At 38.7% G+C, this 60,111-nt stretch overlaps 3 protein-coding genes across 3 annotated transcripts; 1 reads left to right on the forward strand and 2 right to left on the reverse strand.

Annotated features, from left to right (window-relative positions):
* Positions 1-3,162: 3,162 nt before the first annotated feature.
* On the reverse strand, positions 3,163-11,430 carry minpp1a (multiple inositol-polyphosphate phosphatase 1a). Its single transcript, XM_019367051.2, has 5 exons — positions 10,788-11,430; positions 10,515-10,709; positions 8,475-8,572; positions 6,337-6,467; positions 3,163-4,026 (listed from the first exon to the last, which is right to left on the reverse strand). The coding sequence occupies exons 1-5, from the start codon at positions 11,374-11,376 to the stop codon at positions 3,648-3,650; spliced, it is 1,392 nt and encodes a 463-aa protein (XP_019222596.1). The 5' UTR covers positions 11,377-11,430; the 3' UTR covers positions 3,163-3,647.
* A 2,234-nt stretch (positions 11,431-13,664) lies between these two features.
* Positions 13,665-15,955, reverse strand: LOC100698642 (multiple inositol polyphosphate phosphatase 1). Its single transcript, XM_019366261.2, has 5 exons — positions 15,324-15,955; positions 15,051-15,245; positions 14,699-14,796; positions 14,439-14,569; positions 13,665-14,213 (listed from the first exon to the last, which is right to left on the reverse strand). The coding sequence occupies exons 1-5, from the start codon at positions 15,901-15,903 to the stop codon at positions 13,832-13,834; spliced, it is 1,386 nt and encodes a 461-aa protein (XP_019221806.1). The 5' UTR covers positions 15,904-15,955; the 3' UTR covers positions 13,665-13,831.
* Positions 15,956-17,490: 1,535 nt separating this feature from the next.
* sgms1a (sphingomyelin synthase 1a) lies at positions 17,491-45,433 on the forward strand. Its single transcript, XM_003438366.4, has 6 exons — positions 17,491-17,627; positions 37,396-38,269; positions 38,391-38,508; positions 41,444-41,597; positions 42,424-42,590; positions 43,032-45,433. The coding sequence occupies exons 2-6, from the start codon at positions 37,665-37,667 to the stop codon at positions 43,206-43,208; spliced, it is 1,221 nt and encodes a 406-aa protein (XP_003438414.1). The 5' UTR covers positions 17,491-17,627; positions 37,396-37,664; the 3' UTR covers positions 43,209-45,433.
* The last annotated feature ends 14,678 nt before the right edge of the window (positions 45,434-60,111 follow it).

Raw genomic sequence — 60,111 nt, forward strand, 5'->3', positions numbered from 1 at the left:
ATCAACTAGCCATATATTTCTGAACCTTACAAAATGTAAGCGTTCATTCAATTTTATTTAATCGCAACAACAGTCGCTTTAATATTGTAAGGTATAGAACCTATAATAATATAGAGAAAACAGAGATAACCCCAATAAGCAGATGCCCTACTATGAGCGAGCACTCTGCGACAGTGGGAAGGAAAAACTACATTTTAACAGGAAAAAACCTCTGGCATGCCAGGTTCAGAGAAGGGCAGCAATCTCCACAACTGTTTTGGGGGGAGGGGAGGGAGACTGGACAAAAGACAACTTATCCAGCCTTTACTATAGGTTTTATCAAAAAAGAAGCTTTTAGGCTTAACCAGAGCTGGAGGCTTTGCCTCCCATTCTACTGTTAAATACCCTAGGAATCACAAGGAAGCCAATAGTCTGAGAGTGAAGTGCTCTGTTGGAGTGATATGGTAATATGAGGTCCTTAATATTAGATGGGGCTTGAATATTCAAGATCTTGTATGTGAGAAAAAGGATTTTAAATTCGATTCTAAAGTTCGCAACAACTAACATTAGACAGGAGTCGGTGAAGGGAAACCAGCATGGAAGAAATATGCTATCTCTTTCTAGTCTCTGTCACTACTCTTGCTGCAGTATTTTGGATCTACTGCAGTCTTTTTAGGGAGCTTCAGAACAATCTGATCATAGTGAATTTCTGTAGTCCATCTTAAAAGTAACAAATGTTCAAAGTAGTTTTAAAGCATCACTCTGAGGAAGGATGTTTTATTTTAGAGACACTGCAAATGGAAAAAAGCAAGCATACCTATTTGTATAACATGCACACTGAAGGACATATCCTGATCAAAAACAACTCCAATATTCATCTCAGTGTTACTGGAGGCCAAGGTAATCCCATCCAGAGTAAGTATCTAAGTAAGTAAGTTTCTAAGATTTTTAGGGTGACTAAAATAACCTCAGTTTTATCTAAATTTATAGATAAATCCGTATCATATTATTATATATGATACATTACCAATTAATTTACATGATTAGTGATATTTTGCCAGCACAATATTGGATTTTGTTGTATTGTAATCTTTTCATTGGGTCTCTTTTGTGCTATAGATGACAAAAAGAGCATGTCCAACACCCCCTTAAAAGCCTGAAACACCGGCTTAACAGGGAAAGTTGATAGCTGCCATCTTCATGAATGTATTCTCTGACTGCGTTTTTAAGATTTTGTTGTGCAAAGAAACCTGTCTTTGTAATACACCCCCTAAGGCGAAACACTCTTTGAAGCTGGATACTTGAAATTACCGATTCATAGCTTTGATAATTGCTTTTAATGTTACACTATGGACTGTAAAGAAAAAAATATACAACTAAAAAGCAAAACCATGTTCCATTTTAAAAACTGTTGTTATCTTCTAGTAATGTTCAGTGCCACAACAAATAGCCTTATTTAACTAATAAAGTAACTAGTTTTAGTATTAAAACTAGTATTATTAGCCTAAAATTTTCTATTAAAGATGAAAGTGATGCCATGGATGTTTTGGGAGATTTAACAAATCTAAAATCCCAACTGCACACTGCTCAACATGACACTGTGTGACAGTTAAATGCTGATTCCCTCACAAGTTGGCCAGAACAGGGAAGGGAGTTCACCAGCAATGGAAAAGTACAGGCAGTGGCTACACTGATTTAACATTTAGTTTTAGTTTAGCTCTTTGTATATTATAATTATTGTCCTCTCCACGGTTGCTGGCCAAACAACAGTAGTACTTCCCTACACTGGTTGTAGTACATATTTTTGACACTGCCCATTCTGATAATAGGCGATCTCTGCAAGTGGGCCACCACTGAACCATAATTTACCTTTCATGGCAGTTGTTTGTGGATGTTTGATATGGTCCCATGACCTACCACGGCTTTCTTAGGTGATAGCTTGAGCTCCCGTGGCTGTATGTTTTTTTTTTTTTTAAAGGTTATTACTGACACTATTTTTTTTTTAATGTTTCAAGCTAATGCTACAGTGTACTGCACCTGACTAAAAATGTTTCAGAGTGTGACCACAAGATGCTCCTTTCGCTTGTAAGTGACATCACCACTTTCTGTGGCAATGTGATGCCACAAAACAGGTGTTTTGGTTTGTTTGAGGATGATACCACAGCCTGTTCTAGCTGTTTTTGGGGGTGTGTGACAAAGCAAATAGTACACCCCTCACAAGTTCAAAGGCCAGTTGGTTATTTGAACTTTAACTTGGTTAGATCACCATGGCAGCTAATACTAACATGTAACTTGGTCTAGAGCAGTTTATGTTTAGAGTTTCAAGTCAAATTAATTTAACTTTGATCTGGCAACAAACTAAAGTAACTTCCACGTCTCCCTCAGTAGATCAGATTAGATCAGGCTTGGCCAACTCCAGGCCTCGAGGTCCGGTGTCCTGTCACCCTGGGTCAACACACCTGAATCAAATGATTAGTTCATTACCAGGCCTCTGGAGAACTTCAAGACATGTTGAGGAGACAATTTAGCCATTCAAATCAGCTGTGATGGATCAAGGACACATCTAAAACCTGCAGGACACTGGCCCTCGAGGCCTGGGTTTGGACACCACTGGATTAGATCATATCTAAATTTAGACCACGTTTAAAATGTCAAAACTGGAATGTTGTTTGAAACTTTAAAGATGATCTTTTTTAACTGAAATGTTAGAGAACTATCAAAAGCAAATAAAATATATGAACTAATGTATTTATAAGATTAATGATTTTCTCCTAGCGCAATGTTAAATATGGTTTGTTTGTATTTGAAAGTTTTGTGATACAGATAAAAAAAAAGAACACATCAAACATCTGCTTAAGAGCCTGAAGCACCGGCTTAACAGGGAACGTTATTGTCATACCTGTATTCTCTGAATGGGCGTTTAGATTTTGTTGTGCCTTTAGTACACCTATAAGATGAAACATTCTTTTAAACTGAATACTTGAAATCAGTGCTTTAACCTGTTTTCTTTGGAGGCTATGCCTGACTTTTGCTTCTGGCAACCCAAACATTCACCTTCTCATTTATGTCACAGTAAATATTTGTGGAATGTGGAATATACAAATACGGCAAATCTATAGCTATCTAAATGACATTTTCCTTTATTTTGTCATTTAGAAATAAATTGTGATAAAAAAAGATAAACCCGGTGTCCAACATTTTTATTATTATTGGTTTTTAAAAAATCAAACATGCAGACATGTCTTTTCATAAAAACGTAAGAATTTGTGACCCCCATACTAGAAGATGGTTCTTGCCCACAAATGGTAGTGCATTTAAACTAGTTTGTCACTGCTTTACCTTAAAAATAAGACAGAAAACTGAGAAAAGCGAGTGATCTTATCTGCAAGACATAAATGCTTACACTGCAAAAATGAATTATTTAATGAAAGCATTAGGTTGTGTAGTGATAATAGCGAATCTTGCAAAAAAAAACGCTATATACTTTATTATAGCAGCGGTAATACTTAAACGGTACAAGAACTTCAAATTCACATTATAGGTTGGGATCTTTGGGTGTTTCAGAGAGACTGGATTGCTAGAGTGAAAATCTGGTTTACATAATAGACACATTCAGACTCAGGTAATGCTGGTAAAATGTTTTTTTTTCCTGAAAATACCGTGCTTGCTTAAACTTCAGCAGGCTGCTTGAACAGCCGACACTCAGTTTCAAAGTCGCAGCCTTGGAGCAGATCCTTGTAGTGCTCTAAGACATCTTGATAGAGCGGCATGGAGGCCTGATCAGCCAAACCGGGGAATGTTACAGGCTTCTCATTGAGCAGTGGCTGCAGTCTGAGGTTGCCCCCACAATCATAGAGCACCAGGATCAAGTTAGCTGCATAGGGCAACATATGGCTTGTGCGAAAGGAACGATGGGCCTGTGCAGCGAAGTTAGTTGATGTCAGCGGTTCGCTGTCATTGAAGAAGCCCAGAAGGGTAAGCAGAGGCAGGAGGGTCTCTGCATGGCCCACCTGGACTGTCACAGCTTCAGTCACCTGCTGGCCTGACCTACAGAATGCACAGTTTCAGTGTTGAAATATCAGAACTCAGACAGTCAGTTAATCAGTTGGTTGATTGCCACATCCACTCAGCATTTCTGACAGCCTGTGAACACCAGGTATTTATTAGGGACTGGCTAAGCTTATCAAACACGAGGATTGTGGGGTTACTACTATCTTAAAAGACCTTGAAATGATTGACATTATTTAAACTGTTAATATTACTGTAGCTTGTTTTCTAAATATTTTGTAGAAATAGAAATTAATTAATCAAAAGTACATATCAGGGAGGAGCAGGAAAATTAGGAACGAAAATGAGTCAAAAGCAAAGAGTCGTTAAAGGCTTTAACAACCAGATAATAGATTTGGGTTCATACTATCTTTAACCTGTTCTACAGCTTACTCAAGATGACACTGCAAAAATTCATTCATTCAAGTTCATTGCGCTAAACAAGCCCAAAAAAGAAAGGCAAAGTCTTTCCTCAGTCTGATGTTTTAAAATTCTCACAAATATAGCTGGAGAAATACACAATGTTGTTTTTACTGTTATACTATGGATTATATAGACAAAACATAATGGTCAGCATATATTTAAGGTGTGTTCACTGACTCACAGCTTTAACCTATGCTCTAAAGAACAAGCAAGACCATGTTCCATTTTAAAAGCTGTTGTTAGCTTCTGATTATGCTCAGTGGCACAGTTAATTTAATTTCCCTTTATTAGTCTATTTTTACTAGTAAATGTGCTAGTTTCATTTAAAGAAATCAGCATTATTAGCCTAATATTTTCCAGTAAAGATGTAAGGCTTACATATATGCTCTCCTAAAAAATAAACTTAACAAAAATTAAGAACAATGTTTATGTTTTATCTCATGTGGTCTGCAGGCTGGACGTCACTCCAAGAAAGTTATAATCCCAGTTATTAAAAATTTGGGTTCATAATGATTAAGTGTAACCTTTTCTATAGCTTACTCAAGATGACACTGCAAAATCCATTCTTTTAAATTCATTGCTAAAACCAAGCCTAGTGAAGGAGGGAAAGGCCAGAAAGTTCTAACTTTTATAAACTTTCCTCACTCTGATGTTTTAAAACTCCCACAAATCTAGCTGGAGAAATACAAAATGCTGTTTTTTGGTTTTTTTGTCTTTGAATTTCTGTGACAGATGACTGCAGTCGCTTGCACATCATGCTTGGCTGAAAGGTACAACCCACAATCTGCTCACTCTGCAGTCACATTTTAAACAGTCACAATCACCCACATGCATGCTTTCACGGTGAGTGTGTAGTAAAGTTGTTCTCTTTTCAAAACAGGAACTTTACAATTTCACCCTTTTGACACGTGTAACAACACAACCTTGCACCCTATTTAAACAGGCTCTTCACTACTTACACTCAGCGGCTGGATTATTAGACACATTTGTTCAACTGCATTTTAACACCAATGTCTAACTGGCCAATCACATGAGAGCAACATATTACATTTAGGTATTTGTACATGGTGAATAACTAACCTTGAAGTCAATAGGCTACAGCAGCAGAAGACCACTCTGCCAGCCAACAACAAGAAACTGAGTCTGAAAGTCATATAGGTCTCATAAAATGGACAATAGACAATTGGAAAATTGTGGGATGTTCTAATAAATCTTAATTTCTGCAATGAGATTTGGATGGTAAGGTCAAAATTTTGTCTAAAACAGCATGAATCCTCCTGCCTTGTTTTAATGACTCAGGCTGATGGTGATGGTGGAATCATGTGACAGCCTTTTCCTTGACACATTTTGGGCCTCTCAGCACAAGTAAGCATTGTTTAACGCCGCAGCCTACCTGAGACACTGTACATATTTTCTGATGGCTGCTCCCAGCCTAACTCAAATAATCTCAGACTAATTCAATGAACAACTGGCTTACTCCAAACACGCAATCATCAAATCTCAATTCAGTGGAGCAAGTGACAAATATGCAGCAACTGTATGATGATTTAAGTCAGAATGTTTCCAGCACCTTGTTGAATCTAAGGAATTTCTGAAGGCCAAGGGAGAGGGGTGGGGGTGGGGACGGGGGGTTAACTTAACACAGCGAAATAGGAACTTTCCTAATAAAGTGGCCGGCGAGTGTATGCTAATGAGCTACACTTTTCAAATATATTACATTAGCTCTGCTGTCTTTTGAGCTGATCCCACATACTGTATTTCCACTAAAATAATATCCAACAAGTTTTACTTCTGCCTGGATTCAGGGCTGAGCAGTGAGTCCTTTTTCCTAAATATTTTTATTAACATGAGAAAAATATAGTATAACACCATTTAAGGTTTGCTTACATGTTCTCTTCAGCTGCTTTTCCCAGACGGCTGAAAACGTCATGGAAGAGAATGCAGCTGGACTTGCTGTTTATGTCATAACCATAGCTTCTTTTCCAGAAGTGCTTCAGATCGTTTGCATACTCCACTACCTGTTGAGTCAGAAAGTCGGCGTCACTGCCAATTTTAATTATTTAGCGCATTTCATTACACATAAGCTTAATGTGCTTATCGTAAAAGTTGAAAAAAAGAAAAACTCTAAGGCAATAAAAACAGCAAAACAAAACTGTTAAAAGGAACGAAATACAAGTTAACATATACAGGCACACAGACACACACACACACACACACTCACACACAGATATTAAATGTCAGGCTGTTAGAATAAGGAAAGTTTTGAGTTTGATTTTAAATGTGAAGCTCTAATTGACCTTAGCTTGGTCCAAAGGACAGCACCACAATAACTAAAAGCAATCTCAGCACACTTAGATGTAGTTCTGGGAACAGCTAAAAGATCTGATAACCTGAGAGGTCTAATTGGGTTATAGACGGTGAGCAAGTCAGAGATGTCCTGGGGAGTCAAACTATTGAATCCTTTATGAACTAACAGAAGGATTTTAGAGGTAATTCTATATCAAACTGTGAGCTAATGCAGTGACTTCAAAGGTGTGGTAATACTACAAATACAAAACTAGTCTATGTGCAAATTTGGCATGACTAAACAAAAAAGGATAGAAACCTGCTGATCGTTCACTGTGCAGGTGACAGTTCAGACTGTCTGAGATCAGGTTGTAACATAAGACACAGGAATGTCTTTGTGAGTTGAAGCAGAGGAAACATTAGGCAGGCTCTTTCTCTAATCTGAAGCTTGCCTCTTTATTTGTTTCAACTTATTTATTCATAAAACAGACTGTGTACATTGTACAGCAAAATGAAGGGTAACTGTTGTGATACAGGGTATCTAATATAATTTGGCCGGTTTTCTTCTTCTTGTCTATTTATTTGGTGGATTGGAACAAAATTCAGCAAGTTACTCCAAATTTCTTTTGCTCAGAACATGTCTGTGAACAAATAACATCCAAGCATTTTGTTTGCTTTTACCTACTGTGCTGTTACTTCACCTTTATTATTTAAAGCCTTGCTCTGTTTACTGAGAGAGCTCTTTTATAGCCTTTGAATATAATATTAGAAATTTCTGTTTATGATGATGATCAGGATGATTCTTATGTCGTTTATTATTTCGTTTTCACCAATGCGTATGCTCTTGTGTGTTTTCAGCCTTGTGTTTTAATTTTAGTTGCTGTTGTGTTCCCGTGTATTCCTCAGGTCAGGTCGTCAAGTCTCCATCTCTGAGTTTGGTTGTGGTCGTGACCGTGTTACTTCCTGTTTTATTTTGGTAGTGTCTTGTCTCTTGTGTCTGTATTAAGTTTTACTTCCCTGTTAGTTCCCTATCATTCTTCTATGTACATGTTGTATGAAGTGGGCTATGCTAATGAAACTACATGATAAACATTTAGAAAAGTTACAGAAAAGGTTCTGTTTAATCATTGCTCAGACTTTCTTGAAATTATAAGTTTAGAATATAAAACTTTCATTAATTCACAGAAAATCCCCTTGTACTTTGGTGTGGTATGAATGGCAGTAGGAAAAGCTGTAAAACTTTATACACTCCTTAACATTTTCCAAAAGGGTCCTTTGGAGTCTTTCCCGGGCTGATTTTGGCCCTCAAAATGTTTGACACTCCTGTTTTAGAGTTTTCTGTCAACTTATTCACTGGCTGCATTTTAAATATCTTTTAGATTCTTTGGACTTCCTGTACTGAGTGCATTAAAGGCTGATTGTCTGAGATTAGGTCCTACATCTGCAACACACGACAGAAACTCCATCTATTCAATCAGTAACACATCATCTATCTCTGTGTGTATGTGCTTGATTGCACACGTAGTAAGAAAAAAATATGGCCTGTAAATAAATACAGTCTACAAAAATTAAAAGTACTAAACACATACCACTTAATGTGGACATTTCTGAAACTGGAAACTGTGTAATCGTGGGGGGGCGGGGTCATCATGCTTTCCCCACTTTGATACATGACTCAAAGTTAATCTGAAGCACATATTACTGCTTTATCACAATGTGCAACCCTCCTCCTCTGTCACCTGTGCATCGACCTCATCGAAGAGACGACACCATGGAGAGTTCACAGTCTTGATGGCAAACTCATACGCACACAAATAAAATGCAGCTTCGGCCATATCTGCAGGAGAAAGATTAAAACAAAATGTTAACAGTCAGTGAAATCCCAGCAGTCAGGAAGCTGTTAGAAAAACAGAACTGAATGCAGGAAGTGACCTCTTAAAAACCTTAGGACCATGGTATGTGTTGCATTTTCTTTATACTACTTTAAGCATGGAAGAAAATTCTAAAATTAGGTAAAAGTTCCAATTTATTTGGGTAATAAAGACAACAAATAATGGAATGGAGAATGGAGTAGTATTTGAAAGACACCATTAAAATGCAAAGTACAAAAGAACAAATAAACACAATTTAATATATATTACATATATTTTGATAGTTTAATATATTCTGTTAGGTAGTTCATTTAAATGGCAACAAATCTAGGGATCAAAGATCATTTCAGAGGTTTAAAAGATTCTTTTTTTGTAACAAGATGTATACATATTTGGCTTTTTGGAGCATGTAATAAATTTCTGTTTACAACTCAGAAACATCTAAAATATATAATATGATAAAACATGTTAGATTACGGGTCAAAAAAAGGTTGAAAAGTATTATTTCAGTATTTTCTTTTCACATTTCATGTATAATGAAGATCTGAGAGTTAAAAAAAGCATAACGCTTCTCTGTGAAATATGGAAATGAACTTTCCAACATTCATGCTGTTTTAAAGCCACAGCTGAATGTTGTCGAAAGCTGCACGTTCCTAAACCGCACCAAGCAGACAAACCTCTACTATCAGCATTAACGCTGAGTGAACTTGCAGTAATATTGTTTTTATGTTTGAAAACAGCTCCATCTACTGTGCAAATATCTGCTGCAATAATCCCAGTGACATGCCATAAGCAGAATTCCAGAAGTTTTTATTTTAAAATGTTTGGTAATAATTGAGTAATAATTATTGGTTAAATGGTAAATGGCCTGTATTTGTATAGCGCTTTACTAGTCCCCAAAGACCCCAAAGCGCTTTACACGTCCAGTCATCCACCCATTCACACACACATTCACACACTGGTGATGGCAAGCTACATTGTAGCCACAGCCACCCTGGGGCGCACTGACAGAGGCGAGGCTGCCGGACACTGGCGCCACCGGGCCCTCTGACCACCACCAGTAGGCAACGGGTGAAGTGTCTTGCCCAAGGACACAACGACCGAGACTGTCCAAGCCGGGGCTCGAACCGGCAACCTTCCGAACCTTAAATGTAGAAAGTGTTCAATTGTTAAACCTGTGAAGCTAAGATGGGACAAAATTATCAAATAAATTTGTTAATAGACCAACTAGAATTGTAAATAATAACACACCAGCTATTTCACAAATAAATAATAGAGCCTCTGTCTGTCTGTTCTACATCTCACTCAAAAGCTTTCATCTGATCTACTTTAAAACACAGTGACGTTAATCCTTAAGAAGTGCACTATTAAGCTGGTGTCATTCTAAGGAGTGATGAATTAATTTCTGTGGCCACACACCTCTGTGACAATATAAAGATGCCACCAGCTACGATGAGGGTAGTTTATAAATCAACTTTCACTGACTGTGAGATCTAACTTTGCTGTTAAAGACATGCCTGTCTGTAACAGTTGGAGCCAAAGTGGTAACACATACTAATATAACATACGCTAGACTTACAAAACCAAAGCGGCCAACGGATGTTTAGTGTGAAATGTGCATCATGTATGCTTTTTGCGAGTTTCATCACTTGTGAATTCATGTGAAAAAAAAAGTCTACTGCGTCTACTGCAAGTTCTTTGAGCTTGCACTGTGTAAAGTGGCACAAAGAAATCCTGGACAATATAAACCAACTATATAAACATACATCTACTGTCATATTTAGGTGTTCTGTACTCTAATCAGCTGTAATCAGCTGGTACTCTACATCTGTCTATCTATCTATCTACAACTTAATCTGACTATATATAATGCTCTCAAAATGATGGATATGATAATACACCACTAACCGTATGAGATGGAACTGTATGGGACGTTGAGGATGTCTGCAACCTTCTGCTGGACCCTCCTCACCTCTGGCCCTTCCTTGAACTTCTCCACCTCTGTCACAGCTGATGGGTTGTTATCAACTTCCTCCAAAAACCTGGTGCATTTGTCAAAAAACCTCATGAGAGCATCGTTCACCGCGTGATCAAACTCCATATCTGCACAGAGGAAAGCAACAGGTAATAATGAGCAACAGGCTATGCATAAAGGGCCCATCATAATAATCATGGTCATACCTTTAATATCCCACAGCTCTGTTAGTCCTGCCTTGAAGGACAGTGTGCTGTTGACACACCTGTGCTTTGAGCTGGTTATGAATTTGATAAGTCCACCTCGAAGTTTCTCCTCTGAAATCAGTGAGGGGAACAGCTTTGACAGCCTGACAGCCAGGTGTCTGTGATCGTTCACACCTTTCTGGACGAGTCGTCCGTCCATATCCTCAGTGTACCACATCCTCCACTGGGTCTGCAGTTCACGCAGCCAGTTCCTGTTGGAAACACCGATGCCCCGAACCACGTCGTAAAGCTTCTTCATCTTCTTGACGTTTTTAGATGTCGGGTATCTGGTTCCGTGCCTTATTACGGCTGTCAGATGGATTTGGCGACATTCTGCAGACGGAGGCTGTAAAATTGATCTGTTTACAGCAAGTATGTCCTCTATGAGATACGGGTTCACTTCCTCATACCTTCCTTTCGTGCTAAAATATTTGGCGATTGCTGGGATCTCTGGGTTCTTCTCTGAATACACGTCGGTACAAAAACAGCTGGAAATACCAGTTATGATGGTAAAATAAAAAACTGCGGTTTTCCTTAAAACGGTCGTCATGACGGGTTACTTGTGAGGCCGTGCGCAGACCAGAGAATGACGTCGATCATGTGGGACTGTCCAACCAATGCCTTGTAGAGGGAGCCATACGAAAATGACAAGCTCTGCTTGTTTATTAATATTCATGATGGTCGCATAACTTCTGAAAGTGACTGTCCGTCGGTTTCCAAAAGTTATTTGATACTTTTGGGTATATATTTGTTTTTAAAACCGTAAATTGATTTGATAAAAGTAGCTTACTGTTTCACACTAAGGCTTTTCAAGCATGACTAAATGTTCTGACTTTTTGGGGCACATCGCCCTGATCCGAAGGCTAGAGATTTCTCTTCTTGCCTCTTGTCTCCATAATTAAAATGAAATTTTAAACTCTTTATTAACTCCTTTATTTAGACTTTATTTATGATTGTAACAGGAGCAAATGATTAGTAAATAATGATAATGTGATAAAAAATAGCTTTAACAACATCAATTAAAAGGGACTTTCTATAAGCAGAACACAGTTAGTTGTCTCACACAAACACACAAATTTGCATCACTGTTTAAAAACGTGAGTATCTTCCCTCGGCATTAGTGCGCTGCAATGGAGACCAGAGTTTCAGCTCACTGAAAATCTGCACATGTTTATTGTTTATTGAATTCTTTATTGAGGATGGAGGATTATTTAGGTGACAGTTTGTGGAAAGTAAGGAAGCAGAGGGGTAGTACAGAAAAGGAAAGATAATCAGAACTGCTGTAAACTTTTATCTTGTGTTGCAAACTCAGATTCTGTAGGTTGCATAGTTTATTAAAATTATGTGCTCAGGTAATGGAAATATTAGCAGTTCTAAGCTATTACTTGCTTTCTCCTCAGCAGGACAAAAAGTGAAGGAAGTCCACTCATTGGATCAAGAGCTCCTGAGGCAAACCAGTGTGACAGATTAAGGGAGTAGACACATTCTACTAGATGTGTTAGTAAGGTGTTTATAGGAATCTGTATGGAAATATTTATTCTGTGTGTTATATTCTGTTTGTTGTTGGTTTCTATAGATATTAAGCTTTAGTTTAGTCTTGTTAAGACTAGTCTACTCTTGCTACCACCCAAATTAGGCTCTTCCAGACACTCACCTTAGACAGTAAGGTTTTTAGCTGCTTTCTGGGTGGGTTGGTGTTGATGTGTTTTTCAGAGAGGCCTGTTATTCATTCATAAAAGTCACACGCTAGCATGTGGATTTTATTTCTGCTTTTTGCCTCTTTTTCAAAAAATTTGAAGCTACCTCTAGTCAAATATTTAAGCAGTTTGAATATGATGCAAAATATAGCATGCAAAATAGGTTTGCTGTGAAATCTCACCTTAAACATTTGCATCATTTAAAGTGCATGTTGTAACAATGGCTTTTTGTTTGTAGGAGAGCAGTAATTATTAGCTTCACCACTGCAGTGTGGAATACCTTAAGTCATCAGTCACTATTTAAATGACACTCCACACCAGAGACACTTATTCCCAGATTGTTTTGGAATTTTAAAAAAAAGCAAAAACAAACAACAACAACAACAACAAAAACAAGCTACTTAAGACATTAAGTAAGATTTTGGATTTAAGATAGAAAAGATTTTATGTGCACATTTACCTCTCTGACTTCCCCAAACAGCTCTGTGTGGGTGTGACGTAACTTGAAATTAAAGCCATTGGTGTCAGTAGTGAGTGAAATACGTGAATGTTTGTCTTCTTGGCAGTGACACAGCCACAGCCTTGCACTTTTTTTTAATGTAATGTACACTGCCTGTTGCCATTGGCATCAGCAAAGGCAGATGCTGGAGTAAGCAAACAACAGTTATTTATTATTGTTGGTGTGTGTCACATCATCTGGGAGTTCATAAATCACTGAAACACGGGCTCATGTAAATCAAGCATGGGAAGCAGAACCGAGACATCATTTGTGAAATACTTTCACGTGTGTTGCCAAGATATGTGTGTGTGTCTGCATGCTAGGTGTGGTGGTGGTGGTGGTGGTGGTGGTGGGGGGGTGTCTTCTCTCTTGCCAGGGAATAAATAAGCAAATAAATAATAACTACATTTTAAAAAGGCATTATCTTCTGCTATTGTAAACGTTTATGCTGGATTTATGACTCCACAGATGGGAACTCCTCTAATGCAAAAATGTCTTATTATTATTTAGTTTTGAGTGAATCATATACTATCGGCAATCATGGAATTTAGCTTATAACTACTTAAAGGGTTTTTTTTTAATATAAAAGAAGATTTCTTGAACATCTCGTTAAGCAAATTAAAAGAAATAAAACACAGCCAATTTGTCCATTTATTTTTTTAATGTCAGAGCTTAAGAAAAGATGGTCATCGCTTCAAGATGGAACACAGAAATAAAAGCTTTTTCAGCCAGTTGCATTTTTACTGTAGGAGCCTATCATTTGTTCCACTGTGGAAAAATGAAATAACAAGGCTGCTGTTAATATCTGCCTAAACTTCAGCAGGCTGCTTGAACAGCTGACACTCGGTTTCAAAGTCGCAGCCTTGGAGCAGATCCTTGTAGTGCTCTAAGACATCTCGATAGAGCGGCATGGAAGACCGATCAGTCAAACCGGGGAAAGTTACAGGCTTCTCATTGAGCAGCGGCTGCAGTCTGAGATCACCTCCCCCACAGTCAGAGAGCACCAGGAGCAAGTTAGCTGCATAAGGCAACATGTGACTGGTGCGGAATGAGCGATGGGCCTGTGCAGCATAGTTGGTTGATGTCAGCGGTTCGCTGTCATTGAAGAAGCCCAGAAGGGTAAGCAGAGGAAGAAGGGTGTCTGCATGGCCCACCTGGACTGTCACAGCTTCAGTCACCTGCTGTCCCAACCTGCCGCACAGAGGAGAAAGAAAGTTTAAAATTAGCTACAGTTCCTGCTGTACATCTGAAGATAAATTGTAAAGAAAACACAAAAGCGGGACTCTGGAGTCCATCCCACATGCCATATAAAATCGTCCTTTGATGAATGGTTTATAGTTATGTAAACATAATTATTTCATGTATTTCTTTAATCAAGGGCATCAGAAACCTACAGCTTATTAAAAGTTCACCTACTTATTCTGAGTGGCCGTCTTGTCCATTCGGCTAAACACGTCATGAAATAGGATACAGCTTGCCTTGCTGTTAATATCATGACCATAGCCTCTTTTCCAGAATTCCCTTAGGTCACTTGCATACTCAATAACCTGTTAAACCAGATAAATGCTCAAAATAGAAACAAGATGTTCAACTGTTTAAACCACAAAAGATTCTTCTGGCTTCTCTAACAACCTCATAAACATCTGCACTAAATATATCTGATTGGTATCTCCTACCTTTGCATCGTCCTCGTCAAAGAGCTCACACCAGGGGGACTTCACTGACCTAATTGCAAATTCGTAAGCACACAAGTAAAATGCAGCCTCAGCAACATCTGCAAGATAAATGTTAAGTGGTTCAGTAACACAGGCTGTGCAAACATGGATTCTTCTTTTCCAGAGAGGTGGCATCCTCACAAAATGAACTAGAAAGCATTTAGACAGCAGCCTTCATCTGACTGCTCAGAATGAAGTTAACACTGAAGCACCTTAGATGTAAGATATATGATATTATAAATAAGGCATTCCTCTGTTAATACAGATAATAAGAGTGCAGATAATACACTCGGTCTGGTTTTGTAGATACAACCGTATGTGATAGAACTGTATGGGACATTGAGGATGTCTGCGATCTTCTGCTGGACCCTCCTCATCTCTGGCCCTTCCTTGAACTTCTCCACCTCTGTCACAGCTGATGGGTTGTTATCAACTTCCTCCACAAACCTGGTGCATTTGTCAAAAAACCTCATGAGAGCATCGTTCACCGCGTGATCAAACTCCACATCTGCACAGAGGAAAGCAACAGGTAATAATGAGCAACAGGCTATGCATAAAGGGCCCATCATAATAATCATGGTCATACCTTTAATATCCCACAGCTCTGTTAGTCCTGCCTTGAAGGACAGTGTGCTGTTGACACACCTGTGCTTTGAGCTGGTTATGAATTTGATGAATCCACCTCGAAGTTTCTCCTCTGAAATCAGTGAGGGGAACAGCTTTGACAGCCTGACAGCCAGATGCTTCAGCTCATTCACACCTTTCTGGACAAGTCGTCCGTCCATATCCTCAGTGTACCACATCCTCCACTGGGTCTGCAATTCGTGCAGCCAGCTCTGTTCTCCTGAGGCATTGTGCAGAACGATGTTATAGAGCTGCTGCATCTCCTTAATATTTTTGGTCGTCGGGTATCTTGTGCCATGTCTTATTATGGCTGTCAGATGGATTTGGCGACATTCTGCAGACGGAGGCTGTAAAATAGATCTGTTCACAGCAAGTATGTCCTCTCTGAGATACGGGTTAACCTCCTCGTACCTCCCTTTTGTGTTGAAATATTTGGCGATTGCTGGTATATTAGCCTCATCTTCGAACGTGACATAATTAGATAAAAACCCAGAGGTGTAACAAACATAAAACACTGTAAATTTCCAAAGAAAAGTCAGCATGATGCACGTTTGAAGAGACCCCCCAAAAAAATCAATGTCACACCATCAGAAATAGGACAGAGCAAAGTCCGGTGCAGTTTATTTACCCTGATTTCCTCAGAGCACATGCTAAAAAGTAAAGTAAAAATGCTTTGTGTAACATAATCACTTACTGATAGTATTAAAAGAGAAAAACCTTGTCAGATTTTCTAAGTATGTTTCTCTAGCTTGTTCTTATACATTAATATTCTGTTCTGCATTCTGAAAAGCTTGTTAGAGAGCCCTGCCTTCACAAAAAACTAAAAGCATGTAGCTAATGAGCTTTTATTATTGTAGTGACTGTTTAAGAGAGTGTTCCTGGAAAGCCAGCCTACCACAACTTTCCACTCTGATGACATTATATAAGTATTATAGCCCTATCTACATGCAAGCTGAACATTGAGCGATGTTGTGCAATTCCAAGGACGTTCCATTCCCCTTTAACTTCCTGAGTCCCTTCCAGTCATTACTGACGCGTCACTGTTTCTTTGTCTTTCATAATTACAGTTCATTAAATACTCCTCCAGTATTTGTCACTAGATATTTTAATGTCAGTTTTGAACAAACAGGAAATGAAAACATATTTAACGTGAAAGGTTGGGCGTGTTTGTTGATGTTTTTATGACTTCTTGGTGCTCAGTATACTTTGCATTATACAAATTAGGGTTAGGTCCTAGGAGATGAATGAAGACATTCATTAGCTAAAAAGAAAAAGTCACACATTTGTTAAATGCAAAGTTCTTTATAAAATTCCTGTTTATGGCCGATCAGGATTTGAAGGCAGTGAAAGATTAAACTTGAGAAAATCCATTCATTTCTAATGCCAAAAGAAGCAAAAAACAGAATCAGAATGTGCTAGGTCTAGGGGCCTCATATTGGCTCTTTTACCTTTTATGGTAGAATTGCATTAGGATGATTTGATAGTGTAGATTTAGACCAGCTGGTTCAAATTTGTATCTTCAGTCAGTTTTAAATGCTTGTCTGAAGAATTTGCTTTGTGTTCATTAAGATAGATGTTTTCTTATTTATGTTTCAAATAATGATAACCTCTGACAACATAATATATACTACATTTAACCCTACTTTTTATTTTCAGTTCAGTTTATATAGTGCTAAATCACAACAACAATGTCCGGAAGGCTTTGGTATTACTGATACAGTAAGGTAATTTTTAGAAATAATCTGAGAAACAATAATTCATAACTTCAGAAATAATCAAAGACTCTGACACAGAATTGAAAGTAAGCGTGGCTTACTAAGTAGAGTCCACTCTTCACCAATAGATGGCCTCAGATGAAAATGATTGAGTTTGGCGTGTTCCTGTTGCTTTTTTCTCTCACTGTAGTTGTCACTGTTGCTGTGTTTAAATGCTCCGACTGAGCTGGTAAATCATAAATTACACATGTAAACATTTCCAGTTGCTGCAAAAAAACACCGAAATGTGCTGTAGGTTGTCAATTTTATTGCTTTTTTATGCTTAATGGGAGTCGTGTGCTGCTGAGTCTCATCGTTGGTCACGTTGCAGTATTGGCATGAAGCGTAATTTTTCAAATTGTGCGATTTCCATTGATCATGGAGGCAGCACTTGATGACGTCGTGTGGGGAACTCCCTGCTAACCCGCCTACCCCACTGACCAAGAGATAGTCATACCACATTGCGGTCCTGAGCAGTACGAGTGGAGAAGAGGTCCGTAAACATTTTAACGGTAAGGCAATTTCAATACAGTTATCTAATGTCGAAAACCAACCTAGCTATCGAAAGATACCTCTCTGTTCATATTTAGTTGTTAGGTTAACACTTCGGCTTCCGAGTCATGTGGAGATAGGTTAACCTAAGTTAATGTGTTAACTACAAACTGAAAGATAAACCGCTGTATTGCAACAGCTGCTCTTTTGTGCAACTACTTCTTATCTTTTCCATGTATTTCCAAACGTTGCGTTAGCCCACTAAGCGCTCCCTGGCCTTGTGTTGAAACATTTTTTTATCGGCTCTTCTCGACTAAACATGTCCCGTTATCGTTTATCGGGATTCGGCTACACTCCTCTGTGTGGTAATTTTAACCCGTGCTGGTTAATGATGTGCAGTTTTTATTCCTGAACACACACACACACACACACACACACACACACACACACACACTTGCTTACTGTCCTCCCAGACCCTCGCTTTCAATACAAGAGCCCAAGCTAGCAGGCTAGCTAGCTAAATACTGAAGACGCCTGCTTGTCTATCTATTTTTAGGTGGTCAGACTATAAGCTTTTAAGCCACACTATACACAGCGGCTGCTAAGGCCTTGGTGTGAATGAAAGCGGTGTTTTTAGCACGCTAAGTCACTTGAGTCAACCATTATTTGGATGCAAATCTAAATCTCAGGTGTGCCCGTTAACGTTACAGAGACGGCCGATCAGTGGATGCATTTTCCACCAATCTCACTGTACTCTTCTCACTCTTTGTGTGTAAATATTAACCAAGAGAAAAAGATAGTCAAACATTTGTTTTAGCCCTGTGCTTCTTGGCGGAATAACAGCCGCCTCTGTTTTGTTCTCTTAAGAAGAAAAAGAGGGGGGACCTGACATAGCACCGTTTTCCACACACTGCAACAGAGAAGCCCACTTCACTTTAAGGAAACAGAGGTGTTTAAATAATTGTAGTTTCTTTGAAAAAACAAAACCGAAATCTGTTTTAGTTGCTGTGTATGACCGCCCATATCCACACAGGGCACAAGGATATGCCCTGAAGACTTTCACCAGTCAAAAAAAAAAAAACAGTGAACGAAGTGAACAGGGAGATGTCTGTGCCAAGAAACTGTTGAGAAAGCAGCTCTTCACTGCGATAAACAGTGTGACTGCAGCCAGTGTCAAGAAGGCAAAATGTTAAATGGGGTTTATTGTTGTCACTGTACTCAGAGCTTTTGCACAGAACGCCTCATTGCACAAGGGAAGCATGCCACACATTGAACAAGCATTTGACAAGCAAGAAAACAGATTTTTTTTTCGTTTAGTAAGGGGTAAAAAATGCGATTCCTTCAGGCACAGCCATGAAAAACAGATTGGACAACAATACCACCGATCATGAATTTCCTTTTTCCTCGAGAACTGGGAAGGAAATGGGGTTTCCATGCTGTCATTGACTATTGTCCCCCCAGTTTTTTATTTTTAATTTAGAAATTAAAAATATCTAACACAGACACACAAACTCTCTACTTTTTGTTTGTTTGTTTATCAATGATGTTGGTTACAGGATGCAATTAAAGTGTATGAGGTGGTGTAATTATTATTTTTGTTAATGATAGCACCGTTGTTTAGGTTTTGACATCTAACTTTTTGAATCTAACTGACAGTAGCACCCTTATGAGTGATGTTTGCATGTGCCGACAAACGCTGTTAGTGGAAGCTTAGGGAAATTTTTGGGTCTAGCCTCTGCAGAAGAGAGAGAAGCAGACAGTGGCAGGAAATGAGGAGAGACACAGTTATGAACAGAGCAGGATGAGGAAGACAAGTGAGACACAAACTCCAAGACAGGGAAAAGCAGATAAAAGGGGGGAAGAAGCCTGCATGTGCACTCACCACAGAGTTTTAGTAAATAAAGCCTTTTGTGAAAGCTACACTGGGCGTGTTAGCAGTGCATACTCATACTGCATACTGGTGTAGTGGTTGTGGATGGATTTGTTTTGTTGTAACAGTGATACCCATATAAGCTAAATATTAGTCATGCACAGAAACCCTAAATAACTGGCTGATTATTTCTCCATTACCTGGGCAGGGCAGACTGAAATAATGCACTCTTGGGCATAAAATTTAACTCTTGAATTATTCCCCATTAATTGAGTTTACATTTATTCCTCATTCATTCATTTGGCAAAAATATACTTGATGTATTTAATGTTAATATTTTTTTTCATATTAATGTAATATGTGGAGTTAGGTTTTGCTGACGTGTTTAAAATTTTACCATTAGTCCACGTCACTTTGTGCCAACCAGCGATTTCTGATATATTTGCAGAGGTGATTGCGGTCTTAGTTAACAATTAACAAAGCTGTGACAGTGTCGGGGGAAAACGAACATTATGGGCATCATAAAAGTGGACCCAGTAGAAAAGCACCTTACTAGAGTGCTTTAGATTGTCAGGTGTGCTTGATAATGTGACCAATGTTATCCTGTTATCCTTACCTTTCTCTCTAGAAATGTAGTAATCTCTAGTAATATGCTTAACCTGTTTGAGGATTTTGTTCACAAATTTTAAAGTTATTTCAGACCAGGGGGTGGTGTGTGTGGCATAGTTTTATTTCGTACTGACATAAACTATACAAGTTGTAAACTTGTCAGGTGCCACAGTCCTTCTGTCAGTGCTTTTGAAGTGGGGGTTGAACTGCAACTCTAGGATTAAATACCTTCTTTCAGAATAAATAATTGTGAAGGGCCAAGGTGGTTAGTTACACAGTGTGCAGTCATGGCTAAAATTTTGTTTCTCATGCACATTGCTGCTTCAGTTTTTATTTAGATTATTTTTGAAACGTTTTCATGATATAGTGAGGTTTAAAGTAAGTTTAAAGAATGTCTAGTGGTAAATAAATGATTTCAACAATTTTATGATTTTATGATTTTATGTTGGTGCCACTGGCTAAACATTTGGTCACATGTGTAGTTTTTGAAACAAATGTCTTTTATTTTACCTAAAAATTGAAAACCAATCAAATTGTAATTGGAAATCATAGTTCTGGGCCACAATGTCAACATATAAGGTGAAGTAAGTTATCTAACAGAAGTGACCAAAATTGAGCTAATAAACAAGAGACCGAGGGCAACTTATCACCTAAGTAAGCACAAAGTGGAAACAAACACTGACACATTATGTAATTATGTAATTACATTATGTAATTACAAAAACAAAAATGAAGGTAACTAAATATGTTAATAACTGTCTATGTTGTGTAGCTACTAGGTCCATAACACTATTAATAACTTATGTTCATGTATAATGGCTTTGACTGGATTACTGTCCAGTACTGTCTAGGATTACTGTCTAGTGATGGCTATTAAGAACCATAAATTCAGACTAGTCTGACAAATGGTCCCTCTTAATATTTATGTAACGCTTACTGATTCTAAGATGGCAAATTTTTTCAAACATCCAAGCACCCTTTAATAATTAAGATCTGGGCATTGCTGTCTGTTTACATCACGTGCCTTCTGGTCACAGGCTGGACTGTTCAAAGTCCTCTTTTTTTTTTCCTTTTTTAAATTAAACTCTACATATCTCACTGAATTATCTTTTTTGGTGGCTGCTTCTAAGTTCACCACCTTTTTCACTTCTTGTTTCTATAGTTTCTGATATATGTGATCCTTATGGTCCAGATTTGTTATCACTGATACACAGATGACATTTAATTATATATCTCTTTTAAACCTCAAGATGTTTCTAAGTTATAGATCTTGCATAGGTGCAAAGACTCTATTAAAAATTCGATGGCTCACAATTTGTTCTGACTTGATCAAGAGAAAACAGAAGTACTTGTTTGTGGCCCTTCTGAGATTTGTGCCTAAGGTAATGGAAACACGAGGTCCCTTTGGCAAAAGTGGCGAAGGGACCTAGAGTTACACTAAGAAACTTGGTTTAACTTTTGACTCAGTTTCAGTTTGGATGTTTGTGTTAAATCTTAGGTTCATGCTTGCTTTTACAACTTAATAAATATTGCCTTTTGTTGATATTTATATAACAACTATTGATTCTAAGATGGTTACCGTTTTCAAATTTCTCCCCAGCCTTTAACAATTAAGATTCTGGCATTGCTGTTTGTTTATGTACTGTGCTCTCTAGTCATGACTGACAGGCTAGACTGTTCAAAATCTTGTGCTCACTTTACCCTTCATATCTGTGTGAACGATATTTTTCAGTGGCTGCTCAGCTTAGCTCCTTTTTCACTTGTGCTCATGGTGAGCCACAAGGTTCTTTTTTTGAGCTTTTTTGGTTTCAATTGTATGATCCTTGTTCTGCACATTTTGAGAACTTTTAAGGACATTTCTTATCACAGATATACAGATGGCATTCAGTTAGAAACATCTTTAGGTTAATTGAGGTCTTGTGATCAAGACCTCAGCTAAAAACTCTTTTTTTTTTTTTTTTTAAGGTTTTCTTTCAGGAAATGTTTTTATTTCCTGAAAGATTATTACGGGGCGATCGTGGCTCAAGAGTTGGGAGTTCACCTTGTAATCGGAAGGTTGCCGGTTCGAGCCCTGGCTTGGACAGTCTTGGTCGGTGTGTCCTTGGGCAAGACACTTCACCTGTTGCCTACTGGTGGTGGTCAGAGGGCCCGGTGGCGCCAGTGTCCGGCAGCCTCGCCTCTGTCAGTGCGCCCCAGTGTGGCTACAATGTAGCTTGCCATCACCAGTGTGTGAATGTGTGTGTGAATGGGTGGATGACTGAATGTGTAAAGCGCTATACAAATACAGGCCATTTACCATTTTTATTTCTAGCATTTTTGTTGTGATATTAGAGATATTAGTCTTGAAAGCTGCTATATAAATGAAACTTTTCTTACCTACTTACCTAAATTTAACCCTTAAAAGCTGATGGGAGCCCTGTGATCCTATTTGGAGATCTATTTTTAAATCCTGATAGAATTGCAAATAAATAAGTGAGAACATTATTTTTTAGAAATGAAGATTTTGTAGTTTTATTTGCATATCATGCATTCAGTATGCCCCAGTCTGCAGTTTCCTTTCACTAATGGGTTTTCAAAAGTCATGTAAAAGGCACATGCAGCAACAAAAACATTATAATCCAGACACATGCTTTGCCAATCTGATCAGCTGTTCACAGCACATCCTACGTTGGAATAAACTTCATCACACTGTCAGCATGAACTATCACATGGTTTAATGTGGTCATTACCTTTGAAAACCGGATGTGACAGGAAAGTTTATTTTATTTTTTTCTCTCTCTGGGGCCTTTCAATGCTCTACTAGTGGTATTGAAAGTCATGTTTGACTTTGTGGCTTCCTGTATATTTCCTGGGACACTTCGATTACACTATTGGAAATAGTTTATTTTGATGCACATGCTGTTGTTTTTGCAGATTGTGCAGAATAATGTCTATTTTTGCTTTTGCTGCTGTTTATAAAAATGAGTGTATATCAATGTCCATTTACAATTTTGAGGGATACATCTTTGACTTTTTGACAAAAACAAAAAACAAAAAAACAAAAACAATTTTAAATTTCTTTGTAGTTTAATTTGGGATATAGCAGTTATTAGTATTGATTCATAGCCATTTGAAATGCTCCAAAGAATGGCACAACAGCATATAAACATGTAAAGATAAGCTCTGGTGGACTTGTTCTATGTTAGGCTAAAAATAGTTAATGAAAAAGCAGCTAAATGCTATATACTGTATATAAAAAGGTAGTTGCACATAAATAAGGCAACAACAGCAAAATCAGAAAACTGATAAAAGGACCATTTGTTTTATTAATAGGTATGGTTCAGCATATTTGGCTGCTTAACCAAAACACCAGCTCTTTTGAACAGCCTCTCGGTCCCAACACTGCTGGGATTAACTAAAATTGCAACTACTTTGACCTTAAGGTCTATCGTTTGCTATCATTATCAAAATAACTCAGAACAAGGTTGGCATTGAGTTTTAGCACTCTTTAAAATCTTCCTAATTAGGGCTTGATCCCCCGCTGTGCGCTCCCTTTGGGTAGCTATAACTTAGCCTAGTTTAAACTTAGTTCTGGGCAATAGTACCGCTTACACTAAATGTATTGTAAATTTTTGTTAATATTCAGTTTCTGTTTTTTATTTCATAGGTTTTATAATTTCTAATTTAATTTGATATGTATTTGATGACTGAAAATAGTTTGCATATTAAGGCACAAATATGCTATCTCATGTGTTAATGCTAATAGCTAATGCACGTGTTAGTTGATTTTACATTTTATTGATCAACTGCTGTTGGTTTAATTGAGCATTTACCGGCCAAGTAAAATGCAGAGAGCTTCAGTACTGTTTCTGCCATAATTAGAAACACATGAAAATTTGCCACCACTCACATGATGCCCCAGTTTCTTGTGTCCTACAACAGCTTTTGGAAATCTAGGCTAGTAGCACGGAAATGTCAGGAAAGAAATAGTGTCAAAATACAAGATGGTATTTTAATAATACTGCAACAAAAGGGCAGTGCATAAGTATGAATATATCAAAGAGCAAAACAGACTTTAAATGTATTTAGCTCAATTTCACTGGAGTTGATGTGTGAGCTTTTAGTTTAAGTTTTTAGTTGATGCAGGGCCATGACAAACACATGTTGGCAAGCATGATGGGTGGGGCTGTTGGTAAGACATTTTAAGCAGATCAAGCTACCACTGAAGGCCTTTTAATCAGCTTATATTTTCCTTGCATACATCTGAGCTGGGTATTTTCCTTTTTGGTTTCTTTCAGGTAGCTCCGATTTCTCTTTGCATCCCATATTAGTTATGGGAGTTAGGACTGCACATCACTAGCTGCTTGCATCTCCTCACATGCAGTCATAGCCTTGTGGTGCTTTGATGGAGCTATAATTTTTTTTTTTTTTATCAAGTGATGAAACAGATTTTGCAAATTATGTAAGAAAACTGTTCCCTTTAAAAATTTAAACAAAGTATTGTCCTCTATAATACCTACATTTTTAGGTACTGTATTGCCATGGGCTGACATGCTGGTCTTCCACTCAGACATCGGCTTGTGTCAGTGTTATGCATGTAAATGCATAGTATAACACTTTTGTATTACATAAAAATTTATAAGAATATTATTGCAGAGCGTATGATATGGTGCAGCCTTATTGTAGATTTTAGCCTATTTTACATGGAAAAATGAACCTAGTAATGTACTTGGGGTAGCTGGTGTAACAGTGACCAAAGGCAGACCAGTACTATGACATATGAAAAACAAATTGTGTAGACACAAAGCATTGCTAGAAAGTCAAGTAAGAGATGATTTCCCATTCAGTTTACGTCAGTCGTATAATGATGAAGCAGACTGCAAAAGATACAGTTTGACCCTACATGGTAATGAGCTTTAAGACTAATCATACCTATGCAATTTTGTCTGGTTCTTGTTGCCCTGGCTTCCACATGACTAAACCTTTAACATACACTTTTATACCTAATGGATTAAGGAGGTCATATACATAGTTTAAATAAAATAGTACATTAATATAGATGAACAAGTAGCTGTTTTCCCTTCCATTTGACCTTCCTTGCCATGAGGATATCAAAAGGGTGCACTGATTGCCTCGTCACGTAAAGACTGTTGAGGTCGCAGAAATCCAGACAAGAAGGACCCAGAAGACTTGGAGTACAGCATAAGTTAATGATCCTTAAAAGTCCAAAGTCCAGGCTAGTTGAGAATCATCATTGTGTTGTGTTTGGATTTAAAGTGTGCTTTAAATGTTTTACGATTTTTCTAAATGACTTAAGCTATCAATTTTCCAGTTTCAGTCAGAAAACGTTATTGGCAAGTTGGGAATTTTCTGTCCAAGTCTGCTAGGTCATTGTAGCTGTGAGACTCGTCTTTGTAGTCAGATTGTTGATAAATGCAAATATGTAGTCAATGCTGGGTAATACACTAATTACTCCCTGTTGACAACAAGTCTTCTCTGTGCTATCCCAGATATAATTTATGAAGTGTCTACACCACACACAGATGAACAGAGCATCTAGCTAATTTGTGTGACGGTCCTCTGGGGCTGTATGGGCCTGTCATCTTTATCCATGACCCATAAAGCCACAGGTGGTTTTCTCATTAGAAGACAGAAACTCTCAGTACATTGGTTGTTGTGACATTCAGCTCCCCCAGAGACTTGTGCAAACACCTATCCTGTTTTTGTGGCCTGTCTCATCATTACCCTTGGCTAAACACCTTTGCACTGTCAGTTAACAGATTGACTTGAGATAACATTGTTTTGTGATAGCAGGATCTTTAAGGTATGAACAGCATATGTTGTAGGTTTCATAACATAAAGTAGTAAAAGAATGATATGGAGTTAATATTTCAACAACTTCAACTGAATTTATTGAAGACTGAATGATTTTTGCCTTTGGGCCCTTTGAATTTTAAATCCAACATGGGAAGGAATAGAAATGGCTCATTTTAATGACAATATTATTCCATGGGCACTTTGTACAATACCTGAAGTTATGCAGTTATAACCACAGTTCATCTGACTTTTTTCAGGATGATATTCACTTCTTTCCCCTTTTTAAAAACAGAGGGGACATTGTCCACCTTTGCATAGTCTGGTCATGACAGTTAGCAGGTATTACTTGGATTCATTCAGTGACTTTTCCAATATGAGAAAATTGTCACTGCAAAATTATGCAAAACTTTCCAGTGGCTGTATCTCGTTCTGCATTTCACTGCTTCTTCTGCTTCTGAAGCTGATCGGGTCACTTCCAGAAATGATGCTTGCGATTCTGGTTTTTGCATTAATTACTGGGCGCATTTCAAAGGGGTCATACCACTCTGCAACACTAAATACACAGTCTGTTATTTTAAGAAAGCAACATCAAGCTGTAGATTAAATGAGAAAGTTCAATGTGTTTATGGCATAGATTAAGTATTATTAAGAAGCAACTGTGCAACAAGGATGTTTACTTTGGTACCGTGTCTATCCTGATATAAAATGCTTAAATGTGTTTAAAAAACAGTTTTTTCCCACAGTAGCATTACTTTTTTCTTAGGCTATATTTCTGTTAATAACTATATTTTTTATTTTATGTCGCCCAAGGAGATTATTCATTCCTGAGTATTCACCACTAAGGAAGTTTTGAAGTATAGTACCAGTGTGAATGATGCTTGCAAATGGTTTTTTTTCTTGTGAATCTGACCTTCTCAGTGGCTCTGTTTCTTAGAAATTGGACCATGGTCGAAGGACTTGGCCTAACCAAATTAACTCATTCCAATGAGTAGGGCTCTCTGAACTACCATGTGATTCACAGGAACAAACAGGGTTACATTTTATCAATAATCTTTCACTGCAGCCAGGTTAGCCCGGTTATGTAAATATTGTCCTTTCATTGTCTCTCTATGGGGGGTGTTTGTTTGCCTGCTGTAAAGGGATACAGATGAGAGCGTTTTGTTCATTCATTGTTAGTGGGCTCCAAAGCTACAAAAAAAATTGTAATTGGATAGAAGTCTTTCAAAATCTCAACAAAGAAAGGGCCAACACCCTTAGATCACAGAACAGGAAGAAGATAAACGATTCATTCCTTTTTTAAAAGCAGTTGTGTGGGAATATCATATTTGTTTACATTGACATAAAATGTTTTTGTATTTACATTTACACAAAATGGTAATTGTATCACATGCAGACATGTAGGTTAAAGGCAACACGAGCTTTTCACATGTGAGATTTATTGGTGCAAAGTAGCGAACTGATCTGATGGCAGTTTTTCCTCATACCCTTAATAAATCAGTCTTCGTTCTGAGCTGTGAATATCAGAAAGTGTCCACATTTCACCACTTACGCTGGTGCACAAGTGACACGGAGGGTGTAAAAAAAAAAAAAAAAAAAAAACAGCCTTTAGTTGGCGGAAGTTCACATAGACCTCTTGAAAGTCAACCAACACCTTTCAAAGGTGTTAGGCTTTCCCTTGTTCACTTTTCTCTACAGTGCTGCATATGCTGTAGCTCAGAAAGTTTATAGAGAATAGAAATTATTACTGTGATGTGGCTGTGTGAATCTATGTCAGGTTAATGCGATTCAAATAGTTAAATCTCACTTTGGCAAGAGTTTTTAAAAAACTTAAAATCTGGAGTTGGTGCAACTCTTTGTTTTATTACATGCCTGCAGCAGCAGGCAACATCCATGAGTGTCTCCTATCCAAGAGCGTTGCTTGCATGCAAGCATGTGACAAAAGAGTAACTTTATTATTTCTAAATTGTGCTTGGTATGGAGATTGGATTGATCACTGCTTAACAACAAAAGTAACTGTGTACTTTTCTTAAGACAAGTCATGTGGCATGCAAAGTCTATAAGCTACAGTTAAATAATTGTCTGATCGAATTATTAGACATTTACTAATGTGTGTATGGATGTAGCTGACATAGTTAGAAAACTCTAATGCTGTATTTTATTTTAATTTACTTTAAATCTTGTGCATAGAATATAATTCGGACCTTTTTTACTGTGGCTTCTCTTCCATTGCAATAGCTTAGCTATTCTCAATGAGAAATGGCTAAATATGTAGCTTAAAAAAAGATTGTGTAGTTTATGTTAGGGGGCAACTAACAGTTTTCTGTTAGTAGTGGTAGTTAATCTACCATAGTTTAAAAGTAAAGAGCCAAATTGAATAACCCTGGGCGCTGTGCAAGGCTCGCAAAATTTCAAAATCTCTGGTAGCCCTTCGGGCAGGCACTCTTCAGTTTTTGGTAGCCCAAAATAAATTTAAGTAGCCCGAATAAAAAAGAGAGCAATTTTTTAATGTTTTGTTTCCTTTACAATATTATACATTAAAGTATAATATTGTAACGGAAACAAAAATTAATCAGAAAGTTGTTAAAATACAAATCACAACAACTGTATAAAAATCACAGTCATCAACTCAAATACTTGGTTCTAATTGAACAGAAATTTCTATGAACTTGCAAGAACTGTGTAGAACATGAATCAGTCTGTGTCAGATCCTGAATCTGAAATTTCCACTGAAGTCAAGGGTAAGGGGTAAGTGGAACCAAGATCTAGGCCATTTGCTTTTTGAAGTTTGCAAAGACTGCTAAATTGTGGCAATGGTAGTTCACTCTTTGCAACATAGTATGCTTTTGAAAGATTTTTCAGGACTTCTTCTTGTGCTTGGTTTATTTTTAGTATGTTTTTTTGCAATTGCTGTTTGTTCTGGGAAAGATATTGCAGACTGGGCAATAATGCATTTGTTGCATTTCTCATGGGTTCTGATGGGGTCTTTCTTAAAATTACTGGTCCCAGTTACAAAGGGGCTTGTCGACTCAAATGAAATGAAACTCACAACACACCTGGCAGAACATCATGTTATTTAGCTTGTCATATTCCAGCCACAGAAATTCTTTTGTCCATGAAACCAAAAAAGCTGAGCTTTCTTCTTGCCTCATAGTCTGATTTGTCATAACTTTTCCGTTTTGTGGTAGGCTTTTCATTGGCTGTCCCTTCTTCACCCTGACCTGTCTTCTTTGGCTCAGCAGAACTAAAATACCAGCGTAAATCCTGCTGCTTTTACACACGTACTTACATAACGGTCAGCGATTCTCTGCGCAATCAACCTCTCACATGTTTAAGCTTGCTGTGGGAGATTTCACTTGTCACGTTTGAATAGTAAGGTAATGAGTGATAAGACGATGTCAGAGGAATTGGTGCGCAATTAATCGTCACTCACCAATCAGTGCTGCCGCTCTCTACACACCATTCGCGCGATCGCAAAGTGAAAGTGAAAGCAAAAAACAAGCACAAATTCAAACGCGATTTCAATATGTCACATATTGACAGTGGATTCATCGATGCCAATGACATAATTACTCAGCTACATTTTCGAAAGAATGCAAAAGCATTGACATACATTTTCCCTTCCTATGATAGCCCGACGGGCAGGGCTGAGGTAGATTTTGGTAGCCCGACTGGAAAAATTGCTAGCCCCAGGACATCGGGCTAGCGATTTTGCGAGCCCTGCTGTGAATAAGAGACACTTGTGCATCAAAAGCTGAAATCCATTAATTTTTTTCCCCTCCACATAATTTGAGTTGAAACACAGAGAGTGGTTACTTTAATGTTAGTGCATGTATAATAAAAAAACAGAACTGCAATTTCACCACATTTGATGCATCAGAAACGAAGCCCAAATAATTTTAATAACACTAATATTAGTTGCCCTTTTAAGGGAAAGTGATGTGCTTGGCTAGCTTCAAATAATTGCACAGGTTTTGTAGGTGCAAGAGTTGTTTCCAAAATAGCTGCGCAGCTGATGATCTTTTTATATGCTTCCATGCTTGTGGTTGATGGTTTGTATTATAACAAACCTTGTTCCAAAAGACAAATAATAAATGATCGGGTTAGTTTACTTTTCAGTTTATATGAAGCAAAATTAGATATTTGTAATTTTTTTTCTGTTGCATTTAGTGTTTTACTCATTTTTAACATATCCAGTTAACGTAATCTTTACTAGTGGACCGTGATTGAATTTTTTTTTTAATTTCGATTTTTTTTTTATTACAAATAATACAACTAATATAATAATCACATACAAATAATAATCACAGATTCCTCTGCTCATTAACAAATAGCAAATTTTTCACTAATATTCATCATAAATATCTTGTTTTTCCTAAATTTATTCGGTTGTAGTTGACCAGCAAGAGGTAAAATCAAAGTAAAGAGGTAGAATTTGGATATTTCTTTCATAGAAAATAACTCATGATAATTAATTGACTAATTGCCCTTTGCCTCTTGCTACATTTTTCTTCTAGTCATACCATGAGCTCCATTTGTTGCTTGTTGCTGCTAGTTACCTTGGCCCCCTGAATTGTTTTACATAGTTTGGAGACATTCCCCTCTTCTTGTCATTGGTTAACTGGCCCAAAAAAAGGAAAAAAATTTAAATGCTCTACAATAAACATACCTACATGTTCCAGCGTGAGTGATCCACAGATAAACCAGCACTGGTAAGTCTGGTTTACTTGTCTCTGTGCACATTTGTTTTGTGACAACATCTGTAGTGTATATCTGTATTCACAGCCCAAATATGCAAGTCTGTACTTCTAATTTCACAAAGGTGATTAATCATGCCGGAAAGTTTCAGCTCTCACAAGAGGCAGCTGTTTATTTTGGAAAGGTTAAAAAAAAACCCCCTCCAAAACAAATAAATGTGCATCAAAATTGATAAAGTCAGATAAAATATAAACACAATGTGTTTGCGTCCATTCATGCAAACATGGAGAGTTGAAAGAAGGAAGAAGTGGAAACAAAGAGTCGGAAAGTGGTGCCAGATTAGAAAAAACTATTTCCCTGCTATCTGATCCTGATGTGCCTGTGCTGGTGAAAGGGTAGAGTAAATTTTGCAACACATAAGAAAGAGTAATTAAGCGCATCACACAGCTGACAATTTAAGCTCAAATTCATTTCAAGCATTTAAAAAAGCGCATAAGTAGTGTTGGCCCAACAGAAAATCATCAGTGTGTCCAACCTGCCAAGTACAGGAACGCATGTCGAGCAGAACAACTGTGTTTTTAGAAAAGCGTTTTTTGAATTATTAATCTGAATCCACTCTTCGATAGTCGCTGTTGTAAATGAGTCACTTGGTCCCACTTTTGGCTCACTAAGAGGGCTATGGATGGTGTGTTTATGTTTGCGTCTGCTTGATATATTGTTGCTCATGGGTGGTACTGTACTTGTGCTAACGCCCCCATCCTTGCCCCTTTTCCTCCCCTCAGCCCCAGCGAACTTTTGCAGGGCAAAGATTTAAAGCACAGTGGTAGTAATGTTTTAATATGACTGCAGTCTCACTTGATCACTTTTTCCTGTGAGAGGAGCCCTTTTGGCAGCCTTGTTAGAATAATTCTATTTTTTGTGTGCAACAGAGCTGCTGAGGAAGTGGTGACTTGATCTGCTTCGCTAAAAATGCTTCTTGAGGTCTTCCCTTTTTCAAAATGATAGTAGCTTCCTTTGTTCTTTATTTCTTTCAGTCACACCATGTGCTATATTTCTAGCTGTTAAACAACAATTAATTATTAATTTTGTAGTTGAAAAGCATGCTCACGTGCTTTTGGCCAGCAAGCCTTAGCTTTATGTGTAATGCTGAATTCCAAGTACTAGGCTCATTTGGTTTTAATGGCTGTGTCCCACTTTGGAAAATACCTGGTAGATAGTCGCTTCAGTTATTTACTGGCAGGATTAGAATGGCTTGTATCAAATATAGAAAAAAGCTATGTTTATTCACCATTTTAATACCTGATAAGCCACGCCAGATGGGGAATAGAAAAACGGACTACATTACTCCTCAGCTGAAAATTGGACTACTTTCAGACAGTCTCTTCTGAAAAGGCATCATAGTGTTTCACAGTGTGTCACAATAAGTGACAGTGATAGTTGGCAGAAGAATGGAAGAAGAAGAGCTACAGTGAGAAGTTTAAACCACTGTCTTCTTTTTCATCTCTGCACAGCTGGCCATCTTGTGAAATGCATGCGGAAATCATCAGTTGTGTTGGTGTGGGTTACTGGAGTGATTCAGCCATGCATCAAGGACTTTTAATGAATCAACTGGGTAGCTGCCTATCAAAAACCAGTAATGGGTGAATAATCATTTGAAGAATGCATACTTAATATTAAAATGAGAGTTGCAAACTTGTCACAGCTCATGTGAGTACTGTTTATATTGCTTAAGAAGTTAAATTTGCACAATTAAGCAAGAAAACATCAGTTGTAAAAAACCTCTTAAAATACAGAGTAAAAACATCTCGTCTCTGTCTACACAGTTGATTATCCACAGTTTATCTGTTAAGACATCTGCTTGCTTGATTTGTCACTTCATAGTGACAAATCAGACATGCTTTATGCTATCAGAGGATCCTAAGGCTACGTCCACACTAATGCGTTTTCGTTCGAAAACGCATCTTTTTCTCTCTGTTTTGGCCTCCCGTCCACACTGAGACAGTGTTTTCCTCACGGAAAAACGCAGCGTTTTGAAAACGCACTTGAAAATGCATACATTTCAAAACGGAGCTGTCCCGACGCAGTGTTGACACTAGAGCTGGGCGATATAAGATTTTTTCATATCACGATATGTTTTTTTCATTTCAGGCGATAACGATATATATCACGATATAAGCCAAATAACTATATTTGTAAGATTTAAATGTGCCGTTGCTCACAAGTAAAATGTGAAATAATCAGCAGCTTGTTTTGATTTAAATATTTATTTCCCATAATAAGTTCAACAGGGTAGATGTACTTAAGGAACATGAGACTTCAGTTTCAGATAAATAAAGGCAAATATTGCAAACTACACAAAGGGCAGCCGCTAAAGCGTTTAAGTTTCAAAATAGAACAAACAAAACAGACTACTAAATTGTCAATTCCACTTAGAAACAAAATTTCAATTCTAAAAATAAATCTTAGTTTGTTTTACAGAAGAACAGACAAAATTGACTAACTTTTGTCAATATCAAATAAACTGAGAACTAAAAGGAAATTCTCAATCTCTCCTTGTTGTATAGCTTAGCTTTTCAAACAGTTTTAACAGTTACTTTAGTCTGACAAAAGCCGAATGACGAATTAGCGCTTTCAGTCAGAGATTGAGCATGCACCGCTTTATTGTATTTCCAGACTTGCTTTCGGCACAATTTACAGTGCGCGCTACTCTGTTTTTTGTCAGACTTGAAATAGCCGAAATACCTTCACACTACGGAACTAGGGCTGTGCGATATGACCAAAATCTCATATCCCGATATTAAGACATCTATCGTCCGATAACGATATAAAACCACAAAAATGTAACATTTTCTGTAAATTCTGTGAATCTCGGGCAGCTCGACTTGCGTGAAGTGTTTCCAGCTGGGCGTCGCGTACCTGGAGTCGAGTGTTTTAACTGATGCATGAAATGATACATTTTTAGACATAAGTTGTAACGGCCGCCGTTTTCTTTGTGAGTATTTATTACACAGCGTGCTGCGGGGAAAAGCCTGTTCTAATGTTTGAGGCTAACGTTTATTTTTTTTTAGCACCTGACGGCTCTTTTTTGCTTCTCATCCGTAAACACTCTGCATCTTTCACGTGATTCAGTTTATTTTGAAAAGTCTCAACAGGATCTTGAGCTTTATTGTGAAAGGTTTATGTGGAAAATAAACAAGCGGACACGAGGTGGTTTTACCATCGTTGTTGCTAACGACAACACATACAAACAAGCGCTTGTCCGTCTGTAGTGTGGTTATATTAAATATAAGAGAAAGAGAGAACTTTAGGAAATTAATATATCAAAATAATGAAAAAATATTGCCGTAAACAGTTTATTTTGCGACACCACGAAACAAACGATAGCGTAAAATGAAACGATAGACGTTTTTCTATCGTCATCCGATATATATCGTTATATCGAACAGCCCTGTACGGAACTTCTATGGCCTTTCTGTTGGACAAGCTCTCCGGCATTGGAACCATCATCTGTTTTTTCTTCGGTAACCTTCGCTCACGCTCTCGGTTGATTTTTCTCTAGTCGGCACACTCATTTCCTCCATTACCTGGGCAGCCCGGCTGGCTGCTTCCCAAACAAATACACGTGCGCCTTGGCACTTGTGCTGTACGTAACAAGTCACGTGACGTGACGCTGCGGCTGTGATTGGTTCGGCTCTGCGCTACTTAATTTTGATTGGCTGTTCTTTTTTTTTCTTTTAAGAGGACAAGAGAGATGAGGCCTATCGCAATAGTTAAATTTTTCTATCGAGAAAAAGTTATTTCGCAATACATATCGTTATCGTTCTATTGCCCAGCTCTAGTTGACACTTGAAAACGCAGACTTTCTAAAACGATGACGCATTTTAGTCATGTGATGCAGTCATGTGACCAATTAAACAAAGATAGCGGAGGGCATTATACAGCAGTTGTTTTGATTGCTCTCAATTTTGACAGCCCTAAAAAAGATTATTATCAGTTTGTACATGTTCCAGATAGCTTTTCTTCAAATTCTTTAACTCTCACTCGCTTTTGCGCATGCTCAGGACTGGAACGTAAGCGTTTTGGGCCGTTTCAATGTGGATGCGCAACTCTGTGAAAACGACTGAAAGCGTTAGTGTGGACGCGGAGCGTTTTCAGATGAAAACACTGTTTTCAAATCTATCCGGGCTAGTGTGGACGTAGCCTTAAGTTCCCATAGGGTCATATAACCGTTACAGCTAATGAAAAAGTACCACAATAACTAAACACAAATATTGTTGACAATGTTATGTTTCAAATTCAAACATAACATTTGTCCATGTAAATACACTCACTGGCCACTTCATTAGGTCCACCTTGCCAGTAACAGATTGGACCCTCTTTTGGTTTAAGAACTGCTTTAATTCTTTGTGACATAGATCCACAATTGTTGGGAACATCCATGATGCAAATCTCTCTTTCCACCACATCCCAGTTTCTCTACTGGATTGAGATCTGGTGCCATTTGGGTACAGTAAACCCATTGCCATGTTCACAAAACCAGTTTGACATTATTTGAACTTTGTGACATGGCACATTATGGTGCTGGGAGCAACCATCAGAAGATGTGGTCATAATGGGATGGACATGATCAGCAGCAATACTCAGGAAGGCTGTGGCATTTACACATGCTCAAAGTGTGATAAGAAAATTCTGCCATTCCCACACAATTAGTAGCAGCCCAGACTGATGATAGAAGGCCGGACGGGTCTATGTTTTTATGTTGTGTATAACAAATTCTGACCTTACCATCCAAATGTCACAGCGGAAATCAAGACTCATCAGAGAACTGCTGCTCAGTGGGTGATTTCTCCATTTTAGACTGTAAAGATGGCTGTGTGGGTTTCTGAAATACTCAGACCAGCCTGTCTGGCACCAGGAGCCACGCCCTGTTACAAGTCATCTAAATCATCTTTCGTTCTCATTCTGATACTTTGTTAAGACAATCTAAGGTTCAATGTCTACATGCCTGAATGCATGATGCTACTGCCATGTGACTGGCTGATTAGATATTTGCTTTATGGGGTAGATAAACTGGTGTACCTAATATTGTGGCATGTGAGTGTACAGGTTACTGTGTTAGTTTGAGAATTAGTTTGTTGTTTCCCTCTGCATGTGTGAGATTATTTGTGAGTAAGCTGATTCATAGACCGAAGGTCGTTCGCACCCAGCTGACTCAGTGACAGCTAATCTCTGATCTGTCTCGCTTGTGAACTGTTAACACATTGTTGTAAATGCTGCTCTGCTTTGCTCCCAGCATGCTATGTTTTCGTACGCAGCTGGGACGTCATGTAGCTGGTCCATGGGGTACCATCGGCATTGTCTTTTATTTATTTATTTATTTATTTATTTTTACACTTCTTTTTTTTAGTTGTGTTTTGTATGTTGCGTTGGATTTGTTAAATGATTGGGTCAAATTATTTCCCAGACATCAGCGGGAATAAATCAGATGCCAGGTGTTGCTGCTGCTGTTGTAGACAACCCAGCTTACAGCCTGTTTATTTGGCCTTGTTTTGCTGGCCTAAATAACCAGGCCTCTGAGCAGATTCGAGGTGAGATGAGGTACTGATGTGCCGTTTGTTGTCCTGCCAAACGGTCAGTCTGCCAGTGTATTTAGCTGCTGCTGGCCTAGGGTGAGCTGGCTGTGCTAGGGCATGACTGCTGGCTGACTGCCCTCCTGACAGGGGTGGGGCTGACTTAGTGCTCAGCTCTGACCTTCATTCTGATTTATGAGTTCCTCTTCTCAGCCTGGTTCCCTCCCATCCTCCCGTTTTGTTGACCCATCAATGTGGTAGAGCAGAATTTGTCTCCAGATGTACATTGCTCTCCCAGAATCACAAGCAGGGCCTCCCTGTGTCGGCCGCCTACATCGCGGCGTATAAACAAACTAATGAAATGCAGCAGATGCGTGAGTTCATCTTCTAGTTGGTGCTAAGATTTTGCTGTTACTGTGCACACTACAAAAAGAAAACTTAAGTTGAAGGTAAAAGGCATGATTTACTGGCAGAATGTTATTTTCTCAGAGTATATGAGCTTTTGTGGTATTTTTTTTGTTTTGATTGATAAGGTTGTGAAGCAACCTGAATTACTTGGTCAGCTAGCTTGACAGTCTACTCCATCAAACTGTAGAAATTAGGATTTATCTGTGTTTGGCCCCGTCTCCTCTGCTTATTCCATGAGCGATGACACCCTGCCTCACACTGTAGATGTTTTTTTTTTTCCTCCTTCCATCTATCCATCACTTTCTCTTTCTTTACATTTACCTCAGATCTGTGAGCCTCTGTCTAATAATAGTGATTTTTGAACCAGAAACCCCTTTTTGTGTTGCAGCTCAAAAGTGCCACTCCATGACATGTATTGTGTGTATTTTTACACCCTCTGAGCAGATAAGAGTCATAATGTGCTCATGTTTGTATGGAAGGTGTCCCATCAACATTGATATGAATCTCATGTTTTTTGCTGTTATTAACGCTTCAGAGAGCTGAGTTATTAATTCAATTTTTCCAGTCTGAAATAAATCTTCAGTGGTTTGATCTGCTGTTTGCAACATGCAACATGCTGCTCTATTAAATGGAATGCGCACACAGGCTTGCAGGTCTGGCCAGGCATCCGGTACAGACCACACCCAGTAGCTGTCGAAGCCGGATGCCTGCATGTAAATTGACTTAGTGCCGTTCACTAGCATTGTGAATCACGTTTTAACTTCTCTTGGGGTGGAGTATGTGGAAATGGATATGAATGTCATCACTGCAGTCTGATTCACAGCATTTTATTTGTCACAGGGGTGAAGTGTGCGGAAAAAGCTTGTGAGGAGAAGGAAGCTGCTGTGACTCACATCTGTTCATCTGTTGGTCCTAGCCCTAAGAGATCTTGCTTCCTTCTTTTTCTTCATCACAGTAAGAGGAGGCTTGGGCTCCCTCTAGGTGCGAAACTCACCATGTGCCAAAACTGGAGAGGATGTACCACTATCCCTTAAACAGCCAAACCTCTTTTAGCCCTTACCCTTTAGTCTGGGGACCATCCTAATCCTCCACATTGCCCACTGGCCAAAATGAGGAAGGTGGTGGCATGGACAGCAGAGGATATTTCCCAGTGGTTGAGCAAAGAGGGAATGCCGGAGTACATAGATGCCCTCCAGCAGATGAATGGCCCTGCTTTACTCAGGCTCACAGAAGCAGATTTCCAAAAGCCTCCTCTCTCACTGGTGTCGTCTGATTGTGGGCAGCAGCTGTTGGAGCGACTGGAGACACTAAAGCTAGAGACACACATGGAGGCTCATAAAAACGGCCATGCAAATGGGCATGTTGGTGGAATATCCAACGGAACTAGTAAGTCCCACAGAAATGGCACACTGAAGGAATTCCAGGACATGATTCAAATTCCCATCCCTACAATGGAGGCTACACGCTCCCCATTCCCTGCTGAGTGGGGGAAGACGGGCATAGCATTCCTCTATGCGGTGGTGTGCTTCGTCACCACCACTGTTGTCATCTCAGTTGTCCACGAGAGAGTCCCGCCAAAGGAGCACACTCCACCACTGCCCGATAAGTTCTTCGACTGGTTTGATAGGATAGAGTGGGCCTTCTCCATCTGTGAGATAAACGGCATGCTTCTGGTGGCGCTCTGGCTCATACAGTGGATACTCCTCAAGCACAGGTACAGTCACCGTCTCAGTTAGTTGTAAACTTTTGGCTTGTCAAAGCTAAAATTTTATTTAAATGGAAATATTATTCTTTTATTTACTTTCTTTGTCTCCCTCTTCCTTTTTTTCCTCCAGGTCAATAATAGGCAGGCGGTTCTTTTTCATTGTGGGCACACTCTACATGTACCGGTGTATTACAATGTACATCACTACTCTGCCTGTTCCTGGGATGCATTTTAAATGTGCTCCAAAGGTATGATATGTTAATTTTTGAGCGTGAATGGTTTGTTTCTTAACTGATTTGGGAGCAAATGTTGTCCCCACTGATCAATCATTGTATGTGTCCATCTATTTTTGCCAGAGGAGTCAAGTAGTTGCTCAACTTTCTTTGGGTTCCTATTTTGCAAATGCTATTGAAGCATTCTCATATCCCATTGCCAGAAGCCTTTATATCAGGGATGAGAAACAAAAGGCCCAAGTGCCAGAACTGGCCCACTGGTCAGTTTTTTTTTTTTTCAAAATTGACCAATTTCAGGTATTAAATGTGTAGTTTAAGTTCTTTGACACTGCCGAAAAAGGGGATTTTCACTTACCTGGCCCACTTGAGATCAAAGTTGGCTGTATTGGGCCCATGATGTAAAATGAGTTTGACATCCCTAAATCCAGGCTTCTTGTTGGGTTACTATCTTCTTTAGCTTAAAATGTTATTTTAGCATCATGCTACTAAAGTTTAGGTCATGTAGCCTACACTGCTCATATTGACATGTTTGGGGGAAATGTGAGGGTCAAGATTATAGTTACTGAAAACAAATAAAATAAAGGTAACCCATACAAATCACAGGTAGAGCTGGGCGATAGAACGATAACGATATGTATTGCGAAATAACTTTTTCTCGATAGAAAAATTTAACTATTGCGATAGGCCTCATCTCTCTTGTCCTCTTAAAAAAAAAAGAAAAAAAAAAAGAACAGCCAATCAAACTTAAGTAGCGCAGAGCCGAACCAATCACAGCCGCAGCGTTACGTCACGTGACTTGTTACGTACAGCACAAGTGCCAAGGCGCACAATGTGTATTTTTTTGGGAAGCAGCCAGCCGGGCTGCCCAGGTAATGGAGGAAATGAGTTTGCCGACTAGAGAAAAATCAACCGAGAGCGTGACCGAAGGTTACCGAAGAAAAAACAGATGATGGTTCCAATGCCGGAGAGATTGTCGAACGGAAGGGCCACAGAAGTTCCGTAGTGTGAAGGTATTTCGGCTATTTCAAGTCTGACAAAAAACAGAGTAGCGCGCACTGTAAATTGTGCCGAAAGCAAGTCTGGAAATACAATAAAGCGGTGCATGCTCAATCTCTGACTGAAAGCGCTAATTCGTCATTCGGCTTTTGTCAGACTAAAGTAACTGTTAAAACTGTTTGAAAAGCTAAGCTATACAACAAGGAGAGATTGAGAATTTCCTTTTAGTTCTCAGTTTATTTGATATTGACAAAAGTTAGTCAATTTTGTCTGTTCTTCTGTAAAACAAACTAAGATTTATTTTTAGAATTAAAATTTTGTTTCTAAGTGGAATTGACAATTTAGTAGTCTGTTTTGTTTGTTCTATTTTGAAACTTAAACGCTTTAGCGGCTGCCTTTTGTGTAGTTTGCAATATTTGCCTTTATTTATCTGAAACTGAAGTCTCATGTTCCTTAAGTACATCTACCCTGTTGAACTTATTATGGGAAATAAATATTTAAATCAAAACAAGCTGCTGATTATTTCACATTTTACTTGTGAGCAACGGCACATTTAAATCTTACAAATATAGTTATTTGGCTTATATCGTGATATATATCGTTATCGCCTGAAATGAAAAACATATCGTGATATGAAAAAATCTTATATCGCCCAGCTCTAATCACAGGCTATAGCATTGAAGCCACACAGCTTTTCTGCCCCCATAGTGTCGTACACCCTTGCTTTTTGCTGTTGTGTAAAAGTACTAAACCACTTCCTCTGGTATTGCAGCAAAGCCTGAAGGATTTGGTCTTCAAATAACAAAGCTCTGTTTGTTATTTGACTCTGTATGTTAAAAGAGAGTATAAAATCCACATAATGTTATGGATATTAACAGGTACTACAGCATTACAGTTCTTTTTTTTCATGGTTAAACCCTCTCAAAGGGCTTCATCATTTATTGTTACTTTAAAGTAATGACTTGTTTTCTGTTCGACTTCATCAGTCTCTCATATCAATGTGGAAATACTTTGTCTCACTCGTCTTTACGAAAGGCTCGCCACAGCATTTCTATTAGGTTGATGTCTGGACTTTAGATGCTGCAATGACCCAAGTAGATTCTTTTAACTTTCAGCCTTTCTGTTATAGATTTGCTGCTGTGCTTGGGTTCATTGACCTAATTTAGGTCAAGCTGTCAGACAGATGTCTTCACACCTGACTTTAGAACACTTAAACAAACAGAGGAGTTCATGGTCAGCTCAATGACTGCAAGGTGTGCAGTTCCTGTGGCTGCAAAACAAGTCTAAATCATCACCTCTACACCACTCTGCTTGACAGTTGGTGTAAAGTGTTTGTCTTGACATGCTGTGTTTGGTTTTTGCCAAACATCTCCACTGTGGTCTTATTTCTGAAGTCCTGTGGTTTGTTCAGATGCATGTCTGTAGAGAAAAGAGGCTTTCTCCTAAAAAAACAAACAAACAAACAAAAAAACCCCCACCTGAATGCACCAGACCAGCACCTGCATAAATCTCTGCTTTTATAGAAATTGTCACTTGCTGATGATTTATTAATCAGATGTAGTTGATTAGCAGGACCTGGCTGCTAGTAGCCTTCATAATTCCTGTGGAAGCAGTATGGGTGTACTTACAGTTTCATGGACCTGCATAGGTTCCTGTGAAAACTTCTCTTTCACACTGTACATTTTGCTTCCAATACAGTTGTTTTTGTGAAAGTATGTTTGCAGAGGCTTTCACTTCTACCAGGTATTTTGCAATTGTGTTATCTTCAGTATGTCATTGGTTTACCTGTATCTAAATAATATAATTGTCATCAGATAATGGAATTTGTGAATTCAAAAGGAAAACTGGAAAGCAATGAAAAAGTTTACATTTTACTTTTTATAATTCATTTGCCCACACTGCTGATATTGTCGTACTTTAGAATTGATTTAATGAATGACCGTGTTTCTTTCAGCTTCTCGGGAACTGGGAGGCACAGATGAGGAGAGTAATGAAAATGATTGCCGGTGGGGGGCTATCCATCACAGGTTCTCACACTATGTGTGGAGATTACCTGTATAGTGGCCACACCGTCATGCTGACACTAACGTACCTCTTCATCAAAGAGTGTAAGTTTAACTTTGTCTATGCTGCAGTTTAATTAAGAATATATTGTAATATTTTACTTCTAGGGTCAGTTCCCTTTCTCAAAGTCAAGCTTTCTTTTTAAAACTGATGATTTTGACAGTCCCATAAATCATTTAAAAAATGTGTTTGGGGATTTAGTTTCCGATTTTCTCTGCTACTAAAATTAGCATTAAGATGGACTTAGATTATATATTTTCGATTTACCAACTAGTCTTTCGGTTTTAGTGCCTTTGGCATCACATTGATATTTCACACTCGAGTAGATACTGTGACACAACTGCACAAGCAAATGTCGACCCTGTGTAAAAGTGAAGAGGAAGTGTTTCAGTCTCTTCATTTTTTTTAATTTTTTTTTTTTTGTCATCTTAGTGTCAGTTTTAGTTGTTGCTTGATTACATAACAACAGTTTCTGTTGCTCACCAGGCGTTTCCGTTATCTAACCATTTCCCCCCCACATTCCCCTCCACCCACACCCACTTTGTTTACGGCTAACCCAGAATGCAGATGAAATGCTGTAGCTTTTTTAACTGCTTTATCATATTGTGGCAATGTTTTTGATTAAATCCTGGTGTTCGAAAGGTCTTTATTTGAGTGTGTCACATGGCACTGCAGTGCTGATTGATACAGTGGTGACATCTAGTGGTGAAAAGAAGAAAAGCTTTAAGTAGTGCTGTAGGGGCACACTGACACGTCAGTACCAGCTGATACAGAGTTGGGAGTTGGAATTCGAGTAGAAAACCATTTTTTGGTGATTAGTTTGTTCTTTCTGGTATATTGAACTTTTTCCCCCCCCTCTCTTTTTGGTAGATTCTCCAAAGCGATTCTGGTGGTATCACTGGCTTTGCTGGACTCTGAGTGCGGTGGGAATATTCTGCATCCTTCTTGCCCATGACCACTACACTGTGGATGTGGTTGTGGCCTACTTTATCACTACACGTCTCTTCTGGTGGTACCATACTATGGCCAACCAACAGGTGAGTGTACCATTTATGTTTGTCTGCTAGAATTTTACTTTTTTATTTTTTGGAAAAAGATAATGTCAGCAAAGTAAAGATGCCTAATCTTGCTATAAAACACAAAATTAGCAAATTCCTCTTTCGCAGTAAAGAGTTGAGCAACCAAACATACCAAAGGCCCCTCTAGGTTCTTATCTATATCAGATATTATAATGTGGTCATGTTGCTTAGCAACCACATACCAGTGGGCTAAAATCATGTGTAGCATAGACTTGTACTAGAATTCAAATGTGATTTGTTTAGCAGTGAACAAAGCTGAGCCTAATGTTACCTATAACTCACATACTCTATACAAGTTGTATAGAGTATGTGAGTTACAGGTAACATTAAAAGGTCTTAACCTGCCACAACAGTAATTGTGGCTCAGTTGTGATCTCTCTTTTTTTTGTTGTGTTTCAGTCGCTGAAAGAGACATCACAGAGTAACCCATTCTCACGGGTGTGGTGGTATAGACTGTTCCAGTACTTTGAAGAGAACGTGAACGGCCCGGTCCCCCGGAACTACCAGCTGCCATTGTCGTGGCGAGCGTTGCAGTGGAACCACAGCGTGAAGTACAGCAGACTGGACATCCAGTGACCCCTACCATGTAAAAGCAGGCGAGGACTGTGACTTCCATAAGTGCTGTTTTTAACCAAGGAAGATGGCACTGTCCGATGTAGCGCTGTCCTTTCACCTCTAGTAACACTCTTGTCCAAATGGGTAGCACTGTGACCCACCTAGTGTTTTCTTTTTCTTCTCTTCTTTCTTTTCTGATAGTATTTGTTGACACAGAGCACTAATTTATTTGTTTTTGTTTCCATTTCAAAGGTAACATACATTTCTGCTTTTATAGTAAGTCTATAAAGCCTTTAAACACTTGTTTTAAAAACTCAACTTGTTTGTCAAAAGGACACGCAAGTTTTCTTTCCCTGTCAGCACAAAAGAATAGTCGATGTTGTCATGTTCTTAGATTTTTAGTGCAAATGGGTCAATCAGAGGTTTATGTAAGAACCAAAATGCCATAAGTATTTTTTTCCCTTTTTTTTTTTTTATAGCAAGTTAATTTTGTAAACTATCCTTGCTAAAATGAGTCAAAGGTGCAAAAATAATTTTTCTAAACATTTCAGACTTTATTTTTCAAAAACAAATGATGTCCAGAGAAGATTTTTAGATTTTTATCTTTTTCAAGATGGATAACTGAGAGCATAAGAATCCAGTGTGGTATAATATGTTTCCAGTGCCTTCTTTTGCTTGATTGTAAACCAGTTCAAGTACTATATGTAATGTGTCTGTCTGCTGCGGTACCTTCCTTGTACCGTGGCGTGGTCAGTCTCGTTCCCATGAATGTATAAAACAACTACGCCAGCCTTACCAGAAGATTGGTCTTCCCAAAATTTAGTGCAGAGAGGGACGTATCTAGTTTGATTGTCAGTGCTCTTTGATGTCAGTTTGTGCTTTGCTGGTTAACGCTGTTCTACCAGAAACAATGACTGTTAATTGTATTTTGTTCATGTCTAAAGCGTTTCCTTTTCACCACGGTTTAACCGCCACCGGCTATGTTCAAAGCCCAACCACTGATGCTCAGTTGCCTGCTACCACCGTATCTGCTAGTTTTACTTCGCAACAGTATCTGGAAAAATTACTCCCTAATTGGACGTTGCATATGAAATGTCTCTGAGGTGCTGAGTTAAGTTATTCTGGGCCTGGACACGTCTTATGCATCAATGCAGAATCTCTTCCTCAGGAGATAATGAGCCCCTCTCTTGTTTCCCACATGGAGTTCTAGTTTGAAATCAGAATTAACCTCATTAGAGTATTGTTGTGTAACCTTTTTGGTGATGAAACGTAGAGGGAAATGTTCAGCGTGACACTTGTGTCGAGCTGAGGAAATGTCAACAAAACAGAAACTTGAATCAAAGTTTCTGACCATGTTTGGAATGAATCTACCGACTTTGTACATGTGCTAAATCAGGCTGCTATCCAACAGTTTGAGGAGAGTAAGTGCAACACCCAAACAATCTTCTTTCTAGAATTTACAAACAATGAGACTTGTTTGCGGTTTGTGGGGAACAAACTGAACCATGATGCACAGAGCTGGTGACATTTTTGGCCATATGTGTGCAAGAATTAATTTCTATGAATGTGAAAATGCGTCCATATTGATTTTTTGTTGTTGTTTTTTTTCCTTTGTGTAACTGTGACTGAACTGTAGAGTATTACACAAAAGTTCATAGATAGGGAATCATTAATCTTGCTATATGAAACTGTAAATTCAAATTAAGCTCAGTAGCTCTGCACTAATTTTTTTGCAATATCAGACAAGCCCAAATAGAGTGATCATATTCTTTAAACTGTCAAATGAAGGAGGTAAGAACGTACCATTATTTTCAAAGCGATCTCATGAACCCAGTAGCGTTTAATCCCAATAAGAGAGTCTTGATGTTTGAGACAGATTACAGCACTAGCTTCACCTCCTTCTCGTAGCATTGTCCAATCATTTCACTTTTACAAAGAATCATCAGCTCAGTTTCAAAGAGCACAGCAGCTCCTTGCATATGGCCATATTCTTGATTTGGGGTTAGGCTTCGTCAAGACACAGTTCTCTTTGAGGGCTTGGATAAGAATAAAGGTTGGGTTTAATGTTTGTCAGTTAGTTTGCCAATCAAGTTATTATTTCTTTTTGTTGTTGTCTCGTCCCTCTTTAAATGTCACGCTCACACTTTTTTTTTCTTTTTGTTTGAGTCTTCATACCAGATATTTGTAAGATATTATAAAGGAATCTACTTGGGATGTTTTTGAATAAAACATTTTACTATAATGTATTTGACTTGTTTGTACCTTTCTTTAAAATTGACTTTTTTCCCCCCTATCTTTCTGTGAAATTGTTGTACCTGAACATGACGTCATGGCAGACCTCACTAACATCCAGCAGATGGACACATTGAGCTGGATAACTAAGAGCAATGTAAGGAGGGCTGGCTTCTGTCAGAAGATGGTTTCGCTTCCAGTATACAGCTAATTTGTGCAATACTCTACTGATAAAGTTGCAAGAGGGGCTTAAAATTCTTTCGACATATACTTTCGGCATTTCTTAATAGATTATCTGAGCCAACATTACGGCGTAAACAGGGGAATAGAAACCTGAATATTACAGCTTTTTTTTTTTTTTTTTTTTTTTCATTGTAGGTCTTCTTCTTTTTTTCTTTTTTTTTTTTTTAACCTTTCAGACAAGTCTCATGTTTGACGCTTTAGTCGTTCTGTAACCCCTCCTCTCATCCATACAGCTGTTTATTATCAGCCAATCCAATAAACTGGGGCTCTTTGAATAAACGCACCATTTGTAGCTGAAAATGGCTTCTGGAAAAAAGGATGTGAGAGCTGAGGGTGGATAAGAGCAGTGGCATTACACATGAATGGCTCGACAATGGAACTTAGTCTGGGGAAAAAGGCTATATTAAGCTAAGGAGACCCATAAGTGTGTGAGAATCTGTGGGCTGTTGTTATGATACACATAACAAAAAATTGTTTTAAAAGCATTTTCCATTAACATCAATACTTTAGGTTTGGTAGAAGTTTTGACCTCGTCAGCCCACAACCTGATTTTACATTTTGGTTTAAATGTTGCTATATCCTTTGGAGGACAACACGGATTGTTTGTTAGGAAAAATATATTTAAGCAGAAGTAACACATTAATAAATCTTTTTTCCCTACCATATGGCTTCTGTGGCACTCAACAATATGTGTGACTTCATCTTTTTCCAACTGATTCCCAACCATCAAACCAAAACAAAACCCTTGCATGAAATCTGTCTGGAATGTTCATGTTGGACCGTGATTTCTCACAGTAACAACTTAACTGATAAAGTAAGTTTTCTGGGCCTGTAAGACAGCCAAAAGTAAAGTTAGCTTCTGGCTTTCGTCCTGTTTCACTCAGGATTGAAGTTGTGACTGCTCTCTTTTGAACTTTAAATAAACATAACCCACAAATTTCATCATGTAGATTGTCAAGTGACTGATCGCAGTGATGATCTTTGTCGATTCTGCCCACAACAGCCTCCAGAGGCACGAGAGATCCAAATAAAACTTATTAGATCACATTAGAGTATAAGAGGTCACTGCTAGATTTTTGTCACCTCTGGAGTTTTCTAGTGATGCCTGCTAAAAGAGCAAGAGGTCTTCATAATTCCTCGGCTGAAAAAGAGGTCGCATATTTATTTTGAGCTGGCTTCTCAGTACACTTGAGACTTTGCTAGCACCCTGGAGAGATCGGGTTGGCCAGCCAAGCCAAACTCCCACACACTACTACTGTACACAGTCAAATGAGGGACAGGGAGGGGGAGGAGTGAGCCTGTGCTCTAAACATCTTCTAGTTTCAGCCGACTTCATTAAACAGACTGCAGCGAGGCTCTCAAGATGGTATGCAGCTTAATGTGTCTGAAAAGGTAATGTAATAATGCAGGTGAGCAGTCTGCAGTGTGTACAGAAATCCTGTAGTGTTCTTAATTACTGTCACCTTACATTTGATTTGAGAATTTGGAGGGGTGAGATGCTCGCTGTGTGTGGAACTGCCATTCTGTGCTTGTAGTTAGTCGTTCGGCATTATTTAAATCGTATTCTGTGAATGATTTTCCAGCATGTAAAATGTGAAAATGCAGTCTCTGCTCTGGCATCCAGGCTGCAGCAGCCTGCTTTCCAATCTGTCCGCTCTCCAAGCTCTGTCCATCAGTAAAAGGTTCCTACTCACTGTACCCTCAATATGTGAAAAAAATATTTTTAGATCTTCATGACATCTCCATCAAAAAACACCATCTACTACTTTACCCTAACCTCCCTCGATGACATTGAGCCAAGCGAAACAACAGTTTGATTCATGGGTTCACGGGCAAATTCTATTCTATTCTCAGCAGTGCTGTGGTCTTTCACCATAATACCATACTTAGTCTGTGAAGATAATGTTGTTGGATTGTAAATGGAGTTTTGTCTATTAATGGATGGCTTGGAAAGTGGGTGGTATGAGAAAAAAATGATAATAAAACTGCCACGGTAGATATAAAAATATTTAAGACTGCAGTCAATAGGGAGACAGATGCACACACCCCTCTGTTTTATTTCTCTGGGCCTTAATGTTTTCACACTGCATCTGAATAGCAATGCCTGTACTTTGCACAGTTTGGATTTTCATTTCGAGTTTCAATCTCAGGAATCTAGATGTCATCAATGCACTTCAGGTCCAGATCAAGCCAGTCATACTTGTAATAACAGTACTTATCGTCAGACACCATTATCACTGCTGGCGAGATGTAATGTCATTCACTACGCCGTCAGGCCTCTGCTCTCGTTTCAAGAGGCCAAGGTGACCTGTGCTTAAAAAGACGACCTTATCAGCCCTCCGATTCCCTGCTAAGGTTTATCTTCGGTTCAGAGCATGCTCATTTCGCCACAGTCTGTCGGTTCTCCCAACACCCCCCGAAGACTCCGAACACTTGAAATTGCATTTTCAGTTGCTCTGCCATCGGAGAGGTGACTCAGTAACTGGCAGTCATTACGAGCAATATGACAAAGTGGTGATTTTCAGTGGTGAGGGTCCTGCCACTCTCTGAGGAGGTCTGAGGCTAGAAATCCAAAGATTTCCAATCCTGCTAGACTCTGTTGTTAAGTCGAGATATCAAATGTGACTTTGTTTCCTCTACCTTGTGCAATCTTGGCTGATCTGGAGTTGTCTCAGAGAGTGACATGCTGTGTTATGTAACAAGTCAAAAGTCAGTTCACACCAACTGAGGGGACACACTCATGACTGATGGAAACAGTTTTTGTGCCATCTGTGAACAATCCTCAGCATAGCAGACTGAACAAATACAGACATCCTCAGCCATCTCGCCACTTTACCTGGGAGGCCGATTTTGATGCATCATCCTTGAGCTGACACTTTGATCTCTGGCTGCTGAGTAGTTTATTTTTATTGAGGGATTTTGGAAGTGGGCCATGTATAGCGGACACGTTTGGGCGAGCAGATGGCAGACAGAGTCCTGTCAGGTCCTTTTAGCCATTTAGCCGCTGAGACAGAGACCACACTGCTGTTGGATTGCTGGTGATTCTACTAATGATTATCGATCACTGTCGTTTAGATTTACTGTTCCATCCTCTTTTAAACACTTTACTGACATGTGTCTCACTTCGAACCTGCTTCAAATGATTTTGTTTGACTTATCATCACCCCATAAATTTGCCACGGTAAATGTGATTGTGTTAGCAAACAGTTGGGCCCTACATATTTTCACACCCAGCAGAGACGGAGCAGTATTATCACACATTTGAAGTTGTTTTTCTGGCCACCTGTTGAATGCAATATCCATTCTCCTCTAGTCCTCTAGGTCAGCCTTTTTTCCCCCCCTAGGTATAATGTATTTACCAATCACAGGGGTTTTTTTAAATTGCAGAACATACTAAACACATATTTTTTGACTTCAAAGTTCCCATATGAAAAGCATTATTAATCAAAAATGATAATACCATACTGTCCACTATAAGACTACAGTTAATAACAAGATATTATGAGGGCCTAAATAACTATCATACAGTAGTTTGTGTTAACTCTGGGATTGTTTGTTGTTCGTTATTTACGCATAAACACATAGAGGATGGAGGAGCATGTTGCGCTCGATTTAAAAGCTTGGAAAGCTTGAAAGGAGTGTAGTGAAAGCAATGATCACACTGGTTTCCACTGGTAAAACAGTACCATATTTCTTTAATATTAAACCAAAAAGAGTGCTGAGTTCAGGGTTTAATGGAATTCCAAACATCGTAGTAAAGGCTTAAAAAAAACAAAAAAACACTGAACTTTAGAACGTCGAGAGCTTCGGGAGCAGCCAGCAGATCAGTTATTAAGTCACACATTAAGAGTGCTGGCCTCTACACTGAGCACAACATGGCTCAAGGTTCTTCCCAGTGTAGCATTAGTGAAATGAACTCTGTACACCACTTTTTCCTGCACAAAAGCATGTTTACTGTGCAAAGGTAATGTGTGTACAAAGTCTAAGACAGAGTTCCACTGATCATCTATGAAATCTCCGACGAGATCCAAGGATGATTTTTTTAGGTTCATTTGGAAATGGAGATCTTTTGAACATCTTTTGTTTGGTAGGTACCAAAAGAAATGATCCTTGGTAAGTAGTCATAGTTCTTGAGAGAAAGTGGCTAATGTATAAAGCGTGGTCTTTTATCCCTCGATCAAACCAAAAAGTAAAGGTTTTTACAGAAGGAAATGGAGGAAGAGCCTATAAATTCTTCTAATTTAAACCCGTATCCTTATCATGTGACCAAGTGTTACATTTTGGATCAAATTATTGCACTAAAAACCCCTGAGCTTAAATTGTTATGCCACAGTGGGAATTCTCATTAGACCCTATGTGCAAAGCTAGACCTCCAGAGTCCTTTGGTCTTTAGAGCTGGGTCCTGCTAATCCGACTAGATTTATTCCCTCTATATGAAAAGGATAACAGTGTTATGAAGCATGTTAAAAGAGGACTTCTTAATTGCAATGGGAATATTGTGGAACATATGTAAAACCTTTGGCAACAGAATGATTTAATAGGGTTGATGGGCCCCACTAATGATAGGCGCACTGCACAGAGCATCGAAGTTTGTCCTAAGAGTACTGGGGAGAGTGACTGTCTGTGCTGAAAGCAACTTTACGGGTAAATTAGTAGGAAGAAGTGAATCTTCTTCAGAGTTTAGAGTAAAAAGTGTGCGTTTTTGCTCAGTTGATGAGTATATCAAGAATTCAGGAGAATGATAAAGTTGCTTCAGAGGCATAAAGAAGCAGAATATCTGCCTTTACCTATACAAGTCCCTTTGAGTGGCATTACCATCACTAGAGGCTTAATCGGAACAGAAAACATACAAAGGAAGCAGCCAAGAAATCAAGAGATATCAGTACCTTTGGGCCTTTTAACTAGTGTGCTCATCTGTTTAATCACTAACAAAAGCAAGGTGTTGAAATAACCTGTTGGATTTACCAGATGCTACACACAGGCCATCTTTGAATAGTATCCAGCTCTCCTTAGCACATCCACGCTCAGGGTATTATGAGACCTTCGTGCAATGACCTGCTTGCAGGGTCAGAACTTCCTGTAAATGCTCGCTGCAAAAAAAGTGAATGCATCTAAATCTAGAAAATGTTCCTTTTCCATCAGTTTATGTTGAGTCAGAATTCAATCCCTGCTTTGAAAGGTCCATCAGCAGGGAATCAATACAGAATGATTTTGAAGTATGGCAGCCAACTGCAACATAAACAGAAAGCTGCTACTGTAGCTCCCCTGTTCCTTTCTCCTGATGATTCTCAGCAGGCTGGTGAGTTGTGTATATAAGGAGATTCTTGGCAGTTGCTTTTTATCAAGCCCACATATCAGACTGAATACTACACATGGATCATTTTGAAACACCAAAAAACCCTTAAATAAACCACACATGCAGTAGAGAGGGAGAGAGCTCGCTTTGATCCAAGACGACTGTGACTTTTTAGCTTCAGGGTGGCATTTGGACACTATAAAAGAGAAGCAAAGCTTTGGTCAGCAGACAGGTAAACGTGGAAATGTCAGCAATAAGCAGAGACTCCAAAAAGTCTTATGTAACACTGAATGTGACTGTCATGTTCAGTAAGAAGCATCATTGCAGAGACAAAGTAATGCCCATATATAGAGACTGCTGAGGCTTTAAAAGCAACTAAGCATCTGCTGTTTGCGCTTCACGTCATGTGGCTCTGTAGTTTAGAAGAGCACCAAAGCACACGGCTAAGGGAATCTAAACCCAATGAGCAGTCTTCAAATCTTCAAGTTGTTATGTTAGTTTTAGTAAATCATCTGATATGAAAGAAAACACCGTTTTGATGTTCTCTTGCAGCACAACTTGAGGTTTTAAAAATTTCCTCAGGTCCAATGTGTTACCTGTTTTTTGTGGCTGTGGAAACTTTAGTTTTTCCTTAGCTACATAAAAATAGTAGAAAGCAGTAGAAACAAGAGCACTCAGAAAGAGCAACTCCCCCGAACGGCGAGGGCTAGACTAAAACTTTGATGCTTTGTGATATTTTTATTACAAACGGCTGACATCAGGCTCTATTGTCATTTCGTCAATTGACCTTGGGTGCTAACAGTGAAGGTCAAGGTCAAAAGCTTAGCCAACTTAGGTAGTCATGTCTCTCAAGGTCTAAAGTTCAAAGATGATCCATAAAAACTGAAGATAATACAAACTTTTTGCTGATTTTCACATTGACCTGATTTTCTAAAAATTTAATCAGCTCAAGCTGTTATTCATGTCATCACACTGAATTTGGAAGTGATATCTTCAAAACTGTGGGCTCTAAACTGCGAACACAACGTTTATTATTATCTTCAGTTTTTATGGATCATCTTCGAACTTGAGACCTTGAGAAGGAGCTGGCTCATTGCTGATTATGTGCAAAATCAGTTTCTGTATTTGTATAACAAAGACAAGAATGATACCACCTTTAAAGGGGAGAAGAACCAAATAATGCAGATGTCGTATGAGGAAATATTAGTAGAAAAAGAGAGAAACACCTATTCTACCGTGTGATGCTGTTTGTCTTGATGAGCATATTCGGGGTCATATGGTTGCAAGAATGGAAACCTACACGGTTGATTTGTCGCAGTACACACAAATCACGTTGTCATGTTCCAGGCAATCACGCCTGGAACATGACAACTTGGAAGGTTTCCCAGCAGCCATGTTTGACTTTTAAGTAGAAATGTCCCAGCGCTCCATCAGGCTGACTCATCGACCATTTATTTTTTTCGGCCATCATTTTCCACTGATAAACGTTGTGTTCACACCCAAGAAACATGGTCAGGTTTTCACTGCGTGTGCAGAGTCATAGAGGTCTCTCTCGACTAACGCAGAGTGAAGGCACACTGCTATTGGCACCGATCCATCCAAGCACCCATAAAGAGGAAAAAAATGCCCCTGTGTTTCTGTTAATATCACACATCTGAAAAATACATGGCTACTCAGCTTGTGCATGTTACATTAGTGAGGAGTTGCCTCTGGAAGCCTGTCCAGTTATCCTGGGCGAGCACCTCTGGCGCCATGTGATGTCAATTGGAAATGAAGAGGGCATCGCTGTGGCTACTAGGCAACTGCAGTTCAGGGCAAACAAGCAACAAACTCAAGAGGAGCCTCAGATAAGATCTATCAGTCTTGTCTTTGTTATGCAAATGCAGAAATTGCATTTTGTACGTAATCAGCAATGAGCCAGCTCCTTCTTGATGAAGGATGGGTTTCTTAAATCAGACATCAAAGCGGATCGGTGCATTCAGCCACCGAAGTAAATTGACAATGTTTTTTTAATTAGTCACTCAGTCTTTTCAACAAGAGAACTTTGGAAAACACTCAAACTCCTTATGGCCACGCAATGACTTATGCCAGTCTGAAGATGACAACAATAGGAAGGAGACAAAGCCATGGAGAAAAACAAAAGATGTTCCAGTGCGGTTTTTAGAAAGATGGCGCAGCAGTCTCAGCATGTGGATGAGCCTGAGAGGCACAGTGTGGGCAGTTTTCCCACCACATGCTCACAAGTGACAGCTGAGACAAGACACCATGTCTCTACTTTCCCCACTGTTAACACACAGAGCCACAGGCAAATGTCAAGCAAATCTGTCTGTTGTTTAGAACTTTAACTTGTTATTCATATCTTTAACCTCTTAACACCCACCAGGAAGCCAAGCTAATGAGTATTTTTCTTTTGAATGCAATTTTTTGACACTTCCAAATGGAAAGCTTTGAGGACAAAATATATGTTAAATATGCAAATTAGATATAAAATGTGCTTGTTTAACTCGTACCTCTGGTGAATTTTAAGAAGACCATAAAACATCTCTACCTTCACATTTTCTGTAAGCTGTCCTTCTGTTTTTCCAATATATTTCTTAATGCCCCATCAACAAGTCCCGTAAGTAATTTCAGGCACTATTTTTACAGCACCTTCCAGTTAGGGGTGAGAGTAAATGGTTTTAAGGGGGTTGGGGGAGTTGTTAAGTCTGTGTAGTGTGTTGACATGTTGCAGGTGGTGGCCTGCTGAATGTCCAGCTGAGCCAGGAATGTGGAGGCCCTTTGGGCGCAAAGCAGCCAGGATTGCCCATGCAGGCAGTGGAGGGGTTCTCTGACTAATAGTAGCACTACAAGACAGCTATGACAAATCATTGTTTAGAGCATCAAAGGACTATAGTCTGCATCAGAGCCTCAGACTGCAAAGCAAAACACTACACAGCCAGGTCTGTAGGTCACAGAACATGTCACAAGAGGGCTTTAACTCAATGACAGACTGAGGATCAACATAATGGAAGCAGGCTAAGCTGTGCCATCTGAGGACCCTTTCTCATAAGGCCCCCCGGGGGTCTCCTACTGATTTATTGCTGTCAATGCGATCGTCTGTGTCTATCTTTAGCCGCCCTGACTTTTATGAGCATGTTGAAGTGAAGGCACGCCGGGACACTGCTGACTGCCGTCATGATTTCACGTTATCTCCTTCCTTAGGTTAGTCTAAAGTTTGTTTAGTTTGCTGTGAACCCTGCAGAGATAGGCATGCGCCAGAGGAATTTAAGGTTTTAGAAACTCTGTCTTTAAGACTACCACAAGGGCCAAGAGTGCTACTATTCTACTCAGTGGGGCAAAATGTACTTATGCCATGTACTCTGAGTATTTGTACTTTATAACTTGATTGTACAAATCAAATATATACAAAATTCAAAGCAGAAGAGAAATATTGCAAGTGTTACTTCACATTTCTTTGACAGCTCTGGTTAATGCAGCTTAAAGACAAGGATATTTCTCACAAGACATGATAAGCTTATAGTATATTTATTTATTTTTTTGTTGTTGAACTTTTTATCTTGTATTTCATTAAAATAAACAATAGAATTTTAGTTTGGGTATTTGGTTTGACAACAATACAATTTGAAGGTATCACTTTGTGCTGTTGTAGATTGGGTGATGGCCATTTTTCACACCACTGACCACAAACCAAAAATTGAATCAGATTTATCAGTGATTAAACAATAAATAAATAATTTAAAAAAAAATTTGGGGGTATGAAATAGTTCACCAAACTATTATAACATTTTAAAAATGATAACTCTACCAACTACCAAAGGTAGCTACCGACACCTTTGCCTTCCTCACATGCTAATCTAAACATAATACAAGGTATCAACATGCTGATGCAATCCTCCTGTAATCACAGAGGACGTTTGCTTTCAAGCTCATGTCAGGTCAGGATTAATAAATATTCTGAGAAGGTATTCACGCTGCTCTGGAAGCTTTGATGTAGTGCAGTAATGTTTTCAGAGCAAGAAGGATCTATAGGAGCACACAAAACCTTTTATCTCACTGAAAACGTGTGACACACTCTTTCTGACGCTGTCAGTGGACAGAGATCAGCCTCCTGTTCATATATTAGAAGTAGACTGTATTTATACACAATCTACTTCTAATTCACTAATAGTTCATGCTAATAAATACACAATAAAATATCAATTTAGAAACTATGTAACAGGTAGTTACATTGAATATGGGTAAGTAGTAATTTGACCTTATAGGAACTACATATATCACTTTCTGCATTTTAGATGAGATAAGTACCGCCTCTGTGGTGATTTCTAAAACAGCAACAACACAACAAGAGTGAGGCAGTGCAGCAACTCACCATTATTGTTGATCTAACTGATCTAAAGCATGTCTGTTTGCCACTGAACAAAAAAGTCAATGTTTGGATTATGACATTTTTTCTGATTTTTGAGGAAAACAAATTCAGTTCAATTCAATTTTATTTAAATTATGAATACTGCCAAACCACAATAGCAGTCATCAGACAACCCCTTCGAACAAACACTTAACACTTTTCCTGACTTTAATCTCAGAATTATGACTTTTCCCCTGGAATTAAAATTTTTTGTTAGTAATCTGACTTCCTATGATTAGGATCAAAGGAAGAAAAAAATACTGCCTTTTTTCTCAGAGGTGTGATTAAAAAAAAGACACAAAAGAAGAGGGGAATGGGACCTGACACTGCTATGAAGCTTTGCTCTTTTGCCTCCAGATACTATTACATGTGTCATGCTGACATGTGTTTATAAGCAGTAGAGTGTTTTTTTTTCTTAATGGACATGCAGATGACATTTCTTTACAAAGAAGCCTGATTTTTGGGGAGGTTGTGAAATTACAGAATTGTGTAATTATTTTATTATTTTTTATACACAAACATACCGAGTGTTGATTTTTGTGCTGCAGAGATGATCAATCTGGTTAATCTGGGTAAAATGTGCCCCATTTTTCTACAAGCTCTCACAGCTTCAAATATACTCTAAGAAATGGTTGAAAGGACTATTAAGGGGATAAGTCAGTGCTTTAAATCTCTGGTGTTTCACAGTAAATTCAGCTCAGCACTTGTGAAAGCTTTGTCCACACAGCTGCAGACTTCCCTCCTGACCCTCGAAGAGGATAACAGAGATGGTTTGGCCTAAAGCCTGACATAAAGCCCGCCATATGTTATGGTTTACACTCAGGGCAGAACGTGATGTCTCTCAAACTAGTTTCCATTAAGCGCATTCCTTGCAAACAGCCTGATAATGGCACTAGTAGGTCCCAGCTCTCCAGCGTTGTGACTCATCACTCAGGTGTGTTTACAGCTTGTGCTACAAGAGAAAGAAGCTTCTCTGGAGACAAACTACTGCGCTTTGTAAAACATGTTTCGAGCTCCAAGGAAAAGTCATAGCAAGTCTACTGCTTAGGCATTCATCAACCTCAAATGTGACGCAGGTGACGACATTTTCAAACACATACTCAAACAAACACTCAGAGAGGCAGGCAAAGGTAAAGAGAGTGAAGCAGAATTTCTGTATGCGAGCTAAGCCGGGGATGTCAGTAGGGTCATTTCATTTCACACAGAGCCATTAATTACATCCCACCTCTGCGATTATATTAGGCTTTCTTTTTTTTTATTTTGCTTTAGTGCGAGGAGAAATGATGGACATTGGTTGTTTTACAGCCAAAGACATAAACAGCAGCTTACGTAATATGTCTCCTTTTACTCACTAACAGGCAAATTCATTGGCCATTACTCTAGATGGATATCAGTAATGTGATGAGTGCATGGATTCAGTCCTTCTGGTTTTATAGCGATGACCTTAAAACAATAATAAATTGTTTCATTTGCTCCACATTAAACAGATAAAACCTGCGTATCTGCTTTCTAAACCACCACATGACTCGATGCAGACAGAAGGAACTCAAAAGTACACAGTCAGTTTTTCTGTAATGACAAGAACTGTTATCACTGCTGCTTAATGTTAAAGTCAGACTGGCATAAAGAGCAATATGAGAAAGGCGCAATAAAACTAACTCCAGTAGTAAATATCTTTGTTTTATGGTGCTTATATGTCACATTGTATGATTTACTCATGAAAGCAGCTCTCGACTATACTTAAGGCTCTCATTTACGTTGTATGAGAAAAATGCAAAAGGAGCCATATTCATAAGTCTCATGTTTTTTTTCTTTTCTTTTCAAATAGAGACATGTCAGTGCTACAAGTGGGAGTTATTGGAGAAGCAGAAAATAATCGTGTTTTGACTGAGTTAGCAGAGCAGCACAGCAAAGAGAGGCTGACAAAAGACTCATTTCAAGTGGATTTGGTGAAATGGACCAGTGACAATAGCTGTCTGTATATTTGTACGTCTTCTCCTCGTACCATGTGCCCACTCTGCTCAAGTGAACACTTTTAGAGCCACTTACTTATCACAACTAGAAAACCTAGAGATTGTGACCACCAGAAATTATTATTATTATTATTGTTTTTTAGCTTGATGTTTGCTAATACCACTTCTCATAGATGAGGTTCCACTGTCAAGAGGTTTAGGATAGAATCAGCAATCAGCGAAAGAAAGCAAAAAACAGATTTGTTACACTGTAGCTGCTGAGTGTGTTATTTTTGTGGTAACTTTTTTCATTCACGACCTTGAAAACACTACACAGAAGTGCTTTTTGATCTTGCTCCTGTATCGGCAGGATGACAAAACTGTTACAAATCACTGCTAGGAATTGATTATTTTTTTCTTCGCAGCAGCAAAATTATGTGTTTATCTTCCTGAAATGTTTTAGTACTTTGTTAAGTTTAACTTAACCGTCTGTCTTTGCGATTATGAACATACGTTTATGTTTCAGTGACACATGGGGCCAACATTTAAAAACAAATGAGACTGCCTCTGATTATTTCAGGACCTCAGTGGGTTACTCAGTGTTATGCAGCACGTGTGATTGCTTTTCTCTCTTGTGTTTTACAATTTACAGCTGGTCTTTTCCCTCCCGAGCTTCTTCTCTGCATTATCAAAACGGAAATGATGTTTTCTTCACCCGTCTGTTTGGACAGTGATTTTAAACTCTTAGGGTCATCGTAAATGTGTCTGGGGTCATCAGTATTTACAGTGTTAGTCACCCAGCACACCTGGTAGATCTTGGGAATGCAGCATTCCAGCCAATAACTCCTGACCTGCTGTTCACCTCTCATACACATTTTTTTCTGTTTGAACACCACACCCAGCACATTGTGACTGTCTTCATGTCAGCACTACAGTTACCTGTTTTTTTAACAGTTTTCAAACTTTATTGGTAGAGAGAGGGAAACAAACTGACAAGCGTAAGAATGTACAGTATGTGCAGACGTTTTGAACCACCCCTCGTTTCTTTATTTATGTTAATTACAAGGAGCTAGTCCTTGGATCGTCCATTTTCAGGGGAATGATTTTTTCCTTCTGTTAAGTCACTTAGACTGACCTATGAATCATTCAAGCATAAAAAAACTCAAGGGATGAACCGGTGCTGTGTCTACACATAATGAGAAGACAACTTAAAGAATTATTTACATTTTAAATTGTACTTTGTTACTAAAAGCTGGTTGTAAAGACAGATGACTTATTCTCATTTCTTTAGTTGGATATATGAAAAATGTCAAATATAACACATTTTGATGGGCATAAAATTTTATTTTTGCACAAACAAGGTGATTTTCCAAAGAGCTATTAACAGAAAGCTTGGCGTATCTTAGCATGGTGTGACAGTCTGTCCTTAATTTGAGGAAAAGTGGAGAACAAAAAAGGTGTTGGCATAAACAAATTAAAAAAAACTATCAGCAGATGAAACGTATGCCAAAGTCATGTCCTTAAGAAATATTTGGCTAAGACCTGACATAGGACCCGAGAGATCCCTCTGGCCCTTCAGCTGATCCATCTATTGTGCACTGACGCCTCATCTCAGTGGAAGGGTGACTATCCAAAAGCCATTCTGGAAGAAGGGAAATGCCAAATTACACAAGAACTGGACTGAAAATTGGAGCTCACAGTTCTGATGGAGTGATGAAGCCAAATTTGAAAATTTTGGTTGTAAAAGTGTAAAAGGGAGGTTAGGGGAGGTACAACAGTGAGTGTCTACAGCCATCTGTAAAACATGCTGGAAGCTCTGTCATAGGTCTTCTCGAAACTGGTTGGATTATGAAGACAGAAAAGTACCATCAGATTTTAATCTAAAATGCAATACCATCTGGAAAGCTTCTGATTGGCAACAGCTTCATTTGCCAGGATGACAATGATCCCAAACACACTGCCAATGCAGTGAAAAGCATACCTGGATTGAAAAGCACACAATTGAGCACCATCAGTCATGGATTCGACATTATTAAAGTGGTGTGGGATCATCTGGACTGAGAATAAATGAAGAAACCGCCCACATCTAAAGAAGAGCTTTGAATGTCCTTCGAGAAGCCTGGAGAACTATTCCTGAAGACTACTTAAAGAAAGAAATTTAAGATAGTTTAAGCTGTGTTGAACAATAAAGGTGGCATTACCAAATATGGACTTCCAGGCTGGTAAGTGTTTCTCTGTATTAAATAATATTAAATATTGAGTAGTGAGGAAATTTCACGACTGGACTTGTTGCACAGGTGGGATCCTATCACGGTACCAGGCTGGAATTCTCTGAGCTCCTGAGAGTGACCGCTCTTTCACAAATGTATCCGGAAACAGTCTGCATCTCTAGGTGTTTAATTTTTTAGACCTGTGGCTATAGAAGTGATTAGAACATCTGAATTTAATGATTTGGATGGGTGAATGAATACTTTTAGCAATATAGTGTACTTTAAAAGATTAACTACACTATTATTTGACTGACATGTTGATGTCAGAAGTCATTGGACTACTTAAACAAGTAACTGTTTTTTTCATCTGTGCACTGAAAAGAAGCTGTAGACACAACATGAACTATCTTTACCTATAAGGCTATTTTCAAACAATGATAAAGCACACTTATTCAACACTAGCACCCCATTATAGTTGTCTCTCTGTACACACACAGAATATAAGCCTGGCTTTAACTCTCTGTAAACTCTGGCTGGTCATATCTGCCGTTTTGGTTGCTTCCTGTTGTGTTAGGAAACAACTGTT

Source organism: Oreochromis niloticus, linkage group LG13 (genome assembly GCF_001858045.2).
Source record: "Oreochromis niloticus isolate F11D_XX linkage group LG13, O_niloticus_UMD_NMBU, whole genome shotgun sequence".
NCBI lineage: Eukaryota > Metazoa > Chordata > Actinopteri > Cichliformes > Cichlidae > Oreochromis > Oreochromis niloticus.

What these genes read in the sequence shown, in the direction of transcription:
- minpp1a (XM_019367051.2), bottom strand. Translation starts at nt 11,376, where the DNA reads ATGACGACCGTTTTAAGGAAAACCGCAGTTTTTTATTTTACCATCATA. An exon ending in AGAGCTGTGGGATATTAAAG is followed by an intron (nt 10,710 to 10,787) that starts GTATGACCATGA and finishes TCCTCTGTGCAG; the next exon opens with ATATGGAGTTTGATCACGCG. An exon ending in TCGATGAGGTCGATGCACAG is followed by an intron (nt 6,468 to 8,474) that starts GTGACAGAGGAG and finishes CTGACTCAACAG; the next exon opens with GTAGTGGAGTATGCAAACGA.
- LOC100698642 (XM_019366261.2), bottom strand. Translation starts at nt 15,903, where the DNA reads ATGCTGACTTTTCTTTGGAAATTTACAGTGTTTTATGTTTGTTACACC. An exon ending in ATACAGTTCTATCACATACG is followed by an intron (nt 14,797 to 15,050) that starts GTTGTATCTACA and finishes TTTATCTTGCAG; the next exon opens with ATGTTGCTGAGGCTGCATTT. An exon ending in TTGACGAGGACGATGCAAAG is followed by an intron (nt 14,570 to 14,698) that starts GTAGGAGATACC and finishes CTGGTTTAACAG; the next exon opens with GTTATTGAGTATGCAAGTGA.
- sgms1a (XM_003438366.4), top strand. Translation starts at nt 37,665, where the DNA reads ATGAGGAAGGTGGTGGCATGGACAGCAGAGGATATTTCCCAGTGGTTG. An exon ending in GTACCTCTTCATCAAAGAGT is followed by an intron (nt 41,598 to 42,423) that starts GTAAGTTTAACT and finishes TCTTTTTGGTAG; the next exon opens with ATTCTCCAAAGCGATTCTGG. An exon ending in ATACTATGGCCAACCAACAG is followed by an intron (nt 42,591 to 43,031) that starts GTGAGTGTACCA and finishes GTTGTGTTTCAG; the next exon opens with TCGCTGAAAGAGACATCACA.